We start from the raw sequence: 54354 nt of genomic DNA, 5'->3' as shown, positions 1-54354 counted from the left end.
TTATGACGCCTCGTCAGGCATCAATCCCATTGTCGCAAAACTTCCACCCTGTATACAGAAAGCGTGGACTGGCAGAGCCATGAACTACAAGACTGCTCACGGTGTGCCGTACCCACCTTTCTCCTTCTTCATTGAGTTTGTGAAGGAGATGGCAAGGGTCGAGAATGATCCATGTTTCTCTTATCAAAGCCTTGGAGCCGATGGTTTTGTGAAACCAGAGAAGCCACCTCCCTCTAAGTTTCCTCAAGTGCGTGTGAAGAAGACTGACACCATGTTGTCCAGTGGCAGTAAGACGACCACGGGCGCTGACAGGTCTGTTGGCGCCGCTAGTCCTACCGAGCAAAGAAAGGCAGAAAAGGGAGATTTTTGCGTCTACCATGATGCCTACGTACACCATTTGGATTTCTGCAGGGCTTTTCGCACCATGTCAGTGAGCGAGAGGAAGGTTTTCTTAAACGATAAAGGAGTGTGCAACAGATGTTGCAAAGGTAACCATCCTCCTTCCAGCTGCAAAGAGAGAACTTTCTGCAAACTCTGTAAGGCCCATACTCATGTGACTGCCTTACATCACGATGAACCCAGGTCGAAGAGGAGTTCGACTCAAGCGGTTACACAGCATGGAAGGGAGGTTGCTCAAGATAAAACACCTCGCTCCCCTGTAGTCAATCAAGTGCCGCTTCCAAATGTTCTTACCCCCGTAGTAAAGACTCAGGGAGGGGAGGATGCTGCGGTCAATTCCAAATGTACCTTGATATGCAGTAACCCCACTTCCACGAGTAAGTCCTGCGCCAAGACCTTCTTGGTAAAGGTCTATCCTGAAAGTAAGCCAGAGCTCGGAGTGTGGTGTTATGCCATCCTAGACGATCAGTGCAATTGCTCTTTAGCAAGGTCTGAGTTTTTCGATTTGTTTGACAAGCTGAGCAAACGGGTTTCATATCGTCTAGCTACCTGTGCAGGTGTAACGGGCGCTTCTGGGCGCACCACCAAAAATTAAACCATCGTGTCTTGGCATAACTCACAAGAGGTACATATCCCTCAGTTAGTGGAATGCGACAGCATTCCCAATGTAAGAGAAGAGATACCCACCCCCGCCATAGCTCGTGGTTATCCCCATCTGTCCGACCTGGCCGAATGTATTCCACCTCTGGTTCCTGAAGCTGAGATTCTACTCATCATTGGTCGAGATGTGCCTTCAGCTCATTACATTTTTGACCAGAGAATTGGACCTGTCAATGCCCCTCTAGCTCAACAGACCAGTCTGGGTTGGGCAATCATTGGGGAAGTGTGTCTCCATGGCACTTGTAGGCCTCCTGTCATTAGCAGTTTCAAAACATCCTTCGTACATGATAGACGTCCCTCTATAGTCGCACCATGTGGTAACCAGATTCATGTTTCTGAAGTAAAGGATGATTTGTTCAAGGTAACCAAAGATGATGACAAGGCTGCCCTGTCGATTGAAGACAGGAAGTTCTTGGATGTTATGAACTCAGAGTTCCGCAAGGATCAAAGTGGTCATTGGGTCGCGCCACTGCCTTTCCGTCCCAATGTTGTAGCCACCAGTAATAATAGAGACTTTGTGTGGCACCGCACACTGTCTCTCCATCGTAGCCTCAGCACAAAGCCTGAAAAACGTCAGCATATTTTGGCCTTCATGCAAAAGATGTTAGATCGTGGGCATGCTGAGGTTGCACCACCATTGAAGTCTGATCAGAAGTGCTGGTATCTTCCATTGTTTGGGGTGTACCACCCTAAGAAACCTGACAAGATCAGGGTTGTGTTCGACTCTTCTGCCAAATCCAGAGAGTTCTCCCTAAATGATATGCTGATGTCAGGTCCTGATATGACAAACAGTATTCTCGGGATTCTTCTACGTTTCCGTCAGGAAGCTGTAGCAGTGGCAGCTGATGTAGAACAGATGTTCTACAATTTCAAAGTGAAGACTGAGCAAAGAGATTACCTCAGATTCTTCTGGTACAAGAATAATGACCCTGATGAAAGGTTGATTGAGTATAAGATGACTGTTCACGTTTTTGGGAACACGCCATCTCCCGCCATTGCCACCTATGGCTTGCGTAAGTCTGTAGAAAATGCCTCTCCTGAAGTTCGCTATTTCATAGAGAACAATTTCTACGTGGATGATGGGTTAGCATCTCTGCCAGATGCGGAGACTGCTTACAAGTTAATCCAAGACTCTAAGTCAGCACTCCAAGAAGGAGGACGCCTGCGCTTGCACAAGATCACTTCCAACAGTAAGGAAGTGCTGGAAAAGTTTGCCACCAGTGAGCCGGCTGATAACCTTCAGGAGCTGAACCTAACTTCTGACTCTATGCCTATGCAGTCTAGCCTGGGCCTCTTATGGGACATCCAAAGAGACGTTTTCGTCTATAAGTTCATGGATTCAGACAAGCCTTCGACAAAAAGAGGGATACTGTCTGTTGTAAATAGTCTGTTTGACCCCATGGGATTCTTAGCTCCAGTAATAATAGTGGGAAAACTACTCCTAAGAGAGATAACCAATCTAAAGTGTGGTTGGGATGAACCCATACCAGCTAAGATCCATACCAAATGGTCCAGATGGCTAACGTCCTTAAGGGACCTCAAGGACATAAGCATCAATCGTCAGTTTGCTAGTATTTCTTTGTCTCAAGCTCACAGGATAGAGCTTCATACCTTTTCAGATGCTTCCAGAGTAGCAGTAGGAGCTGTATCATATCTTAAGGTTTTCAGTGATACCAAAAGCTACCAGGTGTGTTTTGTGAGGGGACAAGCTAAAGTAGCTCCCAACCATGGTCATACTATTCCCAGGTTAGAGTTGTGTGCTGCAGTGATGGCAGTTAATCTCAGCAATTCCATCTCGGATTGCTTGGACAAACCCTTAGACGCAAGGCATTTCTATTCTGACAGCATGATTGTCTTGGGCTATATTCATAATGAAAGGCGTAGATTTCATGTCTACGTGAGTAACAGAGTAGACCACATTAGGTCGTCCACCGAACCTAACCAATGGCATTATGTACCTACAGATTGTAATCCAGCAGACCTGGCTACCCGTGGTCTTGAAATAACCGACCTAAATCAGAGTGATTGGTTGTCAGGTCCCTCAAGCTTATTTGAGGATGTTGTATCCACCAGTGGAAGTTTTCCTCTTGTAAGCCCTGAGACAGATAAAGAAGTAAAGGTATCAGACTACACAATTGAGTCTGAACCCCTTGTTAGTGCAAACAAAAGCAATGTAGAGCCTGCAATTGCGTCATTAGCTCAGAGGTTCTCTAATTTCTCCTGTTGGAGGAGACTTGTAAGAGCGGTAGCTCTCCTTAAGCATATAGCCCGTTCTTTCAAACAAGGTAACAAGTGTTGTTCAGGTTGGCATATGTGCAACAAACATAAGTCACCCGATCAACTAGAAGATGCAGCTGATTTCATTGTTCAGACATACCAAAAGGATTATTTCTCGTCTGCCATGACTAAATTGCAAGGTGAAGTTTGTTTACCTCCTTCCAGTCCCATTGCATCTCTGTCTCCTTATTTAGACCAGAAGGGCCTACTTCGTGTAGGAGGCAGGTTGAGTCAAGGCAGTGATGTACTGGGTATGCTTGCAAGGCCTATTATTATTCCAAAGGAATCCCATTTAGGCTTGTTGTTGATCCGTCACTACCATGAGACAGTGCACCACCAAGGGAGAGTGATTACAGAAGGAGCCGTCCGTACAGGTGGTTTCTGGATTTTGGGAGGGAAACGTACCATTTCTAAGGTCATTTCCAAATGCGTCACCTGTAGAAGGGTAAGAGGTAAGGTGTGTGTTCAGAAGATGGGAGACTTACCCGTCGATAGACTTACTCCCAATCCGCCATTTTCCTATGTAGGAGTTGACCTTTTTGGCCCCTGGCATATAAAAACTCGGCGCACTAGAAGTTCCTTCCTCGAAAGTAAAAGATGGGGCGTTCTGTTCACCTGTCTTGTTTCCAGAGCTATCCACATAGAGACTGTAGAAGAATTGAGTACTTCCTCCTTCATTAATGCCTTAAAGAGATTCATCTGTATTCGTGGCCCAGTTAAAATGATGCGTTCTGACAGAGGCACGAACTTTGTAGGTGCTGTCAAAGCACTGAACTTGCTTGCCATTACCGATGAAGGTGGTGATGTCAATAGTTTCTTGACAAGTCAAGGTTGCACTTGGTTGTTTAACCCTCCTCATGCTTCTCACATGGGTGGAGCATGGGAGCGTATGGTGGGGATAGTCCGCAACATCATGAATGTGATACTGACTAACCATCATCCCAAGGCATTATCACATGAGGTGTTAGTAACCTTCTCTGCAGAAGTATGTAAGATCGTGAATTCCAGACCTTTAGTTCCTGTTTCCTCGGACCCTAGTAGTCCTTTCATTTTGTCTCCGTCCATCCTTCTCACTCAGAAAACTGATATTCCTGTAACTCTTCCTGAAGAGATAGATATTAAGGCAGTATACAAATCTCAATGGAAGCATGTCCATCACCTTGCTGAGGAATTCTGGAAGAGATGGAAGAAAGAGTATCTTTCCTCTTTGCAACCCAGAAGAAAGTGGGTCAATTCCTCTCCAAATGTAAAGGTGGATGATGTAGTGTTGGTAAAAAATCAAGAGTGTCCCCAAGGACAGTGGCCCTTGGGTATTGTAAACAAAGTATTCCCTAGCAAGGATGATTTAGTCAGGAAGGTCCAAGTAAGAGTTGTGGTAAACAACAAAGCCCATGAATATGTAAGACCCATTTCTGAGCTTGTGTTGCTAGGTCAATAGATTTGGTAATTTTTCCCCCTAGAAAATTAGGAAGGGAGTGTGCCGTTACGAGAGGTAACGGGGCTTTTTTATACGTCCGTGTATCCCCATGTTTACATATCTTTTTGTCGTAAGGCTCGTTTCCCCTCGGAAGAGGTTTCAAGTTTTTTTTTTTTTTCTAATGCTTTAATTTAAGTATGTTGCGAGCAGAAGCTTCGTCTGCTTAAGAATACTATCGTTGTAAGTTGTCTGCAAGCTGTGCTGCAAGATAGCATCTCATTATTTGTACAATGTTCACTTTAAGAATTAGACTTAAGAAGGTGTGTAAGAACCGGTTGCGGTGGTGTGATGTCACGTCACGCCTCCAGCCAGTGTGGTTTGAAACGCCTTCAGTTGTATACCCGCTCCCTTCGCGGCCTACTCGGTGAGTTTTGAGCCGAATTTAGTTTTAGATCTGGTATATTGTTTCTTGTATGTCATAATGAATTTAGCCTTAAGCTGCTCGTATTTCATGTTCAGATTATTTGTAATTCTGTATAAAAGCTGTTAGTAACGAGCGTCGCTCTGGATTGTTTTACAGTTTTTTCATCTACTACTTCTACTCTTCCTCCCAATTACTGTCTGCTGCCATAGTTTCAATGGCAGCACCTGTTGTGTGAAGATGAGAAAGTCGTGTTTTCTATTGCCAATAAACGTTAGCGACGAGCACTCCGTGGATTCTTAACCCCGCGTTGTTTACGTTACGTAACGCCAGAAAAGAGGGCACTCGTTACGCTAACCCCCTATGCGTAGCAGAGTAATCTGTTAAGCCACATTAACACACTTCTCTGTGGTACGCCATTTTCTTGTGTGCGTACTGTTGAATAGTAATTTTTATTTTTAACGGAAAAAGTTCGTTCTTTTAAGAAATTTTGAATGAAAATAGGGAGATTCCCTCTAAGGCCAAGTGCATAGAGTTCTTCGAGGATACCACGTCGCCATGCCATGTCGTAGGCTCTTTCTAAATCTGAAAAGTAAGCAACAAGGTAGTCTTTCCTCTCGAAAGAAAGATATCTTGTTCTAAGTTGACCAAATGGTCAAGACTACTTCTATTTTTCCTGAAACCACATTGGGCAGGAACTATTAAATTTTGAGACTCTAGGATGAATTTTAATCTGTTATTGGCCGTACGTTCTAATACTTTGCATAAGCAGTTGGCAAGCGCTATAGGGCGATAAGAGGAAGAACTCTTTGGGTTCTTCCCCTTTTTGAGAATAGGTATGACGTGGGCATGTCTCCATGTTTTGGGGAATTCTTGATTAATCCAAATTGCGTTGTATATTTCCAGTAATTTTCTTCAGTGAAATTGAATTCAAATGTTGCAGCATCTCATACCTAATCCCATCTGGGCCAGCAGAGGTTCCTGTGCACGAGCTTAAGGCTTGTTCAAGCTCGTGTAGTTGGAAGGGGGTGTTATAGTCGTGGTATGTCTGTGTATGGAAGATCAGTGGTTCTGCTTCCTGTCTTTGTTTGTGTTGTAAGAAGGTTGGAGAATAGTTATTCATGTTGCTTGTTTGCGTAAACGTGTGTCGGCGTTTTGTCCCAGCGGCGCATCCTCGTGGCCGCGATTACCTGACTGTGGTCTTCGATGGCCTCAGTCATGTAGGTGGTCGGGTAATCGTGTACCACGAGTCGATGCTGCCTGTCTTCCGGGTTGAGACGCTCCAAGTTCACCGGCTTACCACCGAACGACTTGATCCCGTCCAGCTCCTCGAGTTCGTAAGTGCTTGGTAACAGTAGCACGTTACCATCGCCGAGGGGCTGGAGGGATAGAAGCTTGCCGCGGAGAGGGCCCTTTTTGAGAGCTCTCACCACCTCAAAAGCGGTGTCGTACCCCGCCGAGGGTACGACCTTGAAGGTGGGGAGCTTGGCACCCTTTGCACTAGCTGGGGCCATCACTACAGCAGCTTTATCATCCGATGGAGCCGCCGAACCTGGAGCGCAACGACGCTTCTTCGACACGCCAGTCGAAGTGTCAGTAGCTGCCATGGCGGCACTGATAACGAGAAAATTACGAGTTGAAACGCAGCGGTATTTCGTGAAAAAAGGCACAAATCTAAGGGGCATGGGGGCGCGGCCGTGTACTAACGCGTTTGTGCTAATTCGCTTAACGTATCCTGTCTACTTCGCAAGCAGTCGATAAAATACGAGGCCCGAGTGCACCTAGAGCGTGCGAGACCGGGCTTGTCTTGACGTAAGGGTTCCCACCTCTCCCGCCGTAAAGGCAATTTTTGACAGAACCACAAGGGCTATGCCGATCGTGCAGGGAGAGTTATGCTGGGCATAATCCTGTCAGAGGGAGATTCCACAAAGAAGGGGGAATTGTCTCGGGTAGCAGTACGTTTCCGAATTAGTAGTGGTCGTAGCACGTCAAACAGAGCTAGAATCTAGCAAGATCGAGAGAATATAAGGTCTACTCAACAGCTAACCAGTATTTAGGTCGTTTGCGCAGTGACGTCACTAGAAGTACCTGGCCGAGGGTTCGTGGAAATTCCGGCCTCAGTCCAGGTGTGGCTAGAGTCGGGAACGTGTCTCCGTTTTCTTTTATAATATTTATGCGTAACAAAAATAATTATGCCGTCGCATTTTCCAGAAAATCACATGTGAAAGGGTCTGAAATAACTTACCATAGATTTCCAGAGGAAGAATATGTGAGAAATAAGTGGATTACGTTTTGCAAACGAACAGAAAGATTTAATCCAGCCAATTGTTACATATGCAGTCGGCACTTTGAAGCAAATGCATTCCAGCTTAGCTTTCGTAGCCAGCGTCATTGCCCTATGATGTATGTGGATAGAAATTGAATCTGATAGTTAAATATCGACATTTGAATTAAAACTTTGTGATTGTTTATATTAACCCATCAAAATATAATACAATAATTACACAATAAAAGTTGTTGCACTCAAAATTCAGTCCTCAATCATGTAATATACATGGGTCGTTGTTACAAAAACTGAAATGTCAGTGTTTCATGTAAACAAATCGGAAATGTAATATTTACTTACCCTGTTTTATACTAAATTTTTACCTAATTTTGTTATTTCTTGGGATATTGACATTGGATGGAAATAATAATTAGTATTTAACAATGAAATAACGTAGACAGTGTTAAAAAGCAATGATAAAAGGAAACGCCCATATTGGGTATTGGGTAACCGTACCATCGAAACAGGGATGTTTATTGTTTTTAAAGAAGTGGCATGCTGTCATCTACATATCATCGATAATTCATACCATATCCTTTAAGTTTGGCAAATCGTTTCCTTCATAGACAAAGATAATTGTTTGAGGTAAATGGATTCATAGACTTGGATACTTGTTTGCCCTCTACACAAAGATTAACCTTTAAATTTCTTTATTAAATATGTCAAAAATAAACCGCAAGAATATTTTCCCAAAATGGAACCCCCATTTTAACGGTTGCAGAACATGAAATAGGTAAGTCTCCCAGAAACTCTGTGGTGCCTGTACGTTTTCTCTTTTACCTAACATTTTCACTTACGTTTTCACCATTTTCTCTGTGGGCTCCACTTCTGATGACGTCACAACATGCGCGTGAACAGACCTTGTGTTCTCTCGATCTTGGAATCTAGGGTGAATAACGGCATACAGGGCGTAAACGTGGAGATGAGCGATCGAGCGGGGATGATCTCCATGAATTTATCTTATCTCTTCAGATGCGATGCTGAGGATGGCGAATCGACGTTTTTTTTTTTTTTTTTTGGATCTTTAAGGCTATCGACCTATAATGAGGTCATTAAGCCTGGTGTGAACCTGCGATCCTTTTTAATCTACCATTATAATTTCCACAATAGTCCTGTAGTGCGCAAATAAAATACTACTTTGTCAATAAGTAAACGGTCGTCGGTCAGAAGATTTGTGGTGCTTAGCTGAATTTTCTTAAGTTTGCAGTGTTGTATAAGCGCTTTGCGCTGTGTGTTGTATCTTGAGCAGTGTATGAGTATGTGTCTTATGGATAGTATAGTGTTGCAGGTGTTGCATTGGGGAGGAAATACGCCATTAATGTATGGGTTTAGGTGGGTGAGGCGGGTCGAGTTCATCCTCAGTCTTGCTATGGCGATTTCCTCCTGTCTGTTATTTCTGTATGATGTCGACCAATCTGTTATGTGTTCCTTTTGTTTGTGCGAGATGTCGAGATTGTTCCACTGGAGTTGCCAGTGGGTGTGTAATTGTTTTCTTAAAACAGAATTGAAGGTTCCTATGTCCAGGGGTATGTCGGTAATAGAGTCTATTTCTAAGGCAGTTTTGGCTAAGGTGTCCGCTTTCTCATTCCCGAAGATCCCAATGTGACTGGGAACCCAAGAGAGAGTAATGGACTTGTTAGTTATCGACAATGTGGTAATGATTTTGCCCAAGAGGAAGTTCTCCATATAGTTACCTGACTTAATTGACTGAAGTGCACTTAGTGAATCTGTGAATATGACGAAATTACTATGTGTGTCAGATTGAGCATATTCTAAGGCTTGATATATACCGTAGAGTTCGGCGATATATATGCTCGTATGGTCCGGCAATCTGAACATCATCCGGGTTTGGTTGCAGTATAACCCTGTCCCAGTTTTGGGGCCGCACTTGGAGCCATCAGTGTACAGTGCCCTGTGGTCATTGTACTTATGGATGGTCTCCAGGGTCTTCTGTTTAAGTTCTTCTGTGGAAGACGTCTTCTTGAGGTCTTGATTGATTTTGACCTTCGGGGCGATGTTTTTCCACGGTGGTAGGTGGGTGGCTTCCATCTGTTCTATTGACCACAGTGGCACTGAGTACTGCTCACACAAGGATCGGATCCTGATGGAAAGGGGATTTAGGCTGGAGTTGGTGAAGTGCTCGTGTTGTTTGATGGTCTCCTTGCAGGGATGTCGAGGGATACGGAGCACTTTGGCGACGTATCGTAGTGCAAAGAGTTCGCGCCTGTAGTGGAGGGGGGGTACGTTTGCTTCAACCTCCAGCCTCTCGATTCTTGTGCAGCGTAATGCTCCAAGTGCTATTCTGAGGCCTTTGTTTTGGATGATGTTCAGGGGTTGTAACGTGGTTGGTGTTGCCGAACCATAAATCTGACACCCATAGTCTAGTTTAGATCTAATCAAGGACTTATAAATCATTAGCAGGGATTTCCTATCTGCTCCCCAATTTGTGCCCGTTAGTTTACGTAGCAAATTAATTCTCTTGTTGCACGCATCAACTAGATATTTTACATGGGCCTTCCAGTTTAGCCTGGAGTCCAGTTTCAGGCCAAGGAAAAAGGTTGAATTTTGTACTGGAATGGGAGTACCATGTAATTGCAGATTTATTTCTGCCGGGGCTCTGCGTGAAAATACAATTACTGTTGACTTTAATTCCGAAAACTTAAATCCCCATTTGTCAGACCAGTCCTGGAGCGAGTCCAGGGCCAGTTGTACACGAGAGCCGGAAAACTTGGCGTTCGGTGAGGAATGCCAGATTCCGACGTCGTCAGCGTATAATGAGTATTTAAGGTTCCGAGGTGGAGCGGGTAGAATATCGTTTATCAGCAACATAAATAATGTGGGACTTAACACACTTCCCTGTGGTACGCCATTTTCTTGTATGCGTACTGTTGAATAATAATTTTGATTTTTAAAGGAAAAAGTTCGTTCTTTTAAGAAATTTTGAATAAAAATAGGGAGATTCCCTCTAAGGCCAAGTGCATAGAGTTTTTCGAGGATACCACGTCGCCATGACATGTCGTAGGCTCTTTCCAAATCTAAAAAGCAAGCAACAAGATATTCTTTCCTCTCGAAAGAGGAGAGGATATCTTGTTGTAAGTTGACCAAATGGTCAAGACTACTTCTATTTTTCCTGAAACCACATTGGGCAGGAACTATTAAATTTTGAGACTCTAGGATGAATTTTAATCTGTTATTGGCCATACGTTCTAATACTTTGCATAAGCAGTTGGTAAGCGCTATAGGGCGATAAGAGGAAGGACTCTTTGGGTCCTTCCCCTTTTTGAGAATAGGTATGACGTGGGCATGTCTCCATGTTTTTGGGAATTCTTGACTAATCCAAATTGCGTTGTATATTTCTAATAATTTTTTCAGTGAAATTGAATTCAAATGTTGCAGCATCTCATACCTAATCTCATCTGGGCCAGCAGAGGTTCCTCTACACGAGCTTAAGGCTTGTTGAAGCTCGTGTAGTTGGAAGGGGGTGTTATAATCGTGGTGTGTCTGTGTATGGAAGATCAGAGGTTCTGCTTCCCGTCTTTGTTTGTGTTGTAAAAAGGTTGGTGAATAGTTATTCGTGTTGCTTGTTTGCGTAAATGTGTCTGCGATTGTGTTTGCGATGTCCAGGGGAGCATCTACAAACGTGTTTCCAATAGTTAGGGTCTTAATGTTTGGTGTGTATTTGCCGTCGATTTTACGGACGGCTGACCAGATTTGTGATAGAGGAGTGTTTGCGTTTATTGTGGAGATGTAATCATGCCAAGACTTTCGTTTGGCTTGTTTTATTGTTCTACGGGCTTCTGCTTGCGTCTTTTTAAAATTAATAAAATTTGGTGCAATAGGGTTATTTTTAAAAGTTCGGTAAGCCCTATTCCGCTTGCAAAGTGCTTTTCTGCAGTCTGATGTCCACCAGGGAACTCTATGCTTGTGAAATACCTAGGTTTTTGGTATATGCTTAATAGCTGAATTCAAAATCGAGTTGGATAAATTGAATATTTTGTCATCCATATTATCCCCTGTGATGTTGACGTTGGTGGTTGTGCGATACATTTCCCAGTTGGCTTTTTTGATGTTAAATTTGGGACAGGGAGGGGGTGGGTTGTCTCCGTAGGCTGGAGGAGCCGTAGCGTGGTCACCCCCTATTTTTAATATTACTGGGAAATGATCGCTGAGCATGGTGTCATCATGCGTCTTCCATTGCGTGTTGTCAGCCAACGCAGGAGATGATATGGATAAATCTATACATGAAAATGAACCCCTAGTATTGTCTACTCGAGTGGGACTGCCAGTGTTTAGGAGGACCAGGTTGTTGGTGTTGAGCACTTCTTCCATCTGCTCCCCTCGAGGAGAGGTTTTGTTGCTACCCCACATGCGATGGTGGGAGTTGAAATCTCCCACTATCAGTTTGTGGTGGGGTAGTTGTTCAATCAACCCGTTTAGTTCCTCTAATGGAAAACGAGGGTCGGGAGGTAGGTAAAGGGAGCAGATGGTTACGAGTTTGTTGTGCAGTTTCGTTATTATAGCGACTGCTTCCAAGGTGGTGGCCAGTGGTAGTTCCACTTGGGGAAGGCAGTCGCTGACTGCAACTGCGACCCCCCCTCCAGGCGCCAACCTGTCCTTCCTATAGGTGGTGTAGTTCTTTAATTTGAACTCAACACTGGGGTTAAGGTGAGTCTCTTGTAGACAAATAACTGAGGGGTTGTTGAGAGAGTTAAAAATTATTAAGTCATTTAATTTACTTCTAATACCTCGGCAATTCCACTGGATTATTTTCATTTTTTTTTTCTTATTTATTTACTTAATTTATTTATTTATTTATTTATTTATTTATTTACTTATTTATTTTTATTATTATTATTTTTTTTTTATCTGCTTCGGTTTCTTCCTTTCTTGGCCTTAGTGGGAGAGGTGTGTTTAGCCCCGGATGAACGGTCTGGGCTGGTAATAGGACTTAAAAGTCGTTTTTGGGAAACGGAGATCTCCATATTGACATCCTCTTCAGTACGTGTGGGCACACGTTTGGAAGGCTCTGGGATGGCCGGGGAAGGAAGGTGCGAGTGAGTTTGCCTGTTACTTTGGCGGTGTTCTTTGTCCTTGGAGTGCTTGCTCTCAGTTTGCGTTTCAATGGTTCTGTAGGTTTTTTTTTACTGCTGAAGCATAGGAAGTTGCTCCGGAGGTACTAGTTGGGGTAACTAGTCTTTCCATCACACGCTTCCTTGCTTCGTAAAAGGATATGCCACAAGTTGCTTTCTCGGTACAAATTTGTTTCTCTATATTGAAAGTGGGACAGTCTCGGGAGGTGGATGCATGGTTGTTATTGGAGGGACAGTTAACACATTGAAACACCTTTGCAGAGCAAGCATCCATAGGATGTTCGCCTGCACATTTACCGCATACGACTGTTTGTTTGCTGCAGAATTTGGCTAGGTGACCATATTTAAAGCATTTGTTGCAGCGCAAAGGGTTGGGGACATATGGTCGTGTTGGGACATGGATATATCCAATTTTGACATGATCAGGGAGGGTTGTGGAATTGAAAGTGAGGATTATGAGAGGCGTGTTCACTCGCATGTTCTTTTCCCGGTCCAGTCGCGTGATAAACTTAACATCTAGAATGCCTTCAGATTTCATCTCTTCAAGGATGTCACACTCGTCCATGGTCATCAAATCTCTGCAGTGGATTACTCCTCTGCAGGAGTTGAGTGACCTAGGGAGGGATGTAACAACATCGAAGGTATGAAACTTCCTGGCCTTGAGGAGATCGCGTGTAGCTTTCCCAGAGTTGGTGGTAACTTGGAGGTCTCCGCTTCCAAGTTTTTTAACTTGGCTAATATCATTGGTAAATTGAGACAGACATTTTTTAAGCATAAATGGATTGAGGTCAGCTAATCGGGTTTGGTCGCAATGTAGAAACACATGTCTAGCCTTGTCCGGGTCGATATTAGGGTCGTCAGGGGAAGTCTTCCTAGTTTGCAGGGATGGAGTTGAGGACTCCATCCTGCGCGTCGGGTTGGGGGGACAAGCCCCCTGGTACACAAAAATATGTGCTCAGCAGAGCAAAATATAATATAACGGGGTCACACAGCTTCCTTTGGCGACTGGTGACAGCCGCGTAGTAGGACCACTGTGTGCCCAGTGGGTACGGGGTCTACACTACTTCTAAACTACGACAGAATTTACTAGATTTCGCCGGGCCGGACGACGAAGAAGTCTCACGAGCCAACAAGGGCTCGTGCGGATCCCGGAGAGCTACGAAATGACGAGAAAATGGTATAAGGTCAAAGTGCTGGGAAATGCCCAGAAGTGGGTGGTAGTGTAAACTACCGACAAGGCTATCCAACGTAAAGTTGGATTGCGTGAACAAGTTAACTCTAGAGAGTAGCCCTAGCGAGTATAACTATGCTCGTGCAAATACGGACTGTCTGCTGCTAAGAGCTGCCGACGTCTGTGTGAATCGACGTTGGGGGAAGAGGGATATATAAACCCCAAAAACTGCTGACGTGGCCGCTCCGCGCAGGCGCAGTCTTCTAGGGCTTCGAAGCTCGAGGCAGACTCGCTCGTTGAATTGGTGTGCAAACAAGCCCATTCGCCGAAGTGGGGAGCAGAACGACCATCAGTGCAGCCATGATGAATTGACTTGTAGCCCTGATGGGCCCTGACAGACATCAAAAGTGACAAAATTTTCACATTGAATGAGAATCAGACAAGAAACAATGGTCTCAAACTGTCCGGAAATAGATTTAATTTGGAAGTAGGTAGAAACAACTTTGCCAACTGTGTAGTTAATGAATGGAATAAACTTCCTGCACAGGTAGTGCAATGTGGTTCAGTTCGAAGCTTTAAGAATCATTTAGATAAACACCTAAGCAAGATGTTGTAATAATTATCATATATTTTATATTATTTGTTTTTGTTTTGTTATCATGTCTGTTTTTCATTTATTATTAGTTACATGTCAATTTATTATTATTTGACAGTGTAAAATGTCAAATAATATAGTTTTTATTTATTATTCTATCATTATGATTTTTTTTTTTTGCATCCGACCTAGATATGGACCAAAAGGTCTACTGTCGGCATGCTCAGCCTTTGTAATCCTTTGAATTACAGTCATTCTGACTTTAGCCATCCTGAAATGGGCATCCAACACAGGCACCTCATTTCAAACACATTCAAACTTTTCCTCTCTTATGTTCCATGTTTCTGGCCCATACAATGCTGTCGGCAAAATCACTCTTCTGCAATCTCCTCTTAGCATCCATTCCCAAATGTCTATTTCTCATTACACTTTTCAATCCCCCAAGGCATTTACTTGCTTCTCTCAGTCTACATTCTACCTCCACTCCCTTTCCCACCACATTTGCTCCCAAGTATCTAAAACTATATACTTCTTCCAGTCTCTCTCCCTTAATACTCACTTCCACTCTGCTGCCACGTTCTCCCCTTATACATCTCATCACCCACATTTATCTTCAACTTCCTTTTGCACACCCTCCCAAACTCTGTCACTGACTTCCTCAATCCCTTCTCTGATCCTGCTACAAGTGCAGTGTCGTCAGCAAACAAAAACTGGCTTATCTCCCACTTATCATATGTAAGGCCAAGTATTTTAGGGTTTCTATTTAATGGGGGAGGCTCATCAATCTAGCTATTGGTTACTTCTTAGATTCATAGTAGTCAATGGTATTCAATGTCAATGAGGACTTCTGAGAGAATAGAAACAATCCTTTCCATAGCTCCATCTTATTGAGACGAGTTTATGTTTTTGGCTATTTTTTGTAATTGTGTTATTTGACTATTACTATTAGTTTACATGTGGGAGCTTTGAAGTTATAATGAGATTTTGATGTAGGGAACTTATGAAATTCAGTGTGTACTACCAAATCACTCAAAGTTTTTTGTTTACACAATTACACCAAGGTCTCTTAACCCTAGAACACGGTCGTGGGCAATACTTATGTTACAGGGTTGTGGGGTAAATTTCACCCCATTTTAGAAAATAAAATAAAAACAGTTGTAATCAAAATTTAATATATCTTAAATAATTGGCACAAAATACATTGTCTATACTTTCAATTTCCCTGATATTTAACTTATTACTAAGGCAAAGTGAATCTTTTAGGGGCAATTAAAAGGAAGTACTAGAATTATGAAAATTTACTACATGGGGAAATAAAATATATATAAAAAAATCTAATATTAGAACTGAAGTCTTGAGTGATGATCCCACTACACCCAGGTCACAGGAGCCTCAGGTCTGGGAAACACAGCCTCCTGGTAGCAACACACACTATACAGGAGAACATAAAAAAAGGTTTTTCGTTAGTGAAAAAATAAACTAACTGGAAGTAAAAAAAATCCTTTACATTTTCTGATCAATGTCTATGAAGAAAGAATGACCATGTTTCTTTGCAGTAGGACACTGAAGTTGTGTCCATGGTGAATAAGAAGGCACTTGAACCTGGCCTCTGATTTGCTGTGTCCTTTATTTCCCAAGGTATCTCCTTGTTACTACGCACAGTACCAACGTGGGTCATGCCACAGTTGATCAGGAGATCTGTTGATAGGGCCACTGAGGTAACATTCCTGTTGGTTTTATGGTAAGGTTTAGTGAGTTCTTTGGTGAAATGATGGCCAAGGTTTATGCCATCGTGGGGTCTTGCGCCCTATTTCCCCAGGTAGGGAATTGCACCCAACATGTACTTGCTGTTGCTGTCATTGATAAGGAACAGCTTCATTCTGTATTTTGCTAGTTTGCTGGGAATATACATACGAAATGGTCAGTTCTTATGGAACCCCAACAGCTGCTCATCAACTGCAAGTGTCTCATGTGGGACATACATTTTCCCACAGTTCTCAATAAACATGTCCCAGATCTTCTGGATCGCTGCAACTTTGTCAGTCTGCCGCCTCTACTCCCTTGTGTTTTTATCATCGAACCGCAGACAGCTGACCAGGAACGAGAAGTGATCTTCTGAAATGGCTGCTCGGTTGATTGCTGGACCAGTTTTAGGGCTAAACATCTCTCTTATTGACAGGTGGTTGTCTCTCTGGCAACCACTTAAGATCAGCACCCCCAACAGTGCTTGCAGCTCTGCTGCTTCTATCAGGGACATCTTTGCCTTGTGATAATCTGACTTGGCTGCCTCTGTTGGAATGATGTGATTTGTCCACTGCATAACTTCATTTAAAATTTCATCATCGAACAACAAGTTCATGGCTTTCTCTGGTGTGTCTGCACTTCTTGCCTCCAGTGCAGGTTCTGGGGTGTAGGGAGGCACAATGTTACGTGCTGCTGTCCTTACTGCTCTTGATGTCTGTGGACGACAGTTCCACCTACAGCCGGATCAGGTTGTCAAAGTGCTGGTTCCAAATTTGACCCTTCTTGGAACATCATCGTCATCATCAGCAGCAGCAAGCATTCGTTTTCCCCTTGCAGTAGTAGGCACAGCAGGGTCATCAATGTCATCAGAATTTGATGGAGAGACAGCACGGCCAGAACTAGTGGCAGGTTTTCTAGCAGGTAGGCATGGTAGGCCTACACGCATTTGGGGTGTTGATTGCTCATAATCTTTGTCACTATCAGTCATGCAAAGTCTTGCTTTCAATATTATCAGTTTCATTTTCACTTTCACTTGGCAACAAAGAACTTACTTCTGACAATCCAGACCTATTCAGTATATCCTCCAGTTGCTCGTCAGTATAGCTTCTGAGATTTGTCACTAGCCATATCCTTGCAAAGCCTGTAAAGAAGAAAATACATGAAAAGCACAGAAAAAAATGGCTTATCACTATGTGGGGCAGATGTAAGCAATGTATGCTTACACGTTATCATGGACATGGGGTAAACATTACCCAAGTATATTAAAATTGTAACATGGTTCTGGGATAAATATTACCCACACAAGTTTGTACGATCACGGCACTGGGGTAAAATTTACCCAATGCACCCCACAAAGGTGTGAGTGCAGACACACTACCTTCCACCAGGAGAGCTCACAGCCAAATGAAGCTACACTAAGACCCACGTGATTGCCTCAACCCACGCGGGCTGTGCCCCCATGAAACAAAGGGCTTGGGGTAAATTTTACCCACGACCGTGTTCTAGGGTTAATCCAATATTCACCAACAACCATTTGTTCGGATGTTTGGGGCCAGGACATAAACCCACTTTGGGAATTGATGTTTTATATCCTGGGCCAATTCCTGAAGTGAGTTTATGTCCTAGGCCAAATGTCCGCACAAGTGGCAGTTGGTGAGTGTTGGATTAAAAGATCTAGGTGTATACATGTACATTTTCCAGGGTCCTTACCATCAGTGTGCCTCGTGTACGAAGTGCATTCACCCAACATAAGATTGTGTTATGGGTTGGAACAGCCTCATTTTGGTGAATGTTGAAGTGGCGCCGGAACTCACACTGAACTGCTGCAACAGACTCATTATTCTTCACATAACTGTCGTAGGCAAACACTCGATGCTCTATGGTCCACAGTGCCATGTCTTCATCTGGAAGAGGGACGATTGATTGATTTATGAAATTTTTGGCTTGAAGACCAAGTGCTGGAGCCGGTAGGCCAGAGAGAGAAGCGAGAAAGAGAGAAGGGAGAGAGACTTAAAAAAAAAAAAAAAAAACTATGACTCAATGGATCAAATGGTACCTTTCTGATATATGTCCCTCCCCTTGGGGCTGATTAATAGCCATTTTAAAAGCCTCTGTCCTCTTTGCCCCATCCTGTAATATGCAATTATGATACAAACTTCTGTCATAACTCTATGTCTTCCTATATCATATGTTATCATCAGCAGCTTTAAGACCAAATATCTGCTGAAAACCAAACCCGGAACAATAAAGGGTCTTTTACTGTAACTCATGCAGGTTCCTTCACCAAAAACAGCTTACACTTAACAGGTGTTCAACTATGGAACTCATTACCTGTGTCCATTAAGCAGTCAAATAGCAAGGTTACTTTCAAGAAAAAAGTCATGAACTACTATTTGTCTCAGCTATGGACCGAGAACAGCCTTGATTTTATGTACTACTAGTACCAGACTCCATGAGTAATGCCATCCAAATCTGTGTTCACTCGTAACTGTTCTGACCTCCCCTTTTGTCCCTCTGAGGTTTAGCTTAGTATAACAATGTTTGATGTTCAAAACTGGTTTCCACCTTTGTTTTGCTTGTCATAGTATGGTATATGTCTCAGGTATGGTCTGAGAACAGATATGATCTGATCATAATACAAGCCTGGTGAATCAGGGCACCAGGCAACAAGGTAATTGGACCTTTCCCTTGATCTCCTTGTTGTTTTACTCATACAAGTACTGGTCCCCTGTACCCTACTTCTGGTGCTTCAGGTTATAATGTACAACTTCCTAGTGCTCATACTAATGTGTAATTGCCCACTCCATCCTGAGGTAGAGGTAAATTTTGGAATTAATCAATAGCTGCAATATAGCATTCACTATAACAATATGTTGATGGCCTGCTAACTTCTATCCCATGGTATTTAATATTCAAACACCATATGAGGATAGAGCCTTTATTTGTATGACGTTTCACTTATTACAGCTTTTTCAAGTACAAGTTGAGATACATATACTTGAGATTAAATAAGAGGAATGGAGGGAACGGGGAAAGAAAGAAGTAGGGGGGGAAGGAAGAGGAAGAGGAGGAGGATAGGAAGAGGAGAGGAGAGGAGGAGAAGGGGGATTGAATACTGGGAGAGGTTGAGAAGGCTGGCCGAAACGTCCACGGGCAAATTGCTCACAAAGGGTGGTTTAAAATCTTGTTGGCCATGGGTATTAGAGGAATTATGTGGGGCGAGATGTTGAACATGCCCCTATTTAAAAAATTAAAACAATTTCAAACCACCCTTTGTGAGCAATTTGCCCACGGATGTTTGGGCCAGCCTTCTAAACCTCTCCCAGTATTCAATCCCCCTTCTCCTCCTCCTCTTCCTTCCCTGTTCCCTCCATTCCTCTTATTTAACGTTAACTCAAGCGTGTGTATCTGAACTTGTACTTGAAAAAGCTGTTTTGGTACCTTTTAGCATTATTTTGTTGTTCCTGATGCATAATGCAATGTTCCTTATTGTGATGGTGCTCAAATTTTGAAGTTTTGGTCTCAATATCTTACGTGTTACGAACATTTTTGTAGTATTAGCAAATCTATAATAATGTTTATGTGTCATATAATGCAATGTTCCTTATTGTGATGGCATTCAAGTTTGGTCTCAATATCCTGTGCTATGAACATCTTAGTAGTATTAGCAAATCTATAATAATGTTTATGTGTCATATATGTACTGATTGGTATTACTTAATCCCTATGCATGATGTCTGTGTAACCTAGTGTAGAAAATCAGTCTATTGAGGATCACAATGGAAATATGCTTACATGCTTTTTTGTGTTATCCTTGGCATTCGTAATTGTTATTTCGAACTTTTTTTTTTTCGTTATCTGCATTACATGTATATTGATTCAATGCCAAATAAAATTATTATTATTACTATTATTAAAGAAACAAGGGCTGATGTCCCTCTAAATTAAGCATAATGAATTACTAAACTAAAACAAAATTAACATTATATGAAAATATCTAAACTGATTGTACAGAGTACTCTAAATACCAAAACATTTGCTACTTCAATGGGTCAATCTAATGCCTACAATTTTTTTTATAACCTACTCTGTGACACAAACCTTCTGCTGCTGTTTCTGTTTCATTATTTGAATCTCTCTCTCTTTTGACCCCTACTGTTTCTGTTGGTACCCAGAATGCATCAGGACCAATGAACATTTCACTTTCAAGTGGTTCCTCCTTGATTTCAATTTCTTCCTTTGATGTTGGTGCAGCAATTTTCAATGGGTCATCCATGTCTACATCAGCTATTTGATCCTGGAAAAGAAAATAGCACTTTGAATAATCATACAGGAAACTCGCCAGTTATGTGAGGGAGGAGTTACTAAAAAATCTTATGTACCGTAAATGGAAATTGCATATAGATTAAATTTCTCCATATAGAACAATATTCCTGCAAAGTGGCAGTGTAGATGTTTGAATGCAAATACCATGATTTTTCCATATACCAAGGGCTTTTTCCCTCTTAATCCCTTCACTCCGGGCCAAAATCTCGTGGGCAGCATCAGCTGCCAAACGTGCAATGTTGCGTCATAATACTTGCATTATCAAAAATAAAGTCACCGCTGTATTGCTCGTTCTCTCTTTCACCTGTGCATTTTGATAACCATAGAAAATATGATGAAGCCAGTTTACAGAGTATGGGGGTCATGCAGGTACAACTACAATAAATACGATCAAGACACCAACATCGGCATCCTCGCGTACCTACTTGCTCCTCATGACGCCTACGTAGGTGTCATTGTATTGAAGGGGTTAAGAGCGAGGTAGCCAGTTAAGCAGCCCTGCATAAATAGAGGTGGCACTGTAGTCTGTCAAAGCATGTATCCACCCCCACCCATTCCATTCTCATTTTAGCTCCTTGTGGATGAAGGGTCATCCCTGTCTCCCACCAGTAGCCCAGGTCATAAGCTGCATTGCTTATGACTAGGGCTGCTGGCAGGAGACAGGGATGACCATTCATCCACAAGGAGCTAAAATGAGAATGGAATGGGTGGGGATGGATACATGATTTGACGGACTACAGTGGCACCTCTATTTATGCGATTAATCTGTTCTGTACACCTCTACGTAAATAGAAATTTGCGTAAATGTGAACTATTTCCCATTGAAATCGATATTAATTCAATTAATCCACTCCTGACCTCAAAAAAGTCTACCTTTTTCCCTTTGATATGATGAAGCCTGTCACCAAACAGAGATAAATAGGTATGATTATGATGTTCCTGCAACATTAATGTCAAAAAATCAATGTTAAAGACCACTAACAAGGTAAAAAATATAATCTTTTGTACCTAATGATGGTAAGGCTTGCAGCTGGTGAAGGGGGATGGGAGTGAGGACGTGGTGCAGTGATGGAGGCTTACTGAAGGAGGAGCCCGTACATTGCCAAAACTTCTCAAACCACCCCCTTCTGGCTGTAAAGGGCACTGAAGGTGGTGTAAGCTAGCCATTGGTACCAGCCTGTTACCACTGCAGGTCGGCATACACTTGATGAGCCTTTGAACATATCATTTCCTCACTCAAGCTATCACTCTCTATCCACACAAGCAATAACTTTTCCACCTCGTACAACAATGCTGGCCTCTTATGTGTGCTTACATACCTTATACCCTTAGACACATTAGATGACATAATTTTATTTTTATCTAAAAGAATGGTTCTTATTGTTGACTCCGGCATACCAAGCTCTCTCACCAGCTTACACATGCAAAAACCTTGAGCAGCTTTGGCAATCACTTCCCTCTTTTTCTCATTCATGATGCTGGTTTTCTTACAAGCACCAGCTTCAGTAGGATTTCTCACTTGTTTTGGAGACATTTTAAAGGCACAAACAGTACAATACCAAGAGGTAGGCACTGAAAGAAGGACCAGTCATGCATACAACACAGTGTGTGAATGGTGACATCAACAAGATGGCAGTGCGGGATTTGATTCTCCACACAGTAATGAACACAAATGTGCCTGCATAAATATAAATTTTCCATGTAAATAGAGGTACCACCGTAGTTCCCTTTAACCATGATTCTTACCCAGTGTTAATGTGAGAAACTGTGTGGAATGAAGTTGCGGCAGTTGAATGATAAGCTATGTTTGTTCTGATAGATACAGAGGTTGAAGAAATGAAATGATGATAAATTCGTCAATTCTGACCTAACCTACCTAACATAACTAATCTACATAACCTAACCCTATATTTAGTAATAAAGTACCTCAAATTCTATAGATCATCCAGGGCGTCGTCGTCACAGATGATGGCCTGATTATTACAATCGAACCTCGAAAGCCCGGACTAATTGAAGGGAAGGGTGGTCCGGTCATGCCAAAAGTCTGGTCATCGAAAAGATCGCCCTAACACCCGTAGATTTTCGTAGTGGTATACGTATAGGTAATGTATGATATGGCATAGAAACACATAAGAATAATACTCTATCACTGTAATAATAACAATACTGTTATAATAATAATACTATAATACTAATAATTCTGTAATAATAACTGTAATAAAGGCATGTAAATATACTGTACAGTGTACTGTACTGTTAATGTATTTTTTATTATGTTAGGTACTAACTACTGGGCTCAATCTTTTGCTTTTTTGAAATGATAGGATATGGTATAGTACATTTACATTTAGTGTATTAATAAAAAGCAAAAGTTTACATTTAACTTATCCTACGATGTATTTACACTTACACTATGTACAGGGTACTTAAACAGCTCCACACTCTCACTGTTGGCACTTCCTCTCTCCCAATGTGTTGTTACAAAAAGGCCATGTTGGTTTCTAAAGCGCGACAAACACCCATCACTTCCTTTGAAATCCGTTATGCCTAGATTTTCGGCAACTTGTTGTGCTGCAGCTATGATCTCCACTCCCCTAACATTTCACCCCACACTTTTTTGCGAAAGATACCACTTAATAATTCCCTCATCTAATAGGTCTATCTTTCCAGTTTTCATATATTTTCTTGCAGCTACCTTCCCACTTTTGCTGGCTGAACTGTCAATGCTGAATATAGTTGCATAAGATTGTAATTTTTCTTTGGCCTTTTTGATATCCGACACGGTCTGCTTCATACACCCATATTCCTCACACACTTGCACCACAGTAGTTCCCTTTTCAAGATTTTTTAATATTTGTAGCTTCTGCTGGAGGTTCAGCATCACCTTAGTAGTTTTGCGAGGCTTTAGCGGCTTGGGAGGCATGGTTATGGATGCACAATAGCACTATAACACTGTAAATATCAGAAGGTATGCACGCGAGACAGTGGTGGCGGCTTGACTGGGCCGGGCTTGAGTACACATGTATGACCGATGCTGCCACCTACTGGACAAATAGGGAACTTTGCTTGAAAAGTCCGCCCTTTGTTCATTTCGACCGGTCTTACGAGGGTCCGGGCTTTCGAGATTCGACTGTATATACTTTCATTTGAATGCACCAAGCAATAGGCAAATCCATGTAATGTATAAAAAATATAATTTTATATCGAAGACTTAATTTTTGCGGTATGATTACTAACCCTCGGCTGCTGGCAACAAACTACAACAAAACAACTTCAGACCAAAAACTAGTGCTGGGCAAATACCGCTAATTTCAATACCGGAATTACCGGTGAACAACAATACCGTTACCGAAGTACCGGCAATTTACTGGTAAAAAGACTCATGAGGTAGTAGTGACGCCCCAAGTTCGAGTCGAGTTCGAAAAATCAATGTTTTTGTCTTTTAATAAGCTATATCTCTGGTTCCATTTTACACATTATTTTTACTGTTATGTCATTGTAATGGGAAAAAGTCATACTTTAACCGTTACTATTATAGTATGCTATCTACTGTGCGAATGAGTGAATGGAGGGTGTCTGAGGGTGGGTGTGGTGTATAAACTTTCGTCCGCATCTGTCTGTATGGGTTCATGTTTGAAGGGTGCATGTGGGAGTGGGAGTTTTGTTAATACACACACACACACATACACATATAATGAGCTTTGACTAATTTGTAATAAATGTTTTCCTAAAAACTAACCTAACCTAACCTGACTAATTTGTAATTAATGTTTTCCTAAAAACTGTTTTTTATGCTCCCTTGTTTTAATACTTATTTCATACAAATTAGCCCAGCACGTGATCCAAAGACCAAGGTGAATACTCATTAATGGGTTAATCTCTCAGGTTTCATATGAAACAACCAGTAAAGATTTGTTATAATAATGTGCCATAAAGTATCTCATTACATACCTTAAGAAACACCACTAGTTATTCACATATCTTTCCCACAAATCTTCCCTTCAACAAACATGGAGACCTAACCAAACCAAAACCAACCTAACCAAACCAAATAAAGCCTAACCAAACCTCCGTACGAGGTTAAGATTAACTGTAACATCTTTCCTGCACCAAATGGATGCCTAAGGCAAACTTCATCATGAAAAGCGAGACGCACTAAACCCAAAACACCCAATGATTAGGTACTTTTAATGGATTTTGGATTTAGTAGACAGTGCATGAGAATTATTACTTTTTTTTTCTCAGAAATTGGAACTTTCACTGTTGATTAGAACTATTTCACTTTGTTTTTTATTGTTACATTGTAGAGATGATGGGAGGAGCTGCAAGCATGTTGTGGCACTAATGTTTAGCATGGAAGACTTTGTGTCACGTAGGGGGGATCATGCTTCAGCACCAACATGCACTGATCTACCATGTACGTGGAACATGCCTCGTCGCAACACCAAACAAGTGAAGGCAGTCAGTCTAAATCCCAGGTATGTTTTAATGACAACAGTTTGCTAAGGTTGGTTCATGAGCACAGATCCTCAAGGATTTGGGTTCAAGGGAGGTATAGGAGAGGTAGCATCATACTGGTTTGACAAAATCACTTGGTGAAAAATTCTATTGCAAGGCACTCCTTCATACAATGGGCCATAGAGATCATTGGACTCAATACTAACATATGATTTTAATTCACCTAATATGGATCTATATCAATGAAACAAGATATGGTTATATATCTTTTGTGTAACTTATAGATCAGGGTACAGTAAAAAACAGGCAAGTTTAAAAAGATTAGTCTCAAAGCTGCCTATGGGACTGCTGCTACCTATCCTATACTTTCCTAGTCTGTGTTGGTGTCAGTATACTTTGCAACCATAATTTAAATTAGGCAATATTATCATTGAAATATACTTTGTCCTCAATATTCATATTATCTAGGTTGTAAGAGTTTAATCTGATTTACTTTTTGTTTTGAAGTCTACAACCCAACACCAAGTCTGTAATCCATCCCAGGTTTGGACATAACAATATATTTCAGAATTCAGATGGCTTGTCCTCAAACTAATGTTTATTATACTGCATGGAAGGCATAGAGCTCTGAAAGGAGGTGGTTTGCAATTAAATTTCAAATGGCTCTCCTGAAAAGTTGACTTTTTTGTTATTTAGATAGATATATCTGTTTGTATTTGTCCGATTTTATTAATTCTTTCAAATCAATGAAGAGATATAGTCATTCTTTAATTTCCATAGAAAAAAGAAAGGAAACTGTAACTTACTTTTTTGTTTGTTTCATTTATCCTAGCAGATTTTCACTGAAGTTTTGAGTACTTAAAAAAAAAAAAAAAAAAAAAAAAAGTGAGTGGAAATTTGCCTTATGGAAGTTGTTCCCAAGACTCTAATCTTTCAAATCCTACATAGTAGGCTGATTACCGATGCCTATGGATACTTCCATATTCACAGATACTATCATAAAAAAAGAAAGAAAAAATATTAACTACATGTAACATATCCATATTACTAAAACAATTTAGTATGCAATAATTCTCTATTGTAAAGGGTAAATACACATAAGTTCACCAGAGAAATTGAACAACTTTTATGACATGCTCACCTATAAGCACCTCCAGCACTCCCTTAACCCTGGACAGGTAGCGTTGTGTCAGATCCGCACCAGGACTCTGCGCAAAATGCGTTTTTTTGTTTCTGCGCATAGATGCCTGGCATGATCTCGCTTGTATTTCAGGGACCGTTAGTCATTCACCGGCCTCAGTGAAAGCAACATGTGTGTCACCTCTGCTCCGCAACGTTCACCCGCTACCGCCCTCCAAAGTTGTAAATGGTGCATATCTGACACCACGCTACTGTTACTCGGGTAAGTCATGCAATTGCAAAAGTTTTGCATTTTACATTACTGCATTATTACTTAGTGAAATAATTTTATTGTGTTTATCGGAAAATATCAGTGAATGGTGTAGCTACCCGTACCAATCGCCATATTGGATCGGAGGGCAGCGAAAATTTTATTTTGAGGCTAATTTCTAATTTTCTATTATCAGATTTCAGCATGGCAAAGAGAAGCCTGACGGAGGAAGAGTATTTGCAGGCCCTTTTCGTGAGTAGCGATGAAGAAGAGCCTTCTATAGTGACTTTTGAGGCATATGCCCTCTCTGCCCTTCCTCTTCTAATGCCAGGACCAAGCTTTTGTGTGCAAAGTGCCATAAACCTGCATGTAACTCGCATGTCAACTACATCTGTGACCAGTGCAATCGCGCATGGTAAGTTTCACGAATGATTTTTTTTTACCAGTTTATACTTAATATGATTTTTAATATTTTTTATCTTCATCTAGGGCCATTGTAAATTACTTTTGCAAAATTTCATGCATATCCATCAATTATTAGTACTCTAAATATGCCTTTCTTTTACGTAAATTGCGCACAGTAAGGGTTACATTAAAACTAAGCCTTTTTTTTTAGTTTATAGTCACTAAATATCATTTTCTAAGGTTTTGTCGTCATCTAAGATTATTGTAGATGACTTCTGGAAAATTTCATCCAGATCTGATAAGTATTACTACTATAGATATAGCCTTCCTTTCACACCAAAATTTTTAGTGCTTTTGTACATAAAAAAATTAACCGCTTTTTCTTTTCTTTACAGATTTTGCAGTTTTGCTCCAATCAACAATGTCTTTACATCAATCAACTCAGGAACTCTTCTACTTTCAAGAAAATACTCGTTATTAGTGGAATTTGGTATTTTAAAGTGTACAGTGCCTGTTATTTGACCAAATGTCTATTTTTACCATTCTTTTCGTAATCATGTAAGTAAAGTGTTATTTTTATATTCAGCGTTTTTTTCTCCTTCACCAGTACAAAGTAGAGTCTTTATATTATTAAAATATAATAAAATAAATAAAGAAGGGCATAATGGCAACTGGGTATAAGCGCCCAAAGTGAAAGTAACAGATATGACACCACGCTACCTGTGCCGGGAGAGTTTGTCCACGCTACCTGTCCAGGGTTAAAGGGAATGCACTAACATTAAATTACAGTTTCCTTTATTTTTTTCTTGCCAAATTAAAGAATACCTATTTCTCTTCACAAATTCGAAAGAATGAATAAAATGGGATAAAAAGAAACAGAGATAGGCTATCTAAATAACAAAAACATAGAACTTGTTAGGAGAGGCATTTAAAGGGCACTGGCATTTAAAATCCTCCGGCCTCGTACTCACGTGGCAGCTTAGAATCGACACAGCCCAGCGACAATGTACGCCTACTGACCTCCATCCTGGCACTCCTGCTGAAGCTACATCAGCAAGGTAGGAGTGTTACGCTCAACTGGGTGCCGAGCCATATGGGCGTCCCAGGTAACGAGCTAGCCGACGCCGCAGCTGAAGCGGCGCGCCAAAGACCCGAAGTCGATGTTGTCGTCCCTCTTAGCAGAAATCAGTTGTGCATATGCACCAGGGCTCTCAATCAGGTACAACGATTCCTTCAGCACAGGCTGGAGGCAGAGGTATCAGAAAGGGCGAGGCGGTACAGGGCAGTCACAGACTATGAGCCCCTTGTACTTCCTCGCTCCACACCAAGAAAGGTGGAAACTCTGCTCTTCCGTCTGTGGCTGGAGGACCATTGTTTCTGGCAGATTAAGATCAACCCGACAGCAGGAGAGAAGAAATGTCAACATTGCCGCCACCCAGAAGCCACCCTCGAACATTACCTCAAGTATTGCCCCGCAACTGCTTTTCTGAGAAGAGGGCCTCCAACAACATCTGAGGGTCTTGTGCACCGCCTATGCAGCCACTTGAGTGATTATGAACTGCGTCGGCTGGTGGAGTGTCAGCCCCCCCTTTAAATTTATATACCTTAGCATTTGTTCATGTCAGGAAGGGTGACTCGCCAGGATGTGCATACATATTTCACATAGGTATGCACATCCAACAAATGTATGAGTGGGCGTGGCCAAAGCCACACACACTCATACATTGAATCACCCCCCCCCCTGTTGTTTCTTTAAAATCTATTACACAATTGATAACAACACACTGTCCACTGAATACACAGTTCATCATAGGTAGGGTGCATTCACCGAGATGTGCATACGTATATCATATACGTATGCACATCTTGTGAATGTATGAGTGTGTGTGGTTAAACCCACACATACTCATAAGTCAAATCACCCCCCAAACAGGCTCACACTTAAGCCCGTGGGAGCTTAACCCCCAAATTTAACAGAACAGAAGTACTAACATGCGAGAGTGCCCCTTTGTTTACATCTTATTCTTTCTCGCAACTTATCTCGCTTTCTGAGATATTCCTCTTGCAATTGTGTGTATCGCTGCCCAAGAAGAGGAACCACAAATCCTTCTTCATACCCAACATTATAATCTAATACAGCTTGGGCAGCTGCAAAGTCAAGAATGTTTTTATTAGTACTCTTGTACTTCGAACAGTATCGCCAAATACGCGAATGCAAGTGCTCGTTTACTTTCTGGGTTTTTCCCAGAAGGCACGCAGATAACAATTTGTCTGAGGTCAGCCTTTTATACTCACTCACCACTCTCTGACATAGTTCACTTGGTAATATGAAGCTCACTTTCATAGTTTTGTGGGATGGAATGGGCTGGTCATTTGCAATTGCTCTTTGATAGAAACAATAACTGTCTTTTGATTGAGGGCATAACTGGTGTTGTGCGTTACTGTCTGAGGAAGAACAGTGCAGAAATGACACTAGTATGTCCCTTCTCATACCCTCTACACTCCCTCCAACGTGTCGCCTAATTGCTGCACTGTAATATTTTGGCAATTTCATTATTAGCACATCAGTGAGCTTCCCTTTACCTCCTTTCTCTTTCAATCATCTTATTTTTCCCTTTTTTGTTTTCTTTTCTGTCACAACTTGATCATGTATTTTTCTCAGTGCTGTGCCTAATCTTTTTCCTACGTGATTGATACATTCTCCTTTCTCCACTTTTACACTGTCATATGGTCCTTTTCCATCATTCATTGCACAGACAGCATTATAGGCTGAACTATCACCATCTGATATGAAAACAGTGTATCTAATATTTCTATCTAAACTTCTACTGAACAGTGTCACAGCTGCTGCAGCTTCCATCCCACCAGAACTACCTTCATAGTTTTTTCAGGCACGCACTCTTATGATCAGACAGCCACTTATCATACTGTTCTTTGCTTATTTTTCCAAGTTTCATACTATTTTCTTTCGTTGTACACTGTTCGCAGAATTTACTAATTGTCTCATAATCAAGAACACACCCCGTTTCGGCTTCTATCACAGCCCCGACTGCCAACTTGCTTGTATGTCCACGCTTTTGCCACGACCCGTCAAAAATCACGTTCATAATAAATCCCATTTTGGTCAGCAGTATAATGCTGTTTAGCAGTTTCTATACTGCTGTTCAACACTTCTTTCACCTTTTCTTTTGTACAATCAATTACTACTGACTGATATTTTGTATACTGATCAGGAGCGCTTTTCATGCTCACGTTTCCAGTGAAATTGTTATATCCATCACTCCCTAATCCTATGTCCATTGTGCTATATACCACCAATGTTGTGATAGGAGTTTCCTTCACCTGTGAGTCTATCAGTCTTTTTTTACAGCCTTGACACTGTAAATCAATTTTATAATCCATATATTTATTATGGAAGCTTACATTCAGCTTCCCAAAGCATTCACTGCACACGACTTTCGAAAACACTTCCTGGAGGTAGCTTTTCCTAAATATAATGTTTTCGTCTTCAACTACTTTCTTTTTCTCTGTGCGTGATGAAAGTGAAATCGCCAATTTCCTCTTCGTAGCAGATGAGGTTGGGGTATCAGCAGATATTGTTGAGCTGGACCTAGGGCGAGTGATAGAGATGTCATCTCGCAAAGCTTTTTTGCATTTCCTTGCAAACTCCGCTTTTTTCCTCAGCTGTAAAGTGCTCTTCTTCACCCCAACCATGGTTACTGTTGGTAGAATAAGTGAATATTGATTACTGATGGTATAATAAAATGAAGATTATGATATCACATGGGACGCTAAAGGCAACTCCAGCTTGCCAGATGTCGCCAATAATTTATTTATTTAATTTTATATATACGAAAAAAAAAACTGAATTGAGCTGTAATATTTTGTCAATGTGTTACCACCATCATAGAGAATCTTTTGAAATGCTTACCTGTTGGTAGAATGAAATAAGATGATACGATCGCGTGTGTGAATTGAAGTTTGGTAATATCTTCTCTTGCTCTTGCTACTGTCGTAAAGAGCTGATTAGGAGTGTACAATTGGTGAAATTGCCAGATACCTCCATACAAGTTGCCAGATATCTCCATAGATATTAATTGCAGTAAACAAAACAAAACTGGCTATTGAAATTTTGACTTTATTTCAATATACAGAATGTTTTTTCATGCAATGGGGTTGCCAGAGGTCGCCAAAAATTTATCCATTTTATTTTATATATAAGAAAAGAAACGGAATTCAGCTGTACTATTTGGTCGAAGTGTTACCACCATCATAGAGGAACTTTTGAAATGTTTACCTAAAATTCGTCAGTTTTACAGAAATTTTCAATTTTTTGTGCCCAGCGCTCCCTTAATGTTTGGAAACCAGTTTGCTGCATGTCTTTAGTATTTTAAAGTACTTGTTTCTGGCAATAAGTCTAATGAATCTTTACGGCATTCAGCATTAAAAGCATTTAAATACATCCACTTTCTTACTTTTTTTTATTTGTGCATCTTGTTAATAGCAATGTGAGCTTTCATACATAAATTCTACTGTGTGTTGGCAACATTTTCTTCTCCATCCCTGGAGAAAACTTATTTGCTTTGGCATAACTTTCATTGCATTTCATGATTTGCAGGATGGACACCTCAACTGAACGCTCAATAACCCCTCGTTCAGAACATTACAGGGTCTGTACCTTTGCACCTAACTTCAATCCAGGGGAAAGTTTTCATGCATTTATGGCTCAGCATCCATCACTAACATGTTATGGATAAGTGCTCTTCCCTGATAGATTGAACAGACAGCCACCCACCATCATTGAGCTTGCAGGGATATTTAGCAAGTCAAAATCTTCAATATCATTTGTTGATTTTGTTAAACAGCATTTAGATGTTGCAGATATTGAATCCATACAATCCAATACACATGCCCAGTACAAATCCTTTATGTGGAAAAATCAGAGTTGGAGCCTTGACATCTACAACTTTTCATAAGGCAATGCACTACAAGGGCAGTGATAGTGAAAATTATATTGTAAAAGAAATAATGGGACTCTCAGGCTTTAAAGGAAAATTGAGTACCAAATATGGTAAGGAAATGGAGCCAATAGCAAAGAAACTATACACCAAAAAAAAAAAAAAAAAAAAATAAAAAAAAAAAAAAAAAAATATAGAGTGTGGACTTTTAATAAATAAAGACAATCCGCTCCTCAGGGCAACTCCTGATAGCATTGTCAGTTGCAATTGCTGTGGCAAGGGTTTACTAGAGATAAAATGCCCCTATAGTAATAAATACAGATTTTTTAGTGGCAGGGAAATAGCTAGTACTAATACCTACCATGTAACCATTGGGTAAAATAATAACATTGCACTTAAAAATTCCTCTCCTTGGTACACACAAATTCAAGCCCATTTAGGTTTCTGAGTTAGATTGGTGTGATTTTGTGATGTTCACACAAAAAAATCCACATTTAATAATGCAAAGGATATATTTTGACAAAGCAAGCTTTCTTTGATAGCAACACAAAAATTGCCATGGAATTCTATAATAGAGTCCTGCCAAATCTCCTCAGATAAAAAATAACTCCAGAGGCAAGTAATAATTTAGACTTTTTTTTCTTCATATTGACAGCATATTTGTTTTCTATATAGTTGTTTGTTGTGTTGTATTTACATATGGTGTGTGTGTCTTTTTAATGCTACTTACATTTTGCTTTCTATGTACATTTCACCCTACACTTTAAAATTGAAATATCTTCATGTTTCTTCTTAGAGTTAGTGCAAGCATTATCAAGACTTGTATTATGTAATTGTCCTGCAACAGCTTTTCTTGTGTTCAGGCCCATTTGTTCAATAAATTTGTGTTTTCTATCCGCATCCTTCTCTTGTAGTTAGTGCAAGCATCAGCAAGACTTGTATAGTGTAATTGTCCTGCAACAGCTTTTCTTGTGTTCTGGCCCTTTTGTTCAGTAAATTTGTGTTCTCTATTCTCATCCTACTAGTTAAATATACATTGTAAATTTCCTTTCAACAATAATGTCCGTGTTCTTCATTTTCAATAATGATTTACCATACAACAATGATTCATACATTTCTATTTATAAATAGTTATACAGAAATGAATATCTTTACATATCCTTTAAAATGACATAGGTGATAATAGTTATATGGTAGCGAGTGTGGGGGTAGACAGATGTTCACACATGGGTCCCTAACACCCAAGTTTTATTTACATACATACAGATACCAAGGCTTTTTCCCCCTTACAAGGGAGGTAGCCAAAAGGGAAAGGCATAAAATCACTCCCACCCATTCCATCCCTGAAAACACTCCACACCCCTCCACTCTCCCTCCCATCTTAGCACCTCCTAGATGACAGGTCATCCCTGCACCTTGTCCACTGCCCTGGGTCAGAAGCAGTGTCGCAAGACACAGCACATTCACAGCAAGGCCGCTTCATTAAATTGGCGACCCCTCCCCTCTCCGTCCCCCCCCATATAAAGGAGAAGACTGGGAGAAATCCCTTCGGGCTGCGTCAAAATTTTGCTCACACACACTACCTCACCCCCCATTCCCCCGTCCATACCACCTCATGCATCACAACATCTTCCATATACAACCATTCTCCATTCACCCCTGTCTTCTGTCCTCTCCCATCCTTCCTCAACAGACATTCCCCTCTTCACCCCATCCATCCATCTCATCCTAGGATGTCCCCTCATGTTCAGTCCCTCCACATCCGCCTTCCATACCTCTTTTACTAGTCTTTCTTCACTCATTCTTTCCATGTGTCCAAACCATCCTAATACTCTTTCATCAACCCTATCTCCCAACTCCCTTTCTAACCCTGTTCTCCTCCTCACCTCCTCATTTCTCACTCTATCTAGCCTAGTAACCCCCATCATACTTCTCAGACACTTCATCTCAAACACATTCAAACTCCTTCTCTCTTCCTCTCTTATGTTCCATGTTTCTGCTCCATACAGTGCTGTTGGCACAATCACTCCTTCATACAGTCTCCTCATAGAAACCATTCCCAAATTTCTATTCCTCATTACACTTTTTAATCCACCGAGGCATTTACCCGCTTCTCTCAATCTACATTCTACCTCCACATTTTCCTGCCACATTTGCACCCAAGTATTTAAAACTATCCACTTCCTCCAGTTGCTCTCCCATAATGCTTACTTCCAGATTACTGCCACTTTCACCCCTTGTACATCTCATCACCTTAATTTAACCACATTTATCTTCAGCTTTCTTCTATCACACACTCTCCCAAACTCTGTCACCAACTTCCTCAATCCCTCCTCTGATCCTGCCATAAGCGCAGTGTCGTCTGCAAACAACAGCTGGCTCACCTCCCACTTTTCTCCATTTTCTTTAACCATCTCCAATCCCTGACCCATTACCCTTGCATTTACCTCTCACACTACCCCATCCATGTATAAGTTGAACAGCCAGGGCGACATAACGCATCCTTGACGAAGTCCCACCTTTACCTCAAACCACTCACTCTCTCCATTTCTAATCCTGACACAAGCTCTACTACTCTCATAAAAACTCGACTGCTCCGAGAAGCTTTCCTCCTATCCCGTATATCTGCATAACCTCCCACAGTGCCTTTCTGTCTACCCTATCATAAGCCTTTTCCAGATCCATAAAAGCCAAAAAACCATCCTTCCCCTTTTCTATAGCTTTCTCACATATCTGTCTTACCACAAAAATCTGATCTACACAACCTCTACCCGTCCTAAATCCACACTGTTCCTCACCAATTACTCCCTCTGTTCCTCTCCTAATCCTCTCAATCAAGATCCTTCCATAAGCCTTCCCAACTACACTTAACAAGCTAATCCCTCTGAAACTACTACATTCACACTTGTCCCTCTTTCCCTTGTAAAGTGGAACTATACAAGCACTCCTCCAGTCCTCCGGCACTCTACCTTCTCTCCAGCAAACATTAAATAACCTCACCAATCAGTCCACCATCACTGTACCTCCTTTTTTAAGACATTCTGCAAGACATCCATCCAGACCAGGTGTCTTACCTGCTTTCATCATCTTAACTGCTGCCTTCACTTCATCCTTCCTTATTTCTCCTCCATTTTCCTCACTCATCACTCTCATTTTCTTAGCATTTCCCACTGTAGCTATCTTTCCCTCCCTATCCTCCTTCACATTTAGCAACTCCCTAAAATATTCTGCCCATCTTCCCCTTACTGCCTTCTCCTCCATCTGCACCTTTTACCTTTTCTTCTCTACTTGATTCACCTCCTCTTCCTCTCTTAATTTCTTTCCAAAACATCTTTTTATTAATTTCAAAATTTTCTGTCATACTCTTACCCCATTTTACATCTGCTCTCCTCTTTGCCTCCTTTACCTTTTTATTTACATAATGATAAAGATAAGCTTTATGGGGTCATAATGAGCTTTTTATAGCTGCCACTCTATAAACCCTCGCTTGTTTCTGAATAAGATCAAAGAACTGTGCTTCAGTTGCAAATAAAAATGCTTAGGTTGTGTACTCACAGTCAAATCTACACAAGTGGAGGCATCATATTGCATAATACTGTAACTATTACCACAATATGATCCATGAGGGGCCACATCGTTTGGTGAACTATCCCTCCTAATAGTTTAAATGTTTTCATTCTTCCAATGGCTCCCTCAACATGTATACGTACTGTTGCTATACTTCTTGTTTTAGCAATTTCACTTTGTGTGAGCATCCTGCCTTTACTGGCAGGATGCTCACACAATGGTGGGATGTGTAGTTTTGCACCATGCTGGAGTATTAGATCACCAATGTTGAAGCCCCTATCCACCATTATGGCATCACCTGGGTCAACTTTATGAATGAGCTCAGCTTCTGCAGTATAGTGGTCTGACGTGTTACCTCCATACACACTTTTAGTGTGTTGTGGTGTTTATACTGAGAATATGTGGCAGCCTGAGCTGAAGGATTTGATGGTTTGACTATGAACATCTCTGTGCAGTCTAGGATTGTTTGCGTGTCAGAATACTCTTCAGGGAAATCTTTTGGCAAACTTGCAAGCACCTGTGCTGCAGTCGGCCATATAAGCCAGTCCTTAAGTACTAAATACAGTACTTTAATCCAAGTTATGATGATACTACTTGCAACACTTCGTGCTACTTCAAAAAGATCTCCTAAAGTTCCTAAATCACATCCTTTTCTTATATGCACTAAGGTCATCAAATATTCATCCAAGTGTGACAACTTCCTATTTGTATGTGCTTTGATAATGCCTGGTGGTGTATTCTCATTCTTGACACTAAAAGTCCCTCTCCAATAATGTATGTGAGTCACATTTTTTTTTTTATCAAATCAAACAAATCATAAAAATCCTTTTGTTCCATGCCCATATATCTTTTAATACTCTCAGTTTTCCATAGAATTTTCTGAATAAAGGCGTTGTGTAATGCTCCGTCTTCTACAACATTGTTACATTGCCACAGAAATAAGAAATAAGAAAGACTGATAGTGTGGAGGACATATTATTGCATGTACAGTAAAATGAAAATATAGTTCCTGCCATATCTGTAATAGGTACTTAAATCAATTTTCTATAGGGGGCTGGAAAACTATGCACACATGTACTTGGCAGTACATTGTCACTGTTCCTTTCAATCTACACTCCATCCTCGTTTTTCTAGGCTACATTATTGTTAATGCTTTATCTCCCATCTCACTGCATTACACCTAAATTTCAAGTCCTGGTAATATTGTTAGTTGCTAGACTTGAGGACAAGAAATTGCAGCCCCCAAAATACATCAATGTAATTTATTTTCTGCAACAGTGAAAGGACTATTGGCACTCTTTACAACAGAAAAAAGAACATGTGGCTTAGGTATACTTTACTCACCTCATGTACTTGTTCATGAGTTTGTGAAGCTCTTTTAAGTGTTCTACACTGATCAGTCTGCACCGCTACATCTACTGATTCTGCAAAAGTTTCACTTTGGGTAGAAGCTCCATATGTGTGGTCATCCCAAACATTGCAGCTCTCATCAGGAATTGTAGTACCTGTAAGAGATATGAATATAAGTATTAATCACATGTGTGATCAAGCCAAAAGTTAAAAGAAAATATAATCTTTAGTTTTGCTTGATTATATAGTTAACTGTTGACAAGTACAGATGTAGCCAAATAAATGTAAGATATCTTTCAGTGGTGACGCAGTCATGAGTCAGGTGTCAAATGATTATCTGATTGATTACTTTAGTATTTTGTGTAATATGCAGATAACAGTAGCCACTGTTCTCTGTTTACGCCTGTGCAATTGGATCACACATCAAGCAGTGAATTATCATTTTGGAGACAAAGAATTATTTCCTCTCTGAAACTTTTTTATATTCAAAAGCAAAAATTACCTTAACTAACCTAACCTTAAAGGACTGAGGGAAGTGCTTATAGGTGAATGTGTCATAAAAGTTGTTCAATTTCTCTGGTGAACTTATGTATACTTACTTTATCGGAAAGAGTATTATTGCATACTAAATTGTTTAAGTAACATGTATATATTACGTGTACTGGTAGTTATTTATTATTTTTTTTATGATGGTATCTGTGATCATTGAAGTATCCACAGGCATAGGTAATCAGCCTACTATGTAGGAAATGAAAGATTAGAGTCTTGGGAACAACTTAACTAAATAAAAAAAATTCCTACTCTTTTTTTTTATGATTCTTTAATTTTGAATAGTAGAAACTTCAGTGAAAATCTGCTATGATTAATGAAACAAAACAAAAAAATCAAGTTACAGTTTCCTTTATTTTTTTTTTGCCAAAATAAAAGAATTACTATTTCTCTTTACAAATTCAAAAGAATGAATAAAATCGGACAAATAGAAACAGGGATATGGCTATTTAAATATAAAAAACAAACTTTTCAGGAGAGGCACTTAAAGTTTAAAAGGAGCGCACCGTCATTTAAAACTGCTTTCTTTTTCTCTGTGAGTATGTACGTGTAACCTCTAATCTCCTCTTCGTAGCAGATGAGGTTGTGAGGGGTGCAGTGGAGGTGCTAGGTGCAGTAGTTCGGGGTGAGGTTAAGGAAATGGGTGTTCAAGGAAATGGGTGTTCGGAGTGAGGTCGAGGAGCTGGATGCAGGGGTAGGGGGAGTGGCAGAGATATCTTCTCGTCGTCGTATTCTACATTTCCTTGCCACCTCTGCTCGTTTTCTCAACATTAATGTCCACTTCTTCACCCCTCCCATGGTTACTGCTGGTATATTAAATGAATATTGGTTACTATTGGTAGAATAAATGAAGGTAATGATATCATGTGCGTGAGTGGGATGCTAAAAAGCAACTACAGTGCTGAGAAGCACTGCTGGCTATATAAAGTTGGGTAATTTTGCCAGATACATCCATAAACATAACACGGTAAACAAAACTGAACTGGCTATCGAAAATTTGACTTTATTTCAATATATAGAATGTTTTTTCATGCAATGGGTTGCCAGATGTCGCCAATAATTTATCTATTTTATTCTATATATAAGAAAAAACATGGAATTGAGCTGTAATATTTGGTCGAAGTGTTACCACCATCATAGAGAATCTTTTGAATACTTACCTGTTGGTAGAGTAAAAGATGATACGATTGCGTGCGTGACTGGTAGGCTGACAGATACATGACAGGGTGACTTTCCTCCTCTTTAAGCTTTGAAAGTATACTGAGATACTTGTGGTGACCAAAGACTACTGGTGATTTAGGGTTGGGCAAGTTGTCATATATCTCCATGAATATTAAGTACAGTACACAAAACAGAACTGGCTATCAAAATTTTTACTTTCTTTCAATATATAGTATGGTTTTTCATGCAATGGAGCTGCCAGAGGTCGCCAAAAATTTATCTATTTCATTTTACGTATAAGAAAAGAAACGGAATTGAACTGTAATATTTGGTCGAAGTGCTACCACCATCATAGAGAAACTTTTGAAATGTTTACCTAAAATTCGTTAATTTTTCAGAATGTTTCGTGTTTTCGCCCCCCACACCGCCTAAACTTACCAATCTTAAACAGAAACAAAATAACTCAATGTAACCTACCTGAATCTTCTGTGGTAGTGCATACTTCTACCTCCACCCAGTCTTGGACATGCTGGGCTAACACCTCTTCTTGAGGGAAAAGTGTTTCAATGTTGCACTGTGTGGATGTTGAGGTGTTGTTAGGTCCCTTTGGTTCAGAAATGACATTTTGACCTTGGCACTGGAGACTGTTTTTCTTCCTATTAATCACTGCAAGGTGGTTTCTTCCCCACCCGTTATAGGAAAATAAAACTGGGTCTGGATGTTCTGGTGATGGTCCATTGTTCCATTCCAAAAAATGTAAGGAGCATATTACGTGATTAGCTGTTGCCTTCCAACCACCTGGACGCCTACAGCTCCTCTCCCATATCTTTCTTCTTCTGGATTCCTTTTTTGCACTCGGAAATCTGGCATATCCTTTGACATTATTAGTTCCTTGGGTTGTCTTTCTCGTACTTTTTCTTGAATCTGACGTGCAGTCTCCCACGGCACACGTATAATTAGTCATATTTGTTTGAAAATAGCTCCCAGCAGATCTAAATACCTATTGTTTACATTTTACACAAGCGTGGCTCACTTCAGTACCTCGTACGTCCGCCACCACTGTTGTTATCTTTTATTTCACTGATTATCATCATATACAGGACGTGACAGTGATATCCATTATTTTTCAACACTCAGATAAACTGCATAAACCGAAAAAAAAATCATCTTATTTTTACTCCTCATACTTACTTCAGTAAAAATAATGACCTATTTTTAGATTTATCTTATGATTGAATTAACAAAGTCTTATCACACACCAGTAAGTAAAAATTAATTATAACAATAAGAGTCATGTTTTTAATTTTAAATACACTTATGCAAGAATCTATGTCGTATTTTCTTAGATATGGTTTCCGAATTAGTTAAGTCACCCCTTTGCCTCGTGAAATCCGAGACAATTGAAAATTCTAGCGCTAATAAGAATCTACGAGCCTGACTGCGAAAGGTCCCATTAACGCCCGGCAGCGACCGGCAACGTCCGTAGCAACCGGAGATTTCCTATGGTGCCCGGCCATTCTGTTTTTTTTTTTTTTTTTTTCAATTCCAATGGTTCATATCATATGAATGATTTGTCTACTAGTGAATTCACGGAAGAAGAAAAAATGTTGAATTTAGGAGAAACGACGCACAAAGCAGAAAATCCTTTGCTAAATTTAGCGCCCGGACCGTGGCGGTGGTTTAGGTTAGGTTAGGTCCTAACTTAAGCTAACCCAACCGCCGGTAATTTATCCATTACACATTTTCTAACGACCGGACAGAAACAAAGATGGCGACACCCCCACAGTCCGGGCGCTAAATTCAGCAAAGGATTTTCCGCTTTGTGCGTCGTTTCTCCTGCTAAATTCAATTATCTTTTTCGTGAATTCACTAGTAGATAAATCATTCATATGATATGAACCATTGGAACTGGAAAAATTGGTTTACACAACGCCCGGGCACCATAGGAAATCGCCGGTCGCTACCGGGCGTTATTTAGTAGGACCGGTTGTTCTATTTCCTTGTTTCCTTTCTCTCCAACTTTTACTCTTGTTTTATCACCATTGTATACTTCTCTTATTGCCTGTATTATATCTTTGTGTATTTTGTATTTCATCGCGGCTTCTATTAATGCTTCTGTGATTCGATGACGTCTTCGGTTTCGGTCGCTCCTGGGTGGGCCCTTACATTCCTTTGCGGCACTTAACTCTCCACTTCTCTAGCCTAATTCCCTACCTCCTAACCATTAATGCTAGCTTATCGTATCCCTCTTTCTGGGTACTGTACACTCCACTCACACTCGCATTCACCACCACCCACGCGCGGTCCTTGTTCGGCACCGTGCCACCCAAGCCTACGTGAGGCCACCCCCCCGCATTCGGGTGGGAAGGGGGATACCAGCGCTCATGCCCTTTGACCCCTTCTCCCCCCCCCCAGAGAGGGGGAGGAGGGGGTGCCAACCGTCCGTCCCCATCCGCGCCCTACACACTCACGCTCACACCACACACCCCCTTGATCTAGAGATCACCCTACTCCTCGTCTTCTCCTTCCTCTACATCGTAGTCCTGTAGCCACCTTGGCGGGCGTCTTTCGCGCTGGGGTCTCTGAGACACCCCATCCTCTTCTGTTGTCGCCCCGTGGCCTTCCTCCTCATCTTCTCCTTCACTCACTACCCCCCGCCGTATATCCAAAATATGTCGCGGCACTCCCTCAACAGAAACATTGTTCCGGGAGTTCACCTCCGTCACTGTCCCTCTCGTCCACTGTGACGTGCACTTCCTGTCCTTTGGTCTCACCCATACCTCGTCCCCCACCTGCACTGAGGCGGGGCCTTCTTCGGCGTTGGCCGGCAGTTTCGGTCCCTGCAGCGGATGGCGCCAATCATATTTGAACACAGCCTTTTGCGGAACCGAGCGGTCGTCTTGGCCTGACCTGGGGGAGATATTATACCAGAAAACTGCCTCCGTCGGCGGTATTCGCGCCCTCTCAGCTATGGCCTTAATTGTACGATGGTGTCGTTCTACTATCCCATTTCCGCTCGGCCGGTACGCTGCCCGGAAGAAGCGTCTTGTGTTCCACTTGTCCAATGTACCTTTCAGTGCCTCCGACCGAAACGCCGTGCCGTTGTCCATCAGGACTTCATCCACTGGGCCCCGCTCCAAAAATACCTCGTCCATCACCCGCGCAATCTCTTCTCCAGTCTCCGCCTTCAGTTCTCGCCAAATGCCGAACCGCCCTGGGCCGCAGTCGACCATCGATAAGTATCTGGTGCCTTGATAGTGGGTTACGTCAATTGCCAGCCGCCCCCAATTCTCTTCCACGCAGAGCTCCCCCGCTGAATGCGGTCTGGGGGCTGGGTTTATGGACTGACAGCGGGCACACGCCCTCACCGCATGCCGCACCTCTTCCCTTGATATGTTCGGGTTAACCTTCCTTGCCAGGAACAATGACCTATCGACCCCTAGATGATGCGTTTCGTGCAACTCTTTCGCACGAAAGGACCCAGCGGCGCACATCTCGAGCTTCTCTTCCTGTTCTTCCTTCGCTTTCAGCCAGCTCCTCTTTACTCTGGTAAGCGCGTCCGCTTTGTTCGCCTCCGAGGATACCTTCCTCACCCTTATCTTCATGCCGAACTCGTCGATTAACTCTCTCATGATCCCGAGGCGGCGCTTCACCAGGATCTCTGCAGCTCCTTTCGTGCGTACTCTCTTTTCAGCCGTCAGCACCGAGTTCATCCACCCCGCTACCGTGGCTGAGTCCGTCCTGATCTCGATCTCACGCAGCCCCCATTTCAGCGCCAAATTTGTTCCTTTTATGACCGCGTCCAACTCTGACACGTTAATATGGTGGTAGTCGTCCTTCTTCCGCTGCCACGCTCCATCTTCGACTATTACGTTCCCTATCTCCAAGACGGCGCCGGTTGCGATACTACTCGCGTCGCACCATACTATGCCATGGCTCTGCTGGGGCGCGTTCCACTGTCCTCTCACAGGATCATCGTGCATCGTCCTCTGGACAACGTCGTGCATCATGGTTAGCGTGTCCTCATCAACCTTCTCTCCCCAATCTTTCGATCCCGCCCTCCTCTTAATGTAGCTACATTCCGTACGAAGCCATCCGGCGATCGGGTAGTGGCCCACTAATTTGCCACACAGGGAGAAAAGTTCTCGTTTACACATTTCGTCCGTCACCTTCGGGATCTCGTTCCCTCGCTTGAACATCAGCGTTCCTGCCGCGTTCCTTTCCAGTCGCAGTCCCAACACCGCTCCTCCCTCCAACGGCTCCGGTTCCTTAGCTGTCAATCCGTATCGAGCCAGATGTTCCACCACGTTCGACGTCGATACTATGCCATCGTCCACCAGTATGTCGTCTAGGTACGAGTCAGTGCCCTTCTTCATCGCTTCAGTCTTCCCTAGTACCGTCTTCAGGATTCTCGTCATGATCCTCGGGGCCGAGCTGAGCCCAAAACCCAGTCTGGTCAAGCAGTAAATTATACTTTTTTATTTTACTAGCTGGTACTTCCATAACTTCTTAGTCACGTGAATTTGCAAGTAAGCCGCCCGCAAGTCTACAACGGCGGACGCCCCCCTCCTTCGGCGCCACCTGCGTAGGGTCTCACTACATACATCTACAAAATCGTCGCCAGTATGACACTTCACGAACTGGTTCAGCTCTCGGAAGTCCAGCACCGGTCGTACCTTTCTCTTGGTTGGCTGCACTACCGCCATCAAGGGCAGGATTCCGCCCTCCACCGGTTCCTCCCAGGGACTCAAGATTCCTTCCTCGATCCATCGCTCCACTTCGAGGTCAAAGTCCTCCCTCACCCCCTCTCTGAGGGTCCGTGTGTAGCAGTCGACTTTATTCTTCAAGACGGGCGAGCTTTCCTTCGGATACCACTCTACTTCCCACTTCCGGCCGTCAAATTCCGCCCGGAAGTCCTCGTCCTCAATCGTGCACGGCGTCGCCCTCTCCTCAGGGTCGAGCTTCGGGCCAGCACCGCCCTCCGCGGCTCCCATTGCCATTCCTACGTCCTCACCCGGCCTCGGTCGGTTCTTCATCCTCTCTTCAGAGTCCTGCCTCATTCCAATCCGTACGAGCCCACCGATGAACGTGACTTCTCCAAGCTGGGTAATTCCGTCCATTCCCAGCACCACGTCAATTCCCTCCAGAATCGTTCTAATGACGAGCACTCTTAGTCGTATCGGGATACCCTCCACTATCATTTCAATTTCCTGGTCGCCATCGCATATCGTCTCTCTCCCGTCGACTGTCGTCAGGGCCACCTCTCCCCGTCTGAACTCTTGAACTATATCGGTCCTCACGATCGTGGTTGAACAGCCAGAGTCTATCAGCGCCCTCGCGCGTTTCCCTCTCACCCAAATATCCACGATCGGCATACGACTGAACGGTGTCCTTACATTTCCTCGGCGGCCCCTCGCATAGTGGCCGCCGATGTCCCGTTTCCCTGACTGCAATTTCGGGCCATGTGCCCTGGCTGATTGCACGAGTAACAGATAAGCTCAACCTCCTTACAGTACCTACACAGTTGACCCACTCTACGTCAATCGAAACAACGGACCCTCAAAACCCCGCTACATCAGTGCTAGTCACCCCCGAGCTCACCCGTACTCCCTTCTCGGTTCGTGGCCTCCCTCGCCCGCGCGCCTTCTCCTGCCGAGGGCACTCTCCTTTGTGTCTGTTCGTTGGCCACGGCCACCATCGGCCCTTCATCCTTAGCCTTAGTCAGGAGCCTGGCGCGGGCTATAAGTTCGCTCATGTTTGCCTTTGCTGCATTTTCCATTGCCTGCAGCCCAGTCGATATGTAATCCGGAAACCCATTCACGAAAGCCATCCTCACTACCATCTCCAGGGAGTTGCCTTCGAGATTAATCAGGCCTGCCAATCGCCTAATGTCATTTGCGAACACGTCAACCTGTTCTCCCGTCCACCGCATTCGCCGTAGTTTGCAGTACGCTTCGAAGGGACTCTTGCCAAAAACTCCCTGTAACCTCTCCTTCACCTTTTCCACTTCCTTTTGATCTTCGGTTGTCATCTCCATGTAGACGGATAAAGCCGCGCCCTCTAAATTTAGCGCGATGTAACTCGCCACATCCCTCACTCCCGTTAGCCGCGCGACCAAGGCTGCCTTTGTTAGCCACACGGAGACATCTCCTGTCCCGTCAAACGGCCTTAAGGTGACACTATTCACCTTGAACGGTTCTTTTTCACTCTCAGGTCCGGACATTGACGGCCCGTTTCCACTTGCGGCCGTAGTCATTTTTGCAGTGCCTAGATAGCTTGTGATTCAAAAGTACTTACTTGTGCGTCGATGACGTCTTCGGTTTCGGTCGCTCCTGGGTGGGCCCTTACATTCCTTTGCGGCACTTAACTCTCCACTTCTCTAGCCTAATTCCCTACCTCCTAACCATTAATGCTAGCTTATCGTATCCACCTTTCTGGGTACTGTACACTCCACTCACACTCGCATTCACCACTACCCACGTGCGGTCCTTGTCCGGCACTGTGCCACCCAAGCCTACGTGAGGCCACCCCCCCGCATTCGGGTGGGAAGGGGGATACCAGCGCTCATGCCCTTTGACCCCTTCTCCCCCCCCCAGAGAGGGGGAGGAGGGGGTGCCAACCGTCCGTCCCCATCCGCGCCCTACACACTCACGCTCACACCACAGCTTCTCTCTTCACTGCGTCATATGCTTTTTGAAAGTCAACTGCTGTTACTATCAATGGTTGCTTTGGTTTTTAGCTTTCTCTTATGCTTTCAGGAAATGTTACACAATATAGTTAAGTTTTGAAGATGCTAAACAGTTTCTTGCCTTTGTCGAACCGGTAGCTATCTTATTTTTCTCTTTAACGCGGCGAGACAGGACGCGGCATGGACAGAAGATTAGAAGAACACAAGAGGGATGTGAAACATCACAGAACATCAAATGCCCTAGTTGTTCATGTCGATGAAGAAAATCATTTACCAAACTGGAAGGAAGCCCACGTTCTGCATAGGAAAATAAAAAAAAAGGAAAGCTTTGGAGGCGGCACACATTGCCACCGAGAAAACCACAAATTCTCGTAAGGGGTCCTGGGCTCAAACGTCCGCACAACTGGCGGTCGGCGAATGTGGGGGGACAACATGACCGGGATGAGGTCACGCAGGGTCGTCAGATCACCATGTAAGCTGTTGACGGACTTTGATTCTTACTCTGTATTCAGTCCACTGAGGAAGGCCCAAGAGGTCGAAACGTCTGGTTCTGAATAAAGCTCCATACTCTAGCCTTAACGTTTCATTTTGCTACCTCACTTCCGTATATATTTATATATATATGTATATGTATATATAAATATATATATATATATATATATATATATATACATAAATACATATATACATATATATACATATATATATATACATATACATATACATGTATACATATATACATATATATATATATATACATGGTCGTAATCTTTCAAGAAAATTGTATTTCAACTGATGATGCCTGAGGATATAAGTGAAGTGTTGTATAATAAATTATGCAAACATATGTTCTAAAATGGATTCCTTTGTCTCTTCCCCCTAAAAAAAAAAGAAAAAACGAAAACTGTCTGGGAACAGTGGGAAGACTGTTCATAGAAGGATGGAATTTGTGAAGTTTCAATTTGCATATGTAACCTGTCCTACGAAAAAACGACGTTTTACTTACCCAATGCTAGACGTCTTCTTTTTACTTACTTCTTACTTCTGTTGTTTAGACCCTCCAGTCGAGCCGATAAGGCTCCTTAGCTAAGGCGGGTAACATTTTTTTTATGAAGATCCATTTGTACAGTTTAAAGACTTGGGTTATATAATCGCTAGTAATTACGCCGTTGTGAAGGTCGTAGCATTTTCCAAAAAGATGGGTTTGAGGTGTTCCTAGAATAATTCTACATTTTCAGCATCTTTCAATTGACCAGGCAATTAGTTGTAGATTCGAGGTGCAGAATAAAAGAAGGATCTTTTTCCAATTCCCAAGTTAACTCTTGGTTTCTGATGTCTTCTGGGATTATCTGAGTTCTTTGTCAGAGGTATTTGGTCACTATCATAAACAGTGAGTTGGTCTCTTATACGAGTATTTAGGACTGTTTAATCTCGTTACTTGGTAGGTCAATAAACATATTTCAAATTGAATTATCGCCTTTATTGGTAACCAGTGAAGCTCAATTAGGCATGGAGTATATCTATCTTGTGGCTTTTTATGCTTTGTTCATTATCACCTGCAATATTTTCAGCAAATAGTTTGGTATTTCATGATAGTTAAAATAATCTAGTCTGCTTATGACATAATGATTTTGCTATCAAGGCACTTTCATATGAAGGCAATATTACGGATGTGATAGTCTTTATTGTATTATTTTGTTTTTTCATAGTCAAACTCTCAACTAGGTTAATGCCCAGATTTCTGTCACTTTTATGAAAAGTAAGACGTGTTCTGTTTATAGGGATTTATTCAAAAGTTGCATAATGCTTCAGTTTCTCTTTTGATCCAACAACCATTACTTCTGCCTTATCCTCATCCTAGTCATTCATGATTTTATTTGTGTCATAAGTATATCTTGTGTATATCCTCTTCAATTTTAGTTATATAAAAAAATAATAGCCCAATCACGTTCCCTTAGGGAACACCTCTAAGTAATGATAATTTACTTGATAACACTTGGTATGTAGGAAAGAGGCCAAACGCAGAGTATGGGATCCAATATATTTGACGTTTCGCCCAATAGGGCTTCTTCAGAAATAACTGAAGAAGCCCTGCTGGGCGAAACGTCAAATATATTGGATCCCATACTCTGCGTTTGGCCTCTTTCCTACAGTGCTGTTGCAGTCGTTGCTGCTTTTACTCAAAACTTGGTCTACTGTCACAGCGTATGATCTTGAATACAAGTAACTCTTGGATCAATTAAGTGCATTACCTCCAATACCGAACTCCACAAGTTCACTTATTAGCTCTTCATGAACAGCCGTATCGTTAATAATGTCAACGTTAAGACTAAAGTAAAATTCCTGTAAAGGCAGTGCAATGTAGTACAGTTCGTAGTTTTAAAATTCATTTAGATAAACACATAAGCAATATGCTGTTATAATTTTTCATTTATTAATTTATTTGTCATTATTAAATCTTTTTTACATCCGACCTAGTTACGGACCAAAAGGTCTCCTGTCGGCATGCACCGCCTTTGTAGTCCTTTGTAATCCTTTGGTTAGAGTTCCCGGCTGCCACTACGACGGTCAGGGTTCGAATCCCGCCCAGGGCTGAAATAATTTCAGCATCGCTGCGCTGCGGGTTGTTACTCCAACTCTCGTTGGCGGGAAGTTGTGTGTATGTGTGCGTGTAAAGGTCACAACATTACCCATAGATCGGTCATATTTGAGGTGTGAATTCTCTTCCGGGAGGGAAATAGCTGTCGATCACGAGTCCAACACGTGATCCAAGACCATGAAGGAACACACACACACACACACACACACACACACACACACACACACACACACACACACACACACACACACACACACACACACACACACACACAAACACTCACACACACACACATCTACAGAATTACTGACTATCTACAGAATTATGAAAAGGATGGAAGTCGTTGATAGAGATGATTTACTAAAGTGGGACAAAAGAAAAACAAGAGGACATGAAAAGAAACTTAAAAAGGATAATTATAGAAGAGACCTCCTGAAAAAGAATAGTTTTCCTAACAGAGTGGTGGATATCTGGAATAAATTAGATGAGGAAACAGTGGGTGCAAGAATTTAGGAACAAACTTGATGCTGAAAGATACAAAGACGGGTCACTACGAACATAGCTCTCTTCCCGTAAAATACAACTAGGTAAATACAACTAACTAAATACACACATGCATTTACCTTATTTACCTAGTTGTATTATACGGGAAGGGGACTATGCCCGTAGTGACCAGTCTTATCTCTTAGCATCTAGTTTGTTCTTAAAATTCTTGTATGATTTTTGCACATGTGCGTGTGTTTATGTGTGTGTGTGTGTGTGTGATTAGGCTTAAGGGAGCTTTATAGACAGGATCCCCGAGAAATATTGTCGCCAAGCAAGCGTACAGAATATACACACATTTTATGCTGATGTATTAGTTTACATGTGAATTAGTTTCTTAAAGGAACATGCGCATTGCGGCCAGGAGTTACTCACTGGACGCTGAGGTTAGAGAAATTAAGGAAAATAAAGGAAGACTGTGGCCTCTAGGTGTCCATCCATGCTAAGAAAATTTTTGTATTCTGTATGTGTTATCTAAGAGAAGCTATGCAATTAGTGTTCCATGACCAATACCATAATGAATGGAAACTTAGGTTGAACGATAATGGTAGAGAAACAATAGTAATGTATATATACCGGTATATAATATTTCTTTGTCGCGGCTCGTGCCGCATAATTTCTTCTTATCGGCTTAAGAAACCTGCACAGCGAAGCTATAGCGATAATCCCATACCACACTCCTGGTCATATGGCCATTTCCCGAAGGTTGAGTGTGGTTTGAATTTTCCGCCAAAATCATCGGAAATTTAAAATTCCCGGCTCTGTGCAGGCATGCGCATTGTCGACCCCACCTCCCCCTCCCTATCCCCTCCCTTCTTACCCGGCTAGCTCGAGCCGGGCGTCGCGTCACTTCAATGAGAAATGAAGGCTTCGCCTGTGGGAGGAGGGAGGGACCCTAAATCTGTGCAGGTTTCTTAAGCCGATAAGAAGAATTTAAGCGGCACGAGCCGCGACAAAGAAATATTATCGGCTGAAAGAAACCTGCACAGCGAAGCTATGCATGAGACGAGGACAGGTGGGAGGAGAGGTGAAGCCTGAATCAAACCGTTATTACGTGTGTCTTTCCTATGGGAGACTTATTCATTTTATCACTCAGTAGAGGGGAGAAAGAAACGTCAAGTACCCACGCCGAAGAATGTGACATGCACAACATTGCACTGTTCACACAATGCGTAAATTATACGAAATTTGTATCCTGTTCAACGGTTCCTGGCCCCTCCCCACTCCTCGGTCGCCCTTTGCCCCCTCCACTTTTTTGAGATGAGAGGGGTGGAGCCGTTTCCATGGCGACACATGGGACAGGGGCGACCGAGTGGTAGAGACACCGTGTCCCCAAGGGAGTCGTCGATGTCCAGTCCCTAGGTCCCGCACCCGCTCCACAGAGTGGGTGCGGAGAAACTCCAGCGATGCCACAAAGTCCCTGATGCTGTGGGCGTGCGGGGCATGGCCCGGGTCGGCTCTCTCCCAAAAAAGCGGAAGGGCAGGTGCGCCCGGGACCTCGGGGTTAGGGGAATCCTAAATTTCGAGTTGTAGAAGAGATGATCCTCAGAAATCTCTTCCGTGTGGTCCACGTAGTCTTCGAACGCACGGACCGGGCGCAGTGGATGTGGGCGTCCTCCCTCCCGGAAGGATTGTATTCTGAGAGGGCCGATCATATCGTCCGCTCGGCCGTTCCTGGCCAGGAATGTTGGTGATGGAGAGAGGGTTAGGGCCGAGCTGTCCTCCTCCAGTTTGGAGACGGACGGGTGGCGGGTGATTGCCGCCAGCTGTGAAGCCCTGTAGTCCGTAGTCAAGGCGAGCAGAAAGGCGACGCGTCGAGGGAAGTGTTCTTCCTCCATAATGGCCCTTTCGAACGCCAGGTACTGCAGAACACGATGCAAGGACCAGGCCAGGACCGGTTGATGTCTCGGCTCTCTCGAGGCGCTGATCCCCTTCATTAGGAGGGTTCACGCCCTCTGTGGCACTCGGATGTTCATGCCAAAGCGTAGCGGATCAGTGAGGGCTGTATAGTGAGGCAAGATAGTCGCCGGTGCCCTGTTGGTGGAGGTAGCCAGCCAAGTCAGGAAGTCCGGGACCATGCTGGCGGAGATGGTCACCATCGCGCGTCTCCGAAGGCAGTTCCGGAATCTCCATCAGCAGGACCCACACTGCCGCACTGAGGACGGAAGGTGAGCTCTGAGCATCTTGTCTGCTGCCTCTGTAGAAGCTCCAATTATCAAGTTGGAGTGACGCTTGGAGAGGCGCGGTAAGGCTGTTGGCTAGGCAGGCTGACCCCAGTAGAAGGGGAGAAGGGTCCCATCTCATTAGCTCCCCGAACCACGGCTGGGTCGGCCAGTAGGGAGCTATCAGGAGGACCTGACCCTTGAAGGATCTGAGGGTCTGCATCACCTTCAGGAGGACTAGTGTCGCTGGAGGAGGAAAATGAATACGTACCTCCAGCTGTTCCAGTCCTCCGTGACGGAGTCTGGGCCTCCTGTGCGTGTCCTTTGGATGCAGGTGAGGTAAAGGGGGAGCTGGGTCGTGTTTGGGGAGGCAAACAGGTCCACCTCTGGGGTGCCGTAGTGGAGGGAGAACGACTCGAACACTTGTGGGCGTAGTTGCTACACTACGTAGATCTCTTGAAACCTGGATAGAGCCACCGGCGTAGGGCCCCCGACCGAAGCCAGGGACGCAACAAGCTGTGGAGTGCTGAGGGTATCGGCCCGGGCAGGTCACGCGGGAGAAGCAGTATGCTCCTGTCGACCTCCCGTACCAGCCGTCGGCGCCCCAAGCGGCTCAGTGGAAGGGCCGGGGTCGCGAAGTTGAGGCAACCCCCCCCCCCGCCACCGAAGAAGGGAGGACGTGTGAGAGAAGCACGCTCTTTTGGCGCAGGGGAGCACCCGAAGGACGCTGACTGTGTCCCACTCAATCCCGAGCCAATAAAGTCTCTGTGTGGGAGCAAGGGCAGACCCGTCCCAGTCCACCCCGAACTCCACGTCCGCCAACACACTCAGAGCCACTGAGATGTCGGCCGATGCACCCTCCCCGGTGGGCAAATGCATCAACTAGCCGTCTAGGAACATGAGTGTGGAGACGCTTGCTTCCGTCCAACGTACGCCTACCACTCTCACTAGTTTCGTGAAGATCCTCGGGGTAAGCGAGAAACCGAAAGGGAGTATGCGAGGCCAAGTTCGTTTCCGAGCGACCTCGTCCGTGGGCGTTAGTCAAGAGGCTTCGTCCTGGGTGAAGACGTTCCCTGACCGTCTCCCACGAAGACGGGCCTGGACCCTCGGTATGTATCCAACTCACCCCAAGTCTTCCCGCGGGAAGTCCTCGAAGCCCGTGGCGAGCGTCTTCATCCAATAGTGTGCTATGGCAATTTGTGACGTCTCATCACCCACAAGCGGACTTCTATATGTTTAATACCTAGTGACATCATGTGATTATACTGTGACGTCACCGGATTGATGATGGCGCCATAGGATCGTCTCGTGACGTCACAGGGACACAAATTGACGTCATAGGACTACATGGTGACGTCAATTTATCACATAATGACGTCATCTTATCATACCGTGACATCACTGAGTCACAGTGAGCGTTGAAATAAATTTTGACATGGTAAAATTCTGGACCATCATGACTGTAGAGTAAATTAAGTTGAATAGGAAAAGTCATGTTCATTTCGACCTAAGTCACAATGAGCGTCGAAATTAATTTTGACATGGTAAAATTCTCGACCATCATGACTGTAGATTAAATTAAGTTGAATAGGAAAAGTCATGTTCATGTTGACCTGAGTCACAGTGGGCGTAGAATTAGTTTAACATGGTAAAATTCTTGACCATCATGACTACAGATTAGCTTAAGTTGAATAGGAAAAGTCATGTTCATTTCGACCTAAGTCACAGTGAGCGTCGAAATTAATTTTAACATGGTAAAATTCTCGACCATCATGACTGTAGATTAAGGGACCGTCAGGTTGCTTTATAAGGGAGCATGTTCTATAACTTTTTGAATCTCTTTGATGAACTTAGGTATAATTACCATTTACATTTGTCTATAATTCCCCTGGGTATTGTATTCCTCACATGTATATATAAAGTGTAGTGAAGATATAATGAAGTTATAATGAAGTTTAATGAAGCTGTAATTAATCATATGGAAATCCTTCCACATAATTAAGCTTGGTATATATTGCAAGCTTAGATTCTGGGGAATATTTGTTATATTGTACATTTGACCAAACTTATACCTCTGATTTTTTGTGAATTTTCTTTTCTGAACATTTCAAAGATGCTGCAAAATTCAGGTTTCATAAGTAGAAAAAAAAATCTTTTATTTTTTAATATAGGAAATAAAGAGCATAATTTTATCTTTCAAATGAAAAAAATGACAAAAATCCATCAAGAACAACCGAAGAAATAACAACAAAAAGAACAAAAACATTAAATGTACATGAGAAGGCATAGTCCCCGCTTTTGGTCACTTTACCACTTTTACTTTTCACTTTTTTTCTCCTCTCGTTTCTTGTCTCTTCTTTCGAGGGCAGACTTATGAATATGGGTGTAGGGTTCTTCAAGAAGAGGAACAACAAATCCTTCTTTATAACCAACATTGTTGGATGCTGTCCTCTTCGTTTGTTTGTTTTTTTCCTTCTCGTTTCTTCATCTGGCACGCAAGGGCCTTCACTGCATTCTTCCTCCTTGCTCGCTGGCTTTTCGTCAATCTTGCCATGATTACCGCAAGAAATTACAGTGAGGAATCGAAAATATGAAGCACGGTGAGAGCTTCAAAAGAACGTGACCTCACTTTGACGTTTGGATGGGTACTGATGCCCTGATGTGTGCTATTTCTGGATCTACGCTTGTGGGAGGAGTTGCTAAATACCTCCATAAACACAATTCCGTAGCAAAAAACAAAATAGCTATAGAAAAAATTAACGCTATTCCAATATACAGAATATTTGATACGCAATGGGGTTGCCAGAGGTTGCCAATAATTTATCTATTTTATTCTGTATAAAAAGATAGAAACGAAATACAGCTCTATAACTTTGTAGGAGTGTTGCCAACATCATAGAGATTCTTTTTAAATGTTTTCCTAAAATTCGTTCATGTACCAGATTTTTTCGAATAATTGCCCCTGACGGACCCTTAAATCAAGTTGAATAGGAAAAGTCATGTTCATGTTGACCTGAGTCACAGTGGGCGTTGAATTAGTTTAACATGGTAAAATTCTTGACCATCATGACTACAGATTAGCTTAAGTTGAATAGGAAAAGTCATGTTCATTTCGACCTAAGTCACAGTGAGCGTCGAAATTAATTTTAACATGGTAAAATTCTCGACCATCATGACTGTAGATTAAATTAAGTTGAATAGGAAAAGTCATGGTCATGTCGACCTGAGTCACAGTGGGCGTTGAATTAATTTAACATGGTAAAATTCTTGACCATCATGACTACAGATTAGCTTAAGTTGAATAGGAAAAGTCATGTTCATTTCGACCTAAGTCACAGTGAGCGTCGAAATCAATTTTAACATGGTAAAATTCTCGACCATCATGACTGTAGATTAGCTCAAGTTGAATAGGAAAAGTCATGTCCATTTCCACCTGAGTCACGGTGAGCGTCGAAATTAATTTTAACATGGTAAAATTCTCGACCATCATGACTGTAGATTAGCTCAAGTTGAATAGGAAAAGTCATGGTCATTTCGACCTGAGTCACAGTGAGCGTTGAAATTAATTTTAACATGGTAAAGTTCTTGACCATCATGACTATAGATTAGCTTAAGTTGAATAGGAAAAGTCATGTCCATTTCGACCTGAGTCACAGTGCGCGTCGAAATTAATTTTAATATGGTAAAATTCTCGACCATCATGACTGTAGATTAGCTTAAGTTGAATAGGAAAAGTCATGGTCATTTCGATCTGAGTTACAGTGAGCGTTGAAGATAATTTCAACATGGTAAAATTCTTGACCATCATGACTATATATTAACTTAAGTTGAATAGGAGAAGTCATGTCCATTTCGACCTGGTTTTTTTTCAAGGTCAAGGCATTTTATTTATGTAATACCTAGCACTTTGCGCCAACTTAAACTGTACTATTTAAAACTGATTTTTCTCTTCTCATTACACTAAATGATTGTAGTTTCTTTGAACTAATTTATACTCATTTTAACTAACACTAGACTCCCTAAGTCTAAAGTTCTTTTGTGTTTTACTTGGGGGTGGAACATCAGGTAAGTCATCTTTAAACTCAAGCCAAGTGAAGTT

General features: G+C 42.3%; 2 protein-coding genes and 1 pseudogene across 4 annotated transcripts; 1 reads left to right on the top strand and 2 right to left on the bottom strand.

Moving 5' to 3' along the window:
- Positions 1-15516: 15516 nt before the first annotated feature.
- LOC143035233 (uncharacterized) lies at positions 15517-39773 on the bottom strand. Of its 3 annotated transcripts, XR_012967303.1 has the most exons (6): positions 38741-39769; positions 36548-36708; positions 20201-20396; positions 17810-18003; positions 17152-17240; positions 15517-15787 (listed from the first exon to the last, which is right to left on the bottom strand). XR_012967303.1 is itself a non-coding variant. In XM_076202009.1 (5 exons), the coding sequence occupies exons 1-5, from the start codon at positions 39225-39227 to the stop codon at positions 17220-17222; spliced, it is 1059 nt and encodes a 352-aa protein (XP_076058124.1). In that variant the 5' UTR covers positions 39228-39768; the 3' UTR covers positions 15517-17219. The 3 variants fall into 3 exon arrangements, 2 of the variants coding, with proteins under 2 accessions (XP_076058124.1, XP_076058125.1); XM_076202009.1 differs by having other exon boundaries at positions 15517-17240; positions 38741-39768; XM_076202010.1 differs by lacking the exons at positions 15517-15787; positions 17152-17240 and having other exon boundaries at positions 17841-18003; positions 20187-20396; positions 38741-39773.
- Positions 22841-28656, top strand: LOC143035236 (uncharacterized). The gene is made up of 2 exons (XM_076202011.1): positions 22841-24903; positions 26157-28656. The coding sequence occupies exon 2, from the start codon at positions 27772-27774 to the stop codon at positions 28270-28272; it is 501 nt and encodes a 166-aa protein (XP_076058126.1). The 5' UTR covers positions 22841-24903; positions 26157-27771; the 3' UTR covers positions 28273-28656.
- Positions 35193-36178, bottom strand: LOC143034951 (uncharacterized; annotated as a pseudogene).
- Positions 39774-54354: the final 14581 nt, after the last annotated feature.

Source organism: Oratosquilla oratoria, chromosome 18 (assembly GCF_046742065.1).
Source record: "Oratosquilla oratoria isolate Oo_2021 chromosome 18, ASM4674206v1, whole genome shotgun sequence".
Taxonomy (NCBI): Eukaryota; Metazoa; Arthropoda; class Malacostraca; order Stomatopoda; family Squillidae; genus Oratosquilla; species Oratosquilla oratoria.
This window is presented reverse-complemented; position numbering and strand designations above follow the sequence as displayed.

What these genes read in the sequence shown, in the direction of transcription:
- LOC143035236 (XM_076202011.1), top strand. Translation starts at nt 27,772, where the DNA reads ATGGGCGTCCCAGGTAACGAGCTAGCCGACGCCGCAGCTGAAGCGGCG.
- LOC143035233 (XM_076202009.1), bottom strand. Translation starts at nt 39,227, where the DNA reads ATGACTAATTATACGTGTGCCGTGGGAGACTGCACGTCAGATTCAAGA. An exon ending in CTCATGAACAAGTACATGAG is followed by an intron (nt 20,397 to 36,547) that starts GTGAGTAAAGTA and finishes TTTCTTTTCCAG; the next exon opens with GATCAAATAGCTGATGTAGA. An exon ending in GTACACGAGGCACACTGATG is followed by an intron (nt 17,241 to 17,809) that starts GTAAGGACCCTG and finishes TCTTCTTTACAG; the next exon opens with GCTTTGCAAGGATATGGCTA.